Source organism: Populus alba, chromosome 4, assembly GCF_005239225.2.
Source record: "Populus alba chromosome 4, ASM523922v2, whole genome shotgun sequence".
Classification (NCBI taxonomy): Eukaryota; Viridiplantae; Streptophyta; class Magnoliopsida; order Malpighiales; family Salicaceae; genus Populus; species Populus alba.
Window position 1 is genome coordinate 6,802,747 of NC_133287.1, and position 70,279 is coordinate 6,873,025.

Genomic DNA, 70,279 nt, shown 5'->3' on the forward strand with positions numbered 1-70,279 from the left:
TTCAAGAGCTTTTTTTACTCTTTTTTTAGTTGCACTCTTCCTTATACAATTTTTTTTTCAAGTCAGTTAGGCAACTTTAGGTAAAAAAAAATTTATTTTTTTTATTTGTTTCATTATTTTAGGGTTTATAATAATTTAGAGGTTTTATATATATATATATATATATATATATATATATATATATATATATATATATATATATATATATATATATTGAATCAATTAAAGATAAATGGTAGTGGGTTAGAATGCAAGATTTTGAACAATAAATATTTATTTGATTGTTTTGAATTAATTAAAAGTTATATCATTTTCCAATTGAATTGATTACGATATGGAACTAAACTTTTTCACGAGATGAACAAGCAAACATTCAAATTGTTGTCAACAAGTAAAGATTGATATTTGTAGAATTAAAATTTTTTTTAGCTTGAGATTGGTCCTTTTTATGATTGAATAATTCATATTTTATTTGTTTTTTTTTCTCTTTTTTGTTTTCGTTAGACAATTTGTGTTTTGCTGGAGAAGAATTAACACGTGCATACAAGCCTGATTTTAATCAGTGCATGCTGGTTTTTTCATAAAAAAAGGAAAGAAAAAAACAATTTTTTTTTGTTTTTAAAAATGATTTGTCATGATAAATTTAGACTATCAATATTGATTCATATACATGCATTATATATAGCATGCTACATGGTAATAGGGTGTGAAATGGATTTTGATGAATTAGTGTATATTTTACTATGAATTTACAATTATTATGTAACTCAACTAAATTTTGTTATTATAAAAACCAAAAAAAAAAACAATTATAATATAAGTTTTTTCATTTTAAAATTAATTTTGTTTTATATGAGTTAGAATATTTGTTTCGAATTGATTTTTAAAGCATATCTACATAATATAATATTTGTTAATAATATACTCTCTCATTTATAAAACTCTAGCTCCGTCATTGCCCTCAACAGACTCAGCTGCTGCCGTCTCCCCTCAGCATTTCCTTCTCAACAGCCGTTCCACCCTCGTCCCTCTCCTCTCTCAAAACCCTCACATACCAACCTCCCCTGCACACCGGCCTCCACAATCTCCCTCTCTCGGCTTTTCCAGAATCAAAGGCCGGTCGTGGCCCCCTTACTCTCTATCAAAAAACCAAGCCAGCTGGCCACCACACATTCATTGTGCTTCAAAAATTTCCAGTTTTGTACTGATAATGGTACTACTGATGGAAGATCAAGGATTAAGAAGCAGGGATTGTGTTTAGTATTAGTCTGAAAATGTTCTCCTTGGCCATCTCCTAAGCATTACTTTGTCAAATTAATAATCTAGCCGATCTCCGTTTTTTCAACTGCAGCCTTAAATATTGCCTTGTGTAAGGAGCCGAGGACTCATCAAGCACTGGCTGATGAGTTTTAAAGTCCTTTCTTGTGATGGGCTTAATTTTGGGCTGCAATTTTGCCATAGTTCCAGTTAAAATTAGCCCATGGGTCTCATGGCTAATTGGATTTACTTGGGCCAGGCTACATAGATCCTGGATACGCATCTCCAGTTGCAAACAGTGTAGATAAATCCATGGTCATTCATTTTCGAATGCCCAACAAGGCATGCATGTGTCACCGCCTGCAGCAATCTAATTTGTTTTCGAATGGTAGATTATTCAATCTATCGTTTTCAATGATCTATCCTCGTGGAAGAATAATGATCGAGGATATTACGTGAGTACTGTATTTTGGAGTAATTTTTTATTTGTGTGATGTGTTTGTTTTATTTTAAATTTTTGTTATTTGTAATTACATTTGGGTGTATGATAAAAAAATTATAATAAAAAGGGATATGTGTGTTTTGTATTTTTTATGCATGTTATTGAATTATAAAATAAAAAAGATAGAAAAATAAATTTAATATTTTAAGTTGGTATATTGTCAAATATTGAAGGACAAATAAAATTATATTATATTTTTCATGAAAATATAAAAACATGTTTCCACATATATTCTAGGATTTAATAGCTAATTTATTAAAGCCTTAAGAATTTGATTAATATGTGGTTTGTTAACTTTAATTGCAATTAACTGTGATGTGTGTGTATTTTGCAAAGAAAATACAAAAAAAAATTTTTGTATGTTGCATACAGTCAATACCCTAATATGTTTTGAATGTTTTTTTTTATATACTGTCGCACGTGTGCGGCGGCGCGGCGATCGTCCACCCTCAAGGAATAATCGGAATATGTATTCCTGGAAAATAAGGAGAGACAAGGAATTCTTGTCTCTATATGTGAAAATATGGACTGGGAGTCGCCACCTAGTATTCTGGTTACTAGGAACCTTAACTGGTCTTTTTAGAGATCGGGTACGGAGACTGGTTGCGTAAAGGGAAGGTATTAGCACCCCAACTACGCCCTACCTAAAGTAGGCTGCATTGTTTTGATGTCTGATAAAATCTAAAATCGTGTTGTGGTTTTTGAATTGTTGGTTCGTTTACGGTTTAAGATAAGTCCTCCTCTGTAAGGAGATCCTTATCTTTATCGGGTAAAAAACTAACTATTGTCGTCAAAAGAAAATATCTTTTTAATATCAGGAATACGATTTACGTATAAATTCATAATCCCTGATACTAAAATCAAACAAAATAAAATATTTTGTTGTTTTTGAGATTTTGGCCAATGTTCTCTTGACTTTAATAAACTGGTTATTAAAGCCAAAATGCATGCTAAAATATTGTTTTTTGACATATGAAAAATACGATATGATATTTTAGATTTGAGACACTTGGCCGTATGCACAAAAATGTTTTTTAATTTTTATTTTTTATTTTTGGAAGTTTGTGACAAAAAAACCCGGGTATTTTAATACCCGATTTGTATTTTTACGATATAAAAATACTACCCGATATTAATAAAAATAACATAAAAAAAAATGGTAACATCATAAATATTTTTTTAAACAATAATATTTTTTCTTTTAAAAAAAAAAAAATGGGCCGGATCAGGCCCAATTGCATGGGCTGGGCCAAACCTGGCCCATTTACATGGGCTGGCTGACGTCCCAACCCAGGCCCAAATGGCTGGTTAGTGTGCACACAGTAACCGGGTTACTGTGTGCACAGGACCCAGTGAATTAATTTGCCAAATTACTGTGCACATGCACAGTAACCGGGTAATTAATTCTTGCATGCAGAACGTGCACTGTGCACGTTCTGCAAGCAAGAAGATGAATAGTAAAACGAGATAAGGGGTTGAGGGCTGACCTGTGGTGGCTGTCGTCGATGGTGGAGCTGCTGGTGGCGACAGGAAGCGGCGCTGACAGTGGGGTGGCCGGCGGTGGCTCTGCGTTTTCCTTCTCTCTCCTCTGTTTTCTTCTCTGCTTCTTCCTTTCTCTTCTCTGCCTTCTCTCCTCTCTTCTCCTTCTTCTCCCTCTCTTCTCCCTCTCTTCTCCCTTCTGTTCCCTCTCTCTCGGTCCCCCTCTCCTGGTCTTCTCTTTTTTTTTCTTCTTCTTTTCTTTCCTTATTTTCAGCAGCCCTCCCCTGTATTTATAGGAAAACAGGGGGGGCGAATGGTGGGGCGGCCACTGTTGGCCGCCCCTGCACTATCTGTTCAATGGATAAAAAGGAGGCAAGTGGGCGTCGAATGGTAGGCGTCTTATTGCGCCAAATCCGGGAAAGAAGTTCGGCGAAAAGTGGAGAAGAAAAATTCTTCTCCCCTGTTCTCTGCGTGCGCAGGGAAGAAGACGATGGTGCCGTTTCCAAACGGCACCGTTTTGCGTTTTTTTTATAATATTTTTTTTGAATTTTTTTATTTTTATTATTTTTTATGAGGGGACCAAAAAATGGGTTACAACAGTTGCCCCCCTCTTTACAATGCTTACGGATCAAAACTTTGTGCAAAGTAAGTGTTGTAAAGATAAAATAACATTGGTCTTTCGAAACTGGTCGTCTCAAAATTTGATTGACCTAAAACTTCAACCGGACCCAAAGTCCTGTGTGTGGTTGGGCTAAATTGAGATTCCTTTCGCCAATCCCCTTTAACCCGAAACTTCAATACTATGTGTGTGTGGTTAGGATAGACTGAGATTCCTTTCGCCAATCCCCTCTAACCATAATCAAAATCCTGTGTGGTTGGGATAGACTGAGATTCCTTTCGGCAATCCCCTCTAACCAAAACCAAAATCTTGTGTGGTTGGGATAGACTGAGATTCCTTTCAGCAATCCCCTCTAACCAGAACCAAAATCCTCTATGTGGTTGGGATAGACTGAGATTCCTTTCGGCAATCCCCTCTAACCAGAACCAAAATCCTGTGTGTGGTTGGGATAGACTGAGATTCCTTTCGGCAATCCCCTCTAACCAGAACCAAAATTCTGTGTGTGGTTGGGATAGACTGAGATTCCTTTCGGCAATCCCCTCTAACCAGAACCAAAATCCTGTGTGTGGTTGGGATAGACTGAGATTCCTTTCGGCAATCCCCTCTAACCAGAACCAAAATCCTTTGTGTGGTTGGGATAGACTGAGATTGCTTTCGGCAATCCCCTATAACCAGAACCAAAAAAACTGTGTGTGGTTGGGATAGACTGAGATTGCTTTCGGCAATCCCCTCTAACCAGAACCAAAATCCTGTGTGTGGTTGGGATAGACTGAGATTCCTTTCGGCAATCCCCTCTAACCAGAACCAAAATCCTTTGTGTGGTTAGGATAGACTGAGATTGCTTTCGGCAATCCCCTCTAACCAGAACCAAAATCTTGTGTGGTTGGGATAGACTGAGACTGCTTTCGGCAATCCCCTCTAACCAGAACCAAAATCTTGTGTGGTTGGGATAGACTGAGACTGCTTTCGGCAATCCCCTCTAACCAGAACCAAAATCTTGTGTGGTTGGGATAGACTGAGATTCCTTTCGGCAATCCCCTCTAACCAGAACCAAAATCCTGTGTGTGGTTGGGATAGACTGAGATTGCTTTCGGCAATCCCCTCTAACCAGAACCAAAATCCTGTGTGGTTGGGATAGACTGAGATTCCTTTCGGCAATCCCCTCTAACCAGAACCAAAATCCTGTGTGTGGTTGGGATAGACTGAGATTGCTTTCGGCAATCCCCTCTAACCAGAACCAAAATCCTGTGTGGTTGGGATAGACTGAGATTCCTTTCGGCAATCCCCTCTAACCAGAACCAAAATCCTGTGTGTGTAGCTCGGTCAACCTAAAATCTCATATGGAGATTCCCTTTAACCAAAGCTACATGAGATCCCATCTGGCAACCTCATTTAACCAAAACAAAAGAAATGTGGAAAAAAAAAAAAACAGTCTTATTATAATGGGTGACCTACCCAGGTGGAAAGAATGAAAAAAAACGGTCTCATTATGATGGGTGACCTACCCAAAGAAAAAGGAAAGAATGTGAAGTGCGGCCTCATTGTAATGGGTGACCTACCCAGATAAAAAAAAACATGGAGAAATGGATGGCGAGGGCTTAAAGGCACACTCAAAATGGTGGTGAGGGCTCAAAGGCGCACTCAAAAGGAGGTAGGGTTAGAAAACACACTACCAAAGGATGAGGGCTCAAAGGCGCACTCAAAAGGAAGTAGGGTTAGAAAACGCACTACCCAAGGGATGAGGGCTCAAAAGCGCACTCAAAATGGAGGTGAGGGCTCAAAGGCGCACTCAAAAGGAGGTAGGGTTAGAAAACGCACTACCTAAGGGAATGAGCGCTCAAAGGCGCACTCAAAATGGAGGTGAGGGCTCAAAGACGCACTCAAAAGCAGGTAGGGTTAGAAAACGCATTACCCAAGGGATGAGGGCTCAAAGGCGCACTCAAAATGGAGGTGAGGGCTCAAGGCGCACTCAAAAGGAGGTAGGGTTAGAAAACGCACTACCAAAGGGATGAGGGCTCAAAGGCGCACTCAAAATGGAGGTGAGGGCTCAAAGGCGCACTTAAAAGGAGGTAGGGTTAGAAAACGCACTACCAAAGGGATGAGGGCTCAAAGGCGCACTCAAAATGGAGGTGAGGGCTCAAAGGCGCACTCAAAAGGAGGTAGGGTTATAAAACGCACTACCGAAGGGATGAGGGCTCAAAGGCGCACTCAAAATGGAGGTGAGGGCTCAAGGCGCACTCAAAAGGAGGTAGGGTTAGAAAACGCACTACCTAAGGGATGAAGGCTCAAAGGCGCACTCAAAATGGAGGTGATGGCTCAAAGGTGCACTCAAAAGGAGGTAGGGTTAGAAAACGCACTACCAAAGGGATGAGGGCTCAAAGGCGCACTCAAAATGGAGGTGATGGCTCAAAGGCGCACTCAAAAGAAGGTAGGGTTAGAAAACGCACTACCAAAGAGATGATGTTGAAACAATGATTTGTCAATGTTGAAAAGCAAATGCATTATGATTGATATGCATGTATACTTACCTGAGAAATATAGGCCCCCATTTCTTCATGGTGTCTTTTTTTCTCTCAAAAGTTGTAGTGTTGGTAGTAACTTCAACGGCTTTTCCACTTCTACTTACTCGGGGTACATATTGTGATCTTGACCTCTGGGAAGGGTTTGATGTCATCATCATACATCTTTGTCCTTCACCCATCTCAAGAGTTACCAATTTTGCCCGACATTTTCCTTAGAATAGGAATTATGGAGTCAGTCCTACCATGTGTGTTTGATTGCCCCCCAGCTTGATCATGCCCCCCAAGTGTTCAACTTGGGTTTAGTGTGGGGTGAGGATATGTGAAAGTAAGTTTGAGGGTTTTTTGTACAATGAAATGTTTTCATGCAAAATTTTTGAAACTTCCAAGTTATTCCAATCACAAAAATGATTTTGATATTGGTTCAAAATAAACTTGTTCTCAAAAATTCAAGTGATTCCTATGGACAGGTTTCTTGAAGTGATGAAAGCTTTTTGCTTTTGGTTTAAAGATGAAGTGACATCTGGTTAGTCACAAAAGGTTTAAATGTCAATTTGAGGGTTATTGAGAACCGAAATGATTCAAAGCATTTATTTTATTTGCATGAATAATGATTTGACTCGCACGAGAAAGCACTGCATACCGATCCAGATTGCTTGCCTTTGATCAAAAAGGGCTTGATTAGGTACGTAATGTAGGCTTTGGCTATTGGTTACGAAAAAAATGGATATGTTGCAGGCTCAAAAAGTGTTTAAGGGATTTCAAGACTAAGGACCACAAGTGATTCCTTTTGGATTTGTTTTTGTTCAAAAAGGATTTGTTCTGCCCCCCAGTGTCGGGTTTGGGCTTTTCTCTTTGTTTTCTTCGTTTTTGTTTGGGTTGAGCACAATCATATCAGTTGTTTGTATGAGAAGCTCAAATCTTTTAGATCCTTTAGATCTTCTTCTTTTCTTTTCTTAACCAATCACTACTTCATTTAGATGATAATGAAAGATTAAAAATTACATGATCAAATCCAGCACCCATCTTCACTGCTTTGTCTGGATGGGTACAAACTCTATTATTTTGCCCCCCAGTGTGGGGTGTGATCCTAGTTAAGGTTATTTCCAAAAAACATTACTAGGCTCAAAATGGGATTGCAACGGATATTTTTAGCCTTGTGAAAGGATTATCAAAGATGGCCTTTCCTCATCTCAAACTCATGCATTGAGGATCGATAGGTCTTGCTTTCATGCGCGTATGCCAAATGATTTATTCAGTCAAATAAAACTCAGCTTTTGAGTCACCTCATAGTGTTGTTTATCTTTGTTGTCTTTGTTTCTTTCAAGTTTTCTAGGTATATGTGTACCTATTTAAGGAATCACTTGAATTTTCAAAAATGCATTTGTTTTGGACAAATATCAACACGATTTTTGTTTTTGTACTCACTTTGGAGGTCCCAAAAAAAATATCCTTGAAAACATATGAGATTAATGTACGGGTTTGGAAGAAAGGAACATCAAAGGATCCTTCATGTTGTAGTGTTGTGAGCAAAGTTGCGCTCAAAATGTTATTTAATGGAATAACAACAAAGAAGAGTGTGATGTGAACACAAGAAAACACATGATCTTATTTCACAAGAGAAGCTCATTAACAGAGAAAGTCTCATTCAAAAGCATTAACAAAAGGCAATAACAAGGTAGGCTTCATTCCTCTATTTTGGCGAATCTGTTCATAGGCTAACCTCCTATCAAAAGCTCTGCGTAGAGGACTCAAAGACAATGCGGAACAACACCACGGTCCAAAGTTGAGCTATCATGTTGGACCATTGATGCTTTCTAATTCCCCAAACTTTCCATCCTAATATGCTTCAAGCATGATTAGGTAACGGGTTCGTATTCACATTGGGGGCATCTTCCAATTCTATCCACCCAGCCTTGATTAATTTGCAGAAGCTTTCTCTTGAAGGCATTGCAGGTATAGATGTTATGCCCAGTAATACCGGCATGGTATTCACAATTGAGTTTTGGCTTGTACCAATTAGGATAAGGTGGCTGCAGAGGTGTTAGAGGTTCTGGAGCTATTTGTCCAATGCTCAAAAGCTTTTGATACATCTCATTCAGGGGTAACGGTAGTGGAGGTAGTTGTTCTTGAACCCTTTGGAAATTTCCAATTTGGCTTTTGGCTTGAAAGTTTTGGGGTTCGGTTTTTTTGATGTTGGCAATTTGGGATGGAGTATGGTAATTTTGGGATGTATTTGTTTTACCCATGTAGCCATCTTCAACATGGTGAACCTCTTTTCTTTCGACGCCTCTTTTCTCGGTTGGTGCAGCAATTCTACCACTCTTGACACCTTGCTCTATGCGTTCACACACTATCACAGCATCAGTGAATTGTTGGGCTGAACTACCCATCATATGTTCGTAATATGGTGCTTTAAGTGTGTTGGCAAATAAAGAGACCATCTCTTTGTCCAGAAGTGGGGGATGTACTTGAGTAGCTAATTCTCGCCATCTTTGAGCATATTCCCTTATGCTTTCTTTATCCTTTTTCTCTATATTGGACAAACTGGTTCTGTCGGGTGCAATGTCCATGTTGTATTTGTATTGCTTGACGAAAGCATCCACAAGATTTTTCCAGTTGTGAATTTTTGTGTTATCCAATCTCATGTACCAACTCAAAGTTGCCCCACTTAAACTGTCTTGGAAAAAGTGCATTAGTAGTTTTTCATCATGTACTACCTCAGCCATTTTATTGCAGTAGGACCTGAGATGGGTCATGGGGCATTGTGTTCCACTGTATTTGATGAATTCAGGAACACGAAATTTCTTTGGGATAACCACATTTGGGACCAAACACATCTCTGCTGCCCGGACCGGGTCATATAAGTCTATCCCTTCAATGGCTTTAAGTCTGGCTTCCAGCGCCTCTATCTTAGCTTGATCAATGCTATCAGATGACTTAGCCTCGTGGGACTCATTAGCAGATGCCTTCACGACTGTTGGGGATGGTGCAGGTGTCGTTGACTGCACAAATGTTGGATTTTGCTGAGGTTCTTGACCATGTTCACTCATTCTTTCCTCAGGCTGAACTGTAGTAGGAGCCGGATCAAAGGTGATCGGTCGATTAGAAGGACCTTCATCAGAGGTATGTTTTAGTGTTTGCTTGAGTAAGCTAGTGAGGTGAGCCACACTTATTTTCAGAGACTCCAACTCGTCGTGCAAATAGGCTTCACGTTGAGCACGCTCTTCATCTTCCATGTTTCTTGCTCGAAGTCGGGTGTTGTAGACTTTTTGGGGACCTATATTTCAATCTGTCATGTATGCATGTTAAATGTATGAACATGTAATTTATATGATGCACTTGCCCTTCAAGGGTGACATGGTTTTTTTTGTTTTTTTTTTTTTTTTTGTATGACATATTCTGTAAAGAAAGATAACGCATACAAACTAAAGACAGCGTCTATTCATGCATAGGTTTTCTACCTGGTCGCAAAAGGGTCTCATATCTGCCCAGTGACGTCCTTCGTAAAGGCAGTATGGGGGCGTTGCAAAGAACAGTTAAGACACGTATGCCCACCATTACCAAGCAGGCACTCAGATATGAGTTGGGTGTTTCACGCATCTGAACCCGACCAATAGTCATAGGGCAGATCGTTAATTCCCCACTTAACTTAGAAGCTTGTGTGTGCTTGAAAAATATAAAGCATGTGATGCATGAGGCAGTTCTATACAATGCATGAACAAATATGTACAAAAATTAAAGCGCGTAAGAAATAAATAAAGGAAATGCATATTTAAAAATAAACACGCAAACCACAACAAAAAACACAATAAATCAGACAAAAACAAAGCTTAGTCCACAAGGTCCCCAGTGGAGTCGCCATTCTGTCGCACGTGTGCGGCGGCGCGGCGATCGTCCACCCTCAAGGAATAATCGGAATATGTATTCCTGGAAAATAAGGAGAGACAAGGAATTCTTGTCTCTATATGTGAAAATATGGACTGGGAGTCGCCACCTAGTATTCTGGTTACTAGGAACCTTAACTGGTCTTTTTAGAGATCGGGTACGGAGACTGGTTGCGTAAAGGGAAGGTATTAGCACCCCAACTACGCCCTACCTAAAGTAGGCTGCATTGTTTTGATGTCTGATAAAATCTAAAATCGTGTTGTGGTTTTTGAATTGTTGGTTCGTTTACGGTTTAAGATAAGTCCTCCTCTGTAAGGAGATCCTTATCTTTATCGGGTAAAAAACTAACTATTGTCGTCAAAAGAAAATATCTTTTTAATATCAGGAATACGATTTACGTATAAATTCATAATCCCTGATACTAAAATCAAACAAAATAAAATATTTTGTTGTTTTTGAGATTTTGGCCAATGTTCTCTTGACTTTAATAAACTGGTTATTAAAGCCAAAATGCATGCTAAAATATTGTTTTTTGACATATGAAAAATACGATATGATATTTTAGATTTGAGACACTTGGCCGTATGCACAAAAATGTTTTTTAATTTTTATTTTTTATTTTTGGAAGTTTGTGACAAAAAAACCCGGGTATTTTAATACCCGATTTGTATTTTTACGATATAAAAATACTACCCAATATTAATAAAAATAACATAAAAAAAAATGGTAACATCATAAATATTTTTTTAAACAATAATATTTTTTCTTTTAAAAAAAAAAAAAATGGGCCGGATCAGGCCCAATTGCATGGGCTGGGCCAAACCTGGCCCATTTACATGGGCTGGCTGACGTCCCAACCCAGGCCCAAATGGCTGGTTAGTGTGCACACAGTAACCGGGTTACTGTGTGCACAGTACCCAGTGAATTAATTTGCCAAATTACTGTGCACATGCACAGTAACCGGGTAATTAATTCTTGCATGCAGAACGTGCACTGTGCACGTTCTGCAAGCAAGAAGATGAATAGTAAAACGAGATAAGGGGTTGAGGGCTGACCTGTGGTGGCTGTCGTCGATGGTGGAGCTGCTGGTGGCGACAGGAAGCGGCGCTGACAGTGGGGTGGCCGGCGGTGGCTCTGCGTTTTCCTTCTCTCTCCTCTGTTTTCTTCTCTGCTTCTTCCTTTCTCTTCTCTGCCTTCTCTCCTCTCTTCTCCTTCTTCTCCCTCTCTTCTCCCTCTCTTCTCCCTTCTGTTCCCTCTCTCTCGGTCCCCCTCTCCTGGTCTTCTCTTTTTTTTTCTTCTTCTTTTCTTTCCTTATTTTCAGCAGCCCTCCCCTGTATTTATAGGAAAACAGGGGGGGCGAATGGTGGGGCGGCCACTGTTGGCCGCCCCTGCACTATCTGTTCAATGGATAAAAAGGAGGCAAGTGGGCGTCGAATGGTAGGCGTCTTATTGCGCCAAATCCGGGAAAGAAGTTCGGCGAAAAGTGGAGAAGAAAAATTCTTCTCCCCTGTTCTCTGCGTGCGCAGGGAAGAAGACGATGGTGCCGTTTCCAAATGGCACCGTTTTGCGTTTTTTTTATAATATTTTTTTTGAATTTTTTTATTTTTATTATTTTTTATGAGGGGACCAAAAAATGGGTTACAACATATACAAAAAAAAAAATTAGAAGTTTTGAAAATATGTTTTCACATAGATTTCTTAAACACAAAAATTATTTTCCTGCATTTCTGGATTTTACAACATGTTTATAAAACTTCAAAAGGTGTTGGCCAATATTCCAAAAAAAATACAAAAATCTTATTTTGGAGAAAATTCATTTACTATTCACCGTTAATGTTTGGATAAAAAAATTTCAAAAGGATGAATATTCAAAATATTATTGGAAATAACTTGTTATTATTCACTGTTAATATTTGGATAAAGAAACCGTAAGTGATAAATATCCAAAATAATTTTCTAGGAATAACAAATCATCACACATCCTTGAAAGAAACCTTAATTATAATTAAGGACATTTCAATTTTTTATTTCATGGTTTACGAGTCGTGATAGTATGAAATACTAAGGGAAAAATGAGCTTTTAAAGCACATGGAATCTCCTTCAATTTATATCTTAATAAATTTAATTTGAATCAAACATAAAATTTTAAAAAATCTGCATTGATTCTCCTTGGTACTTTGTAGATATATCTAAAGGTATAATCAATATTAGCCAAGGATTCTTGCTTTTAGACTTTGAACCCAAATCTATTCATCATAGCAAACCTATCCTAGAAAACCTATTTAGGAGAATACTAACACCATAGCAATTATAAGACAAATCAAACACCAAGCAGCTTACCTTAAGTAAAGTTTATTAGAAGTGATAATACATTTTCTTTATGCAACAAATCCCTTATCTTAGAATTTCTAGAATACCAATTAGGTTTTCTAATAACCATAATAATAGATGGCGACTTCAAATAACCAATCAAGCAAAATAAATGAAAAATCATCATCGGACACTGCGTGGTTGATGTGCTAAAGGTTCTATGATCTCTTAAACAATATTATGCTATTCTAGAGATTGAATAATATTTAATAACGAGCACCAAAATCTTAAAATATTACATGTCCTAACGAGCAACAACTCCACTTTTACCATATTTCTTAAAATTAGAGCTACCCAAGTAACAAAAAGAGCTTGCAAATGTCACATATCCTAGCGATCAACATGCACCAAAATCACAATCGATCACCACTCCACGGTTCCTAAAATAGAGCCCTTGCTCAAAATTACAGCTTAAAAAAAAAAAACAAATATTACATAACATCACAAAAATGAGTAAATTAACAAATAAAACCTAGTGGGATCATATTCAGTGACCATTCTACATTTCTAAAAATCGAATCTTTGACCAAAATTCAGCAACCCCAGAAACAAAACAGCAAGAAAAGGTTGAACAGGAAAAGAACAAAATAAAAGATAAAAGCCTTGTGGAACCCACCTTGGCATTCAAGGATTTTAGAGAGAAGCAAACCAAACATGAGCTTATGATCTTGCAGACGATTAAGAGTGTGAGGACTGTTCCATTCTCTATAAAGCAAACAAACTCCATTATTAAAGACATACATCATGTGCATTGTTCCTTTATGTTTTTTTTAGATTAATATTGGTGTTCACGCAACTTACACACATCTCAATTAATTTTATAGACCCTACAATTAACAATCATATAAATCTATAGTTGCCTTAAAAAAGACTTAAATTCATAATCATTAGAAATCAAACCCAAAACTTGACCAATTAAACTACCTCTTAAAGTTATTGTTCCCTAACTCTTAATCCTTGCAATATATTTTTAATTAAAAAAATAAAAGACAATATTCACCTCTTTACCCCGCCATAATCATCCACTATTATATCAAAAATAAATTTTAAAAGTTAAAAATATATATTTAATAAAAAATATTTTAAAAATCTTCTACTATTCCCATGTAAAAAAACACCTTCGCTTAGCTGACTTCATTTAATCAAGGCTACAAAAATAAAAGTAAAGAGATGTAATTGTATGTATCGACACTCCTTGGAATTGAGCGCTGAACAATCAAAGAAGGGGCAAAAAGACCAGTAGAAGTAGATTAAACAATATGTAAAATGGCAGACAAGGGAGACATTTTACAACCGAAACAGTTTAGTTTTCTGGAGTGCTAAACAGCAGCGGTGAAGAAAGAAAGGAACACAAGCTGTCAACCTATTCTATTTTGCACAAAAGTTCTTTAAAATAAATATAACACCGACTAACAATATAGCACTGTTTTATACATTTCCATTCATCGGAACCAGCATGCGGCTCAGTACTCCCATTTCCTCATCTCCATGCCATCGGGAGGGCTACCCTCCACCTTCTTGGTACCCACTTCTTTCCAGTTTGTGGACAGCACCGTCCCGTTGGACTCCACCTGTTGTTATAAAAACAGCAGAAAGCACAAACAAACATCAGGAAGCAGTTCCTTCACCACATCAATTTATGTATAACATAATTAATTCAAAGGCCTTACAAAAGACTTTTGCATGGCTCTTCTTGTGTCTTCATCAGCATCTTGGTAAATTTCTCGGAAAAATTTGTTCAAAGCAGCATCCCCATCTAGCTTCTCCTCTTTCTCCTGAAACCCATAAATGATATCTCATGCTTCGGTTATGAAATGAGCACAAAACATGAGCACAGAATCAACAAATATTACCTCCTTCTTCACTTCAGCTTCAAGCTTGTCCCAATCAACTCCTTTTGGTTTTGATGAGGGATAGGTAGGCCTTTGAGCAATCTCTGCAACATTCATCATGAAAAGCAAGCAATTTAGCAAGGCAATACAGCACGCACAAGTTCAAGCTACCACTTAGAGGCTTAACCCTGATCCTACCGACACAATTCTAACCTAACCATTTCCAAAACAAGCCCTGCCCCCTTGGGAAATGCATCTCATCACACATGGCACATTCCCATAATATGCCATCGGTTCTTTTGGATGTTAGTTACACAAATGGACTCCAATATTAGTTGCGAGAATTTCACCTATACTGGGTATAAAAAATTTTACTACACTAAATAATGCACCAAGTTAGCTGAGAAAATGTACTAAATTAAATATTATAAATCATAACAATTAAAGCTTAATAATGCAAGATGCAACGTGTATAATATATCACCTTGAAAACAACAATGAGCAAGAGGAAGGGGGTTAAAGAAAATGTTTCAGAAGCATGGATTTCACAATTAGTTCAGCCTCCCGTTAATATTGATAAACAGTTGTATTTTACTCTTATTTAACATATCAGATTATACAAATATGTATTGCTAGACTCTTATTTAACATATGAGATGATACACAAGTATAACTAGCAATTTGACATACCAGAGGATACAGGAATCCTTTTTACCACTGCTATCTCCTTCTTGTATTCAAGAGATGCCCAGTGCAGACCTGGTTCAGCTTTTGGGAGACGGATTTCAACTTTGGTGGTCAAGACGTTAAATTTGCACTTGTCAGGTATAATCTGTTGGCACAAAATTTGCATCCATAATAAGTAGCAAGAAAAAGCTGCCCCTACAGTACTCCACCAAAATAAAAGAGGAAAGGACTCAAAGAATAGCAGTAGCAGAAGATGCTGATTATTTTAAGATAACCCTTCATTCCTCTAATGTCAAACAAGTAAATGCTAAAGAATCAAACAATTATAGCCTGCTCAAAAGAGAAGTAGATTCCAGAACGTTAATCTCAATCAATACCTTCCCAAATAAGCGAGTTTGAAAATGGTACACATCTTCACCGGGAACATTAATGCCAACACGTAACTGCAAAGAAATCATCGCACATTAGAATCTAGAAGTTCAACTCCTTGTATCCAGAAAAATATACAATGAAAGACTTCTAATTGACATGCATACAATCTGTTCACCAAAATCAACAGTAACACTGCTGTCTGGTATGCCCTTTGCAAATATAGTCACAACCACCTCTTCTGGCTTTTGGTAGAATTCATGCCTGTACAATTCAGTAGATCCATTACGTATTTGCATGAGAAAAACATAAAAACACTAGTATTCAGTCAAAATCGGAAACAATACTAGAAAGTTTCAGGATAAAAGCAATCCTTCACCACCATTGCCTTTGAAAATCAAAACCATGAGATTGAAGGTGTCCACAAGGATACACAAATGCAAATTTGCACTAACCTATACTTTGACTTGGAAGGTGTTACCATTGGAGCCTGACAAGAAATGTCTTCTGGCTCTTCTTTTAGGGAAAGAGTGTTTACTGGGGCCTCCACTGCTTGCTTTTTCGTCTCACCAGTTTCCTCTGAAAGGACATGAAAAGTTTGTTCACAAGATCATGATAAAGCGACAATGTTCCTAAAAACACTAATACCATCCTCAACAATTTTGTTTAGGTTAATAAAATATGAACAATTGGACCAAGTATTCACACTGGTAATGATAAAAGAGAACTACATACCTGCAATGCGCTCATCACATTCTTTAATCAAGTTAGCAAATCTAGATTCTTCTGTTGCCAAAGATGCTCCTGCTTCCAACGCTGCCTTAGCTGTCTGATACTCCTCAAGTTTCATGCATGCAATACTGCAACAGAGATAGTGGCAATGGAAAATCAATCAGAAAATCCAGTGAACAGAATCAGATCATTCATGAGAAGAAAGGTACAAATGCATGAGGTACAACCAAGGGCACTACTTATAAGACACAGAATCCTTACACCATGAAATAATGAATAACCAAATAGAGTTCAAGACAGAGTCATCACTTCTCGTTTGCGATCTCGATTTTACTACCACAAGAGACCCAACTTTTCTTCAGAATTATCATAAACTCACATTTCAATTCAATCACACACATGCAAAAACACCACCAATTATACCACCAAAACACAAAGAAACCACGAACTCCACACTCATAATTCCACTAAACTCCAAGCACAAATTCATTAACTCAAAAACTGAAAATCAAATCCAACAATAAACAAACGAATTCGCAAACTAACCCTTTCCGCAGGTAAGCTTTAGCCATGGAAGGATCCAACTCAATCGCTTTGCATGCATCCGCAACAGCCTCTACAAAAACATACCAAAATACAAACAAACTTTCAGTCTCATTACTTCTTTTTCTTTTTCTTTTTCTTTTTGATAAATAGTCTCTCATTACTAAAATCAATAAATTAATCAAACCTTCATTAATTCACAATTACATATTAAAAAAATTCACAATTCTGTTACGATTTATTAATAACTAATTAACACAGAATATGAACAAGAAATCGTAAAACTAGGATTATAAAAACAGAGAGCAAGCGAGAGAAAGTGAAGTGATATAAAGGAGAGAGAGGGGTTGATGTTGTGGTTGTGGTTGTGGTGGTGGTGTAGCGAGGGTTAGTTAAGTATACCGGTGAGACTGTTGAGTTTTATATTGGCCTGAGCACGGTCAGCGAGGAGGTCAGGATTGGTGGGGTTAAGAGCGATGGCTTGGGTGTAGAGATTGACGGCTAACTCGAAGTGGTCGTCGATGAATGCTTCTTTGGCTTTCTTCTCCAGATCCGCCATCGATTGAATTCAACAAAAATCGATTCAGAGAGGCGGAGGCGGAGGCGGAGACGGAGAGTCTAGAATAGAGAGAGAGGAAGAGAAAATGATTGACTTGGGAGTTGAGTTGCTAATACGAGTCTATTCTCTACTAGTCACTTATGTTTTATATAGGATTGGGAAAAAAAAAAAAAAAAAGCAAAATTACTAAAAAGTAATATTGAGTAATTTTCTACTCGGCTTTAAATATTTATGAATATAAAATTTATTTTAAAAATATTATTAAAAATACAATAATTTATCATACAACAAGGGCGTAAGATGAAGTACTAAATGATTTTAACATTCAAATGAAGTTTAATACATATAATATTGAGATAAAAGAATTAATTTTTTTTACAAGCAAACTCGAGCTTGATTGAAAAAACAACAAATATGGCTTGAATATTATTTTAAAGCTTGTTATAATACTAGAGCTCAACTACAAAATGATTTAATATTTATAAAATTGATTTAGCTTCTTTACGACCTAGTTTCATATAATTAAAATCAGAAATTTGCATGATTTTATTTTTATTTTATACAGGTTATTAACATGAATGTCCGAGTCAACTTGCATGAATCTCGATTAATCTTACAGTTTTTTAAGTTAATGACTATATAAATCTCTAGTGGCTATTATATTAGTAATCACATGATTTAAATATATAAAATCATAAAAAAAAAAAAATTTAATTTTAAGTTCTTATCACTTAATCAACTATTAAATGAGTAGGATTCATATTTAATAACATGGGATATTTTCTTGGCTTATTAGGTGAGTTTACGGGGTTTTTTTTTTTTATCTTTTTCCAGGCAAATAAGTGCCGAGTTGAAGTCCTAAATTAAATATAAAAAAAACAAAATCTATAAAGGAATTAGAAACAAAATCAAAATCAAAATCAACTCGGCGAGCAGACACGCTTTCTCCTTGCTTTGGCTCCTTCAAGGAACGCGTGAGGAAAAAACAACGCACAGATGCTCAAGAAGAGAGAGAGAGAGAGTGACGATTGCTTGAGCAGTGTTACAATAGAAAGGAATCTCTTTTCCATTAAATTTCCTGAAGCCTGATACACCAAGAAAAGGATCACCTTTATGACCACTGCGCTAGGGGAAATTTCCATGAAAATTAAAACCACTAACCAGGAAAGTTCGTACCAAAACCATGGGGTCAACAGCTAACCATCCAATTCATCTGTCTTCCTCCCAATTCCCAGTATCAGTTACAGCCTGAAAGAGAAATTATCCTGTCATGTCCCAGTAAGTCGCACGTTTAAGCAGAAAGAGAACTCATCATTCATGCTCACTGGGTGCCCCTGAGTCTCACTCATCAATGGAGGTCCAATTAGCTATTACTGTAGCATGTAGTTTTTTACTACACTCATTTGCCATAGGATCTTTGCCCTAGTAATCTGAGCATGAACAAGAGAATCACATAACGGTCAAAAACCATCCAGAACTTTAGATTAACAAGAATTTCATATTGTAACTTAACTTATCAGCAAATATTCCATCGATCAAGAGTGTGCTAATCTAGCAGTAGTAATCTTAACTCAAGATCAAATGAAAATTTGTTGCTGACCTAAAATGGTGTCATGTGAATTTGTTGTTAACATGTAAAATCAGGGCTTTGGAGGTACTTGTTTTACAAAATCAAACAAAGCAGGCATCCCAGCTACTATATTGTCAATCTCAAGCCTATCAGCAGTGGCTTTACTGATTTGCAGCGCACGAGTCTACATAACAGCTTCACTCTCTTCTAATGTAGAGAGCTCTAGTTCGATTTGTTTTATCTGTTCATATGTGGCCTTCAGTTGCTCTTCCATTTGGGCAGCTTGATCTTGCAGTGAGGTAATTCGTGCTTTTAAGTTAGAGCGTGATCTAGCAGCTTGTGCTGGATGGAGTTACCTTCTGCAGTAAGCTCCATCTTAGTGCATTCAACTTGAGGAACTCCTCCAGTACCATCAATGGCCATGATGTTGGCTTGTTGGCCAGAACTCTGAGTTTCAGCTGGTAGCGGCTACAGAAAGATTGCTTCAACAACCACTATCGCAAGAAGAAAAAAACATAATCAAAGTTGAAAGAGAAAGATGATATCCACAATACCTCAATAATACAGCCAGATACGAGATGATGCTCCTGATCCTTGAGACCTCTTCCAGAGTTTCTTTTGCAGTATTATCTTCTTGTACTGTTAATTCTTGTACTTGGTCATGAGCGAGACCAGAAACTGCTGCTTGACCGATGCCTGAAACAATAGGATATTGCTCCTCAGCCATAACAATAGCATTTGTAGCTTCATCAACAAGAAGATACAGAACATATAGTAAATTCATAAAGGACATAGTAAGACTAATAAAGACAAGATAAAGAATATTGACAAATTACAGATAACGTAACATACAAGCACTAGAAGTTTCTTCTTCCTCTATTTCCTCTCCTACATTTGCTACTAGCTTTCTCCTCTTTGCTTGTGGAGGAGCACCAGCTCCAATGTTTGGTGAAGCCTTGTTTTTTGGGTTTGCTTTAGCACTAGACTCGACATTAGAAACTGACTGTTGTTTTTCATCTTTATTCCAATCTTTAAAACAACTGTGTCTGTGTAGGCTTGTGGTTCCATTCCTACTTTTAGCACAGAGCTCTTTGTTGCAAACTGGGCATTTGGCATGTACCTCACCATTTTCTTGAACCTTATCGAAAAACTTCCAAACTAAATATGTAGTTTTTCTTGGTTCAGGAGTATACTTAGTCTGTTGAGTGTCATTCTTTTTTCGTTTATTAATCCTCTTGCTCTGCTGCGTATCGTGCGTTTCTCCCACCTGCTTGTTGCCATCAACATCAAGCTCAACAGTAGCATTTTGTTCCCTGACTTCCTATCAAGAAATAATCAAGTGATAGTTCATGCAAGCTTCGTGGAATGTATACACCATCACAGAACAGGCAGTAGACATGTAGATAAGGCAGAGGACATCTTCCCATGTTAAAGCAAAACATGCCGTAATTGGTAGAATTATGGCCGGGAACAAATGTGTTAGAAGCCATGTTAACTTATCTGCACATTTTCCCAACAGCAATCAAGAGTCAATTGAGTATAGTTATTAGCTAGAGCCAGAGATCCGCACATATGTCACAATTTTGCACAAACTGATTTCTAAAGTGTTCATTAGGCTCATTTGTTATCATTCAGTTTGACAATGGTGAAGGGCTCTCAAAAACAGCCAAAGGTGAGATGTTTGGCAACTCTGCTCCATGAGACCCAACAGATGGAGAAACAACAAAGATGCAGTGACGAAGCATACATGTTCATGAGGCTCATCTGTTTCTACCCGGTTATTTTGGATCTTTTCTTTTAAATTTAAACCAACATTTGGAAAAGAGCTCTTAAAAACAGCCACTGATGGAATTTGTGATGCTTCAACTTCCTCAGACAGGTTGAGCTTTGGATCCGCCTGAATTACAACAAAGTAATCACACCAATATAAGATTTTAGAAATGAAGATGAATTCACCTGCAGATTGAACCTGGACCAAATGCTAAAGCACAGGCAGCGTACAAAGCACAGAGGTCACTGAAGTTCTTCTAGCAGGCTAAATTTTAGTACAAGAGTGCTTTCATAAGAAAGAGCATGACACAAATAAATAGGCATCCTATATATATACTGATAGAAAATAATATAAATCATATGATTTTTTGATATGATATTAAAACTTTGATGATCAAGCGGTCACGAATTTAAATCTAATCATCCTTATTTATTTGATAAAAATTAAACACAATTTAATGTGAGAATATGAAAGTTTCAAGCCCAAACAACTTTCACTTAAAGGGATATGTTAGAAAATAATATAAATTATATCCTGAGACCTCACCTAACAGTTTAAGTTATTAAACTGAGATAGATCAATAAGATATTAATCTTTTAATTTTCAATAGGCATGCATAAATATATAAATTTGCAAATAAAAATTAAATATAATTTTCGTGATATGTATCATTGATTAAAAGGTGAAAATATGTTATAAATAATTTTATTTTGATCTATTATAAATAAAATTCATTTTGGAATTTTAAAAAAAAAAATCAAGTATGTAAACAAATAAAAAGTATAAAAATAAATACCTAGACTAGATAAAACCAAGGTTAGGTGCTTACGTCCAGCAGTTTAGCCTGGTTGTGTGTGTGTGGAAGATCCCAATATTCTCAAAGTTAGTACTCAGATTGAGAATTAGAAAATGGATAATTTCTCGATTGAGAAACTAACTTTCTTAATAATGCTGAAAGAAAAAGTAACTAACCATTATAGATTATTTAGATATAATTAGTGTTAGCATCTTTAAAATCATCTGGAAAAAGATTTAGTTTTAGTTGACTTATAATAAGTTAATCCAAAACTATTCTTATTAAAAGAAAAAAATAAAAGGTTAAATTACTATGAGTATTCTATAGTTTGATTATTCTTTTATTTTACAATTAAGTTTTTAAATATTACACTTTGCAATCTTTGTTGAAGCAAATTTAAAAATAAATAAAAAGAAAATAATATTCTTAAATAAATTAGAGAACAAATAAAAAAAATTAGTTGAAGAACAAAATTGAAAACAAATTAAGATTTATAAAAAAAATAACTCAAGAATAAAAATTTTAAATTTTAAAAATAATAACCAAAATTAAAATACCTCCATGTGTTGATAAGTTGATAATAACAGGGTATGTTGATACTAACAGGATCTAGTTCGGGCTTTACATTAGTGGTGCTCTTGCTTGCTCTTGTTTCTTCAACATATTTAATTTGTTGAAACATTTCTCTATAAAAATACCTACATGATCTGCATCGGCTTGCTCTTGCTTCTCCTCTCCTATTTGAAACATATTTTGTTAAAACACAGCTAGTACACAGTCATGGGCATAGCACTAAGTATCTATGTTTCAGCAGCAACATATCTGTCTCAGCTGGTATGTGGTAGAGATGCACCACTAATTTCCTCTTCGGTGGTTACTTTGAATTCGCAGCTTGCAGAAACACCACAACCATCAAGTTTACAGCCTTCTTCTCCGGCTACGGATCCGGAGTCGCAGTTACCAGGAACACAACCACAAGTACTTTCACCTGCCGTCAACGAAGAAAGTACACAACCACAAATACTCTCACCTGCCGTCAACCAAGAAGGTACACAGCAACCGCAAGAGTATTCCATTGCAATCAACGAGCAACCAACCAATACAGAGAGTGTTGTTATTAAGAGGGTGCCCTGGGAAAAGATACTCGTGGCTTTCTGTTTCGCTGCATCTCTGGAAATTGATCTTGCATATGAAAAAAACAATCAACATTCAAAACCCAATCTTACCTTTATTTCTCTCAATGTTTCACAGCTTACTAGAAAAAAAGTTCCCTGTTGCATCCAGAATGTTAGGGAAAGTTGCCATCGGCCTTGGTGTCACTGTGTTTTTCATCATCATTGCATCTCCATTCAGTGGTAGAGCTAGCATTATTTATTAGGGGAGGTCAAAACTAATATAACAAGATATAATATTTATTTTAATTTATTATACATGAGTTGTAAAATAAAACCTGTATAATTTAGTTATATTCAAATAACTTACTACAAACATGTAATGACCTTTGTACATGGTAAAAGGATTAGAGCAATATCAAATTAAGTCAAAATAATTAAGTTAATTTCATCTTCATAATATATATATCACTTTAATGTTGTTGGTATTTATACCTATCAAATATAAACATACAAAGTATAAAATAAATATTAGCTAAAGCGAAACATTATTTATGTTTGATAAACTTTGAAATAAAACAAAAAATAATAAAAAATCAATTCTTCTTAGTTTGTTCATTGTTTAATCTAAAATCAAAACATATATCATAAGAAACAATTGATAATTTTGATGGCTCTGCTAAAAACAAAACATAAAAAAAATCTAAGCATGATCAAAACAAACCAATAAAATATATTTAATTAATTAGAAAAAAAAATCACTATAACAAGAATTTTAAAAAACAATCGGTAAAACTAGCAGATTTGAAAAAAAAAAAAAAAACAAAAAGGATAGAATTATAAAAGAACCTCATCAAATTTTTTTCATATCCATACCCACACTTTTTAAAGTCATGAATTCAACTCAAAAAGAACTTTTTCTGATTCCCCGCATGCAGGCAGAACAAGCTGATTCCCCATAAAGGATTTTCAAAATCTGGAAATTGGACTTTAGTTCACTCAAGTCAATTACAGATTTCCACCAGATAGAAATTCCGATAGAGAAACACAATTTATTATTTGCTGTTATTAAATATTAATCCATGACTATCTTGATTGAAACAAGTTGCTCCATTTCACCCCCACTCCCTCAGCCTTCTATCACACAAGTAGGAACAATGGCAAAAAGGCCCTGCATTAGTACCTTAGTTATAACACAGCTTCCTGCATTTCTCTCCACATAACAAGTGGAAGGATCATCCATCAACAGAGAATCCTATATGTTATGCAAGGCTCTTAAGAATCTAACATGGCTGGGTGGCACAGGTAGTCTCCCACGATATATGTCAAGAAAGACTCGAAGCCGAAGGTGAGGCATGTCTTGTTGTGTAAAAGGGAAGTGATCGCAATGTGCAAGACAATCAGCATACTTCATCACAAATATGCCACAATCTATTCGACTGTTTGTGCAACAAAAAGTTAAAACTTTTTAGAGTCTGTATCATTTTGAAGCATGTTCATATCAATATCGTTAGCTACTTACTTTGTTTGGTATGGAATATTGAGTTGCTTTAATTTCAATTGCTGTGAATTACGATAGCCCAACACTGGTAGTAGGTGCTTTTCAAGCCACTCCGAAATTGTAGTCTTTTCCGTATGATGAGCATCAGGAGGAGAATTTAATGAATCTAACCAAAGAAATTCCCGTTTCTCCATGTCAACGCAAATGAGGATCCAATGATTTTCCAAGCACAACGGTATGAACAACTAAATATGAAGGCGTGTTAGAGAAAGAGTTAAACAAGTTGCAAGCAGCCATTGAAATAACTAGGAGAGCTAAAATATTCAGGGATACCTTTGCTGTGCCTGCTATCTCTTCAATGTTTATGCAGGATTGTAGTTTCATCATGGTCCATTTTCCAGAAAGCAAGAAGGTCTTGTAAATTTGGCCATGACATTGAACACAGGTTAACGACAATGAATAAAGAGAAGCAAAAGACGGCCAAGTTTTAATCTTCCTTACCATTGTCCAAGTTGGCAATGAGGAGTGCCTCTTGTACCATTTTGGAAACTTCTCCTGTCTCTTCTTCAGCAAGTCGAAAAACGCATTTATAACCTTGTTATAAAGACACATATATAAACAATAGTTTATGCATTTTTAATTGCAACACCGAAGTTGAAAATAAGGGGGGAAGGAGAAACAGAACTGTACATACCGAATCATCAACATAATATTGTTTCTCCTCGTGTATTAGGGTGCTTGATGGAGGAATCCTAAGCAGACTTGCCAGTGATGTATCGGGAACATTCAATTTCTTATCCCGTCCAGCAACATTCCTATAAGCTTTTAAGTCAATTTTCATAATTGACCTACTTGATGGGCCATATAATTGTCAATTTTCATAATTGACCTAGTTGATGGGCCATATAATTGTTAAGATCAAGCATGATTTTTGTGCAGATACCTGGTAAGTTGACGGGACTTCCACCTGCTGAGTCTTTTTGATTCCTTCTCTGTAAAAGGAGAAACCAAATATTCTCGTACCTCCTAGAAATATTATCACATTGTAAGCTACATTATAGTTTGTCATCAGTAAGGCGATAAAACGAGGATAAATATTTAGGAAATTGAGGGTTTGGGCGTTCATCTTTAGACTAACCATAAGGAATGAATCAACAAATTGACCAAAATCTCACAAATATAGAACGTTACCTCTGAAGACCATATCTTTTCGTGTGTCAATCTCCTTATTCTATTATAAGCACACTCATTCTCGTCATCAGACTCTGAAGAGCTTACTACCTCTGGCTCAGCGAACTCTGAAGAGCTTACTGCCTCTGGTTCAACTACTGGAGATGTACTTTCTTCTTGTATTGTGATAGGATGATTAAGGTCAGTCCCACTCATTGTGTCATCTGAATTGCCAATATTTTCTGTGTTCATTGACCCATGAGATTGAGAATTCAGAAAACAAGAAAACACAAATGAACACATGCTTGGTGATTGAATATATAGCAAAAGAAGAGGGAGTGAAATGAGATGATTCACCACCACTGAAATGAGTTGCATTAGCAGGTTTCCAAACTGATGCGAAGATTAGCGGGTGACCTGCTGAAAACAGCACAGGAAATCCACTATTTTCTTCTATTTTATAAGCTGAGAAATCATATAAAAAATCAGCAAACTGGTCGGAACATAAGGAAACTGGACAGAACCTAGCACCATGCAGTCGTTGTTGCCAGCGAGCCAATGTCTCATGCCGTTCAATCCAGTCAATGCCTTCACTTGCAACCACATTGCATATCTGCCGCCTCAAATGTCTCTCCCAAATCAGGGAGCTTAAGTTGGTTGCATAGAGCTCTAGAGATTCAAAAAGGTTGAGGTAGTATTTGAATGATGAGGCAAAGCGGTAAAAGAAATCGTCAGTGTTATTGTCAGCTTCCTGTTCAACAATTACCATGATATCTGGCTTTAGGTCTTTCAGTTTTGACAACACTTTATCAACTGCTCCTTCAAGTGCAAGCAATTTGTGGAGTTGAAACACCCATCTCACAATTATTATCTCATCCTCGCTTGTTCTTTCAAGTCTCAACACAGACTCTACTATATCAGGTACACTATCAGCAAACAATGCTCTATACTTGAAATCAACCGGAAACCTCTGGGCTACTTCAGTGATCATCCGTTGGTTTTCTTGAAGATAATCATCATTTTTTGACAGTTTTGGTCTAATAATGGTGTACTGGAATGACAAGGGCATGCCATGGTGCCCGTGTAAGAGGTATTCCTCCAAACTACGCCGCTGCCAGCAGTCTACCAAGCTGGAAATCTCAATAAGGTGGAGCTTATTTTTTTTAACATTTAAGACATCACGAATGGCATAGTCGGTGGACATACAAGCAAACCGTTCAAGAGGAGAAGGTTCATAGCTGATCTTCTTTAAATTTGAGGAAGGAAGTAATGGGAAAGGATTTCGAGGATGTACTCCATGGACTCTCCGGGCTAGAGCTTCAGCAAAATACTCGACGACTTTTCTCGTCACTCGGTTGGTTTCCGCAGCTGACAGGGCTTCCATCTCGCTAAAAAGCTGATCTGCAAATTTCAGGTCACCATCTGCAATTGCCTTAGCACAATCCATCAATTTTATGACAAGAGGAGAGTCCATCCTGGAATTAGCTGGCAAATGAAGATCTGTGATCTTATATACAAACCCTTTCTTTAGCACCAATTATTAAGATCTATCTCGCATGCACTCTCATTTTTTCTACCTCTTTCCTTGTTTCTTCCTTTACATTTTTGACATTTTCTTTCAACATTGTCAATGACTAAGTAGGCCCTATCCTATATTTCCCTGTCATCCTAATTTTTTTGAAAAGTTTTCTTTTCACTCCTTCAACAAACTTCTACCCTTAAAACCTCAACAACTGAACCATTCAAAGCAAGAAAAATCTAAGTTGCAGCATACCAACATGACAAGTTGATTAATTAAAGAGCTGAGATTTTCCAGCAACAGGTGCCTGACCCTTTATTCCTCAAGATCCAGGCAGCCCCACATGCCATGCCGATGCATAAAGTGTTGTGTTCGTTCAGCTTGTTTGAATTCGAATAAAGATCATGTGAGGAATCCATGTCAAGCTAGTTGCAAATCATGAAAGATGTGATGCCATTAAGAAATCTGTCATTAGGGCATTAAAAAATTGTCACTAGCTCTAACCTGGATTTCTTATCGAGGCTTCAGATTTTCTTGAGATAATTTACAGCACTGGCTTCACCTGTTTCAAATCAAGAATCAACAGAAAGGAGGAAGCTATTATCTCTAAATTTTTATATCAAGATTCAAGAAAGAAATTCTATGAAAAGATTCAAGAAATTGGAATATGATCTGATATGAACAAGAGAGAGAGCAGTGACTTTTGAAAAAGACGAAACAAAATTAATTAGAAAAAGGATATAGTTTCTTAGGACAAGATAAGTACTTCAATCAGTGTTCTGTTCATCACTACACGTGCGTAGTTTTAGTCGAATTTTCTTTTAGTCAATTTCAACCCCATCCCTATATTTTTTACAGAACAAATAATTAATCCCTTTATTTCCAAGTATTTCATATTTTATTCTTATAATTTCAAATTCGTTAACAACTTGGGTCTTTTTTTACATGAATGTCTAGCATGGATGTTTATTAAAAGAAGAAGTTGAGAAGCATTAATTGATTTTTTTAATGAAAATATTTATATATTTTTTTATTGTTAAATTTTACTAAAATGTTTTATGCGTAACGTTTTCTATTAAAATTAACTAGATCGACTTATATTATGTTACGGATTGAATTAAATATTTTTTTAATTTAAAATAAAAATGTTCAGATATTATTAATGTTTTTTTAACAAAAAAAAATAAAATCATGTAGAAGTTGATCTGATGTGACCTGATAAATTAGGTGAATATGAAGACAACCCGAACAACTAGTAAAAATATAGTTTTATTAAATAAAAATTCAAGACAATATTTTTTAAAAAATATATAAATATTGAAATGACAATATATTAGATTGGCTGGGACAACTCATGTTAACTTGTCAAATTTACAACCATACTCATAACACCATGATAACTTTACAAAAAGCAAATTTAAATAAATTATAAAGTATAAATTTCAATTAACCTAAAATTGAAAAAAAATATAGATTAGAAAATAGATTAAGAAAATTTTATAATTAACATGAGTTAACCTACCAAACTAGTGACTCAAGTCATGAAATCAGAATAACCCCATAAAAAAAAATTATGAAACTTAATTCATAATCAATCAAATATTAAATGATGAATTTTATTAAAAATCAAATAAAAAATACATAATAAACAACCTAAGTCAACTCAAGCTAACATATCAAACTCGTAATGTTGATCATAAGACCAAAATAATCTCATAGAAAGCAAAAAAAAAAAATACAAGTTAACTCGAGTTAACCTGTCAAATCTGTGATCCGGGACATGAAGTTGAGATAATCCAATGAAAAACAAATCAAAACAAATTATGAAACATAATTTTTAATCAATCTTATGTTAAATGATGAAATTGAAAAAAAAAACTGGTTAAAAAAATAAAAATACAACTTGAGTCAATCTGGGTTAACCTACAAAATTTGTGTTTCGGGTTATGAAACCTAGATAACCTCATTGAAAGTAAATAAAAAATAAATTATAAAACTCAATTCTCAATCAACTCAATATTGAAGGATAAAATTTTAAAAGAAATTAAATTAAAAAATAATATAAAAAAATGATCGCGTCAACACGGGTTAACACGTTAAATTCATAACTTGAGTCATGAGACTAAGATAACTTCATATAAAATAACCCAAGACAACTCGAGTTAACCTGTCGAATCTGTGATCTAGGTCATAAAATTAAAATAATCTCATAGAAAGCAAACCGAAACAAATTATAAAGCATAATTTTCAATCAATCTAATATTAAAAGATGACATAAAAAAATAAAATCTCAATCAACCTAATATTAAATGATAAAATTAAAAAAAAAAATTAAAAGAAAAAACCAAAAAACCCGCCCCAAGTTAACCTAGGTTAACCCACTAAACATGTAACTCGGGTCATAAGATATGAATAACCTCATAAAAAATAACTCAAAATAAATTATAAAACCTAATTCATTATTAATAAAAGATCAAAGAATGAAATTAAAAAAAATTCAATAAAAAAAAAAAGGCCAACCATGTTAACCCTTTTATATTGTGTAATATGCTAAAAAGATTAAAAAGGACCGTAAACTTTTTAGTATATTGTGTGATGTGCTACTTCTGAACAATACCTAAATAGATACCCTGAGCTTCCCACTGGATAAAAACAGTCCTGTCGGATAAATTCATTTACTTAATAAATATGGCTATGATGCACGATACATCTCTCTCCCCATGAAGTGAAAAGAAATTCTAAATTGTCTTGGCATTCAACAACTACCCTTGAACTTGAAAGTGAGCCTTCCCTGTCTTTTCTGGAAAAAAAAAAAAGTAATAAATCAGAGTCAACCTAATATGATGTCAGAATCCGATCCATATTATGAAGTAGGTCCCAAATTTCCTGACTTCTTTCTCCACCTTCTACATTGTTAACGAGGCATCTGACTAGCAATCCAAGATGATCGGGTTCATCTTCGGTTCCGTAAGAAATTGTTGAGAAGGTGCGGCCTTTACCCACTGCGTGCACGTACAATCCTCTTCCAACCAATCTTCTATTTTATTTCTTTCTTTCTTGACTTTTCTTCATACAGCTTCTTCAGCCCTCAGACAAGTCGGCTTAAATTGTCGTGGCACAAATTTTGCAATCATCTGGTTCTTGCAATAAGATCCGAGGATCATCACTTCATATAACAATTTGCTTTTCTAGGCAGGACAAGAAACACGGTTACAAAAGAAACTAAAGCAATTATCTACTTTGGAAAAGATATGATTTACAAATATCCGATTATTTAGACAAAAGTGATGCGTTAGAAATATCGATTGTAGCATGAACAATTTGTCCTATCCATATGTCCAAGCCATGGCCTCCACTTCTATATATATTCAGCCACTGGTGTAATCTGCTTCCAAGCTAACCTCGCATTCATCAAATACCCATCTTCTTCTCCTGTTCTCAACCTCGAATAGCAAACACAGCTATAACCACAGCCCCCTCTTACCATTGACCAAGCATCCCAAAACCCGGAAAACCAATCTCTGAATCTTTATACCATAGCCCCAGAAATGCTGCAGCCACCTCTTCAACTCTTAGGTCCATCACAGACACCGCCTTCTTCTCCTTTCATCGACCTTGAATCCCAATTACCAGAGACACAGGCACAAACCTCTCTTACCCTAAACCAGGAAATATCTCAAATCCCAGAAACGCAACCATTACATTTCACAGCCATCAATTCAGAAATACTGTTGCAATTAGCACAAATACAGGCGCCTCTGCCTCATTCTGCTATGGAAACAGAGCTACTACATTTACAACCTCCAACTCAACAGACACCTTCCCTTGACATCAGTACACAACAAATCAATACGGTCATTGTTGAGCAGATCAGTCTAGAATGGCCTAACATAATCATGGCATTCTGTTTTGAGGCAGCAATCCAGATAGCTCTCCAGTACGAAAAAACTCAGCAGTCCAAGCTCTCTGTTTCCTTCTACTTGCGTTCTCTTTCCATACTACTCACTTTTGCTTCCCTTTTTGCTTCACAGTTAATTAGCAAAAAGTTTCCCCACATATCCAAAGCATTGGAGAAAGTTGCAATATTCCTTGCTACCTTTGCATTTTTCACCGCTATTGCAACTCCATTAGCCCTGACCCTCAACTGAAATGCAAGTACACTGTTGTCTTGTGTTCACAAAATCTGCTTTGGATGAGAAGGTTGCCCCTTGTGACTGTTGCTTAATAGGAGAAATGTAAAATAAAAGTGATCATAGGTTACGTTTTTTCCCCCCGAGTTCTACTATAACAGTGAAGTGATGTGTTAGTTTTTATTTTTTTAAAGTGTTTTTTTAGAATTTATTTTATGATTTTAATGTATTGATATTAAAATAAAATAAAAATTGTTTGATGATTAAATTTCTTGATTAGTCTTAATCATTATCCATATATACATGCACTCTCCGGTTCAAGAAAAATAAATTCAATTTAATTACAATAACTCTGCCTGCCTTGTACAATATTAACCGTTCTTGAAAATCAATGCCTATCATTTTTCTATTTCACTTATGTTTCTATTTGAAAACATTGAATTGATGAATGTGGATTTTACTATATATCCTGCTAAAAAAATTAAGTGTTGTCAAAGGAGTAACTAAATGTTTTTAATTAGATGAGAGTGTGAGGCGTATATGTATCTTTAATTAGTATAATTGAGAAAAATCAATTGGGTCCCTTAAAGTATTCAAATATTTTCAATTATATTCCTATGTTTAAAGACATTAATGAATTTCGTCTAATGGGCACATATATGTATACCACTGAAAATTCATCAAGCAAGCTCAATAATTGCATGTGACAAAACAAATAATTTTGAGTTTTCCTCATTTTATTAGCAGTTTTCCCATTAAAAAACAAAGAAATTGAGGATATCAGTGACAAAATGTGCTAAGCTACACAAACATAGTGGCAATCAAATTAGTTGTATGTTATTAAAATTAAACCATATCAAATCAATATATATATATATATATATATATATGTCTTAAACAGGATGCTATAATTTCTATTTCCGTAAATCCCAAACCATGATCAATAAACACTTCATAATTATAAGTATAAATTTAATATTTGTTAGTCAAATGTGAATAAATAGTGATGGCTGAGATAAGATTTAGTTGAAACTAGATTATTTATTAAGGCTACATTGTGGGTTATATAAAAAAAAATTGAATGTAATTTTTTTTTTTAGATATTGCTAATGTTTTTTTTTCTAGCGGAAAAAAATTTAAATCATGTGAGAGTTAATCCAATATAACCCGGTTGACTTTGCGAGTTTAAAACCAACCTATACAACCCATAAAAACATAGTTTGATAAAAAAATAATTTCAAGATGATAAATTTTTTGTAATATTATTAAGATAACAACATATTAGATTGACTTGAGTCAACCCAAGTTAACATGTCAAATATGTGATCCGAGTTATGAGATTATGATAACTCTATAGAAAGCAAATCCAAATAAATTATAAAGTCTAATTTTCAATTAACCAAATGTTGAAGGATGAAATTTAAAAAATAAATCAATTAAAAATGGACCTAAAAAAGCAACCCAGATCATAAGACCGAGATAACCCCATGAAAAACAAATCGAAATAAATAACGAGTTCCAATCCCTAATCAGCTCAATTTTGAATGATTAAATTAAAAAAAAATCAATTAAAAAAAGAATATAAAAAACAACCCAAATCAATCTACCAAACACATAACTCGATTTATCATATCGAGATAATTTCATAGAAAAAAAAATAAAAAATGACATAATTTAACATAGGTTATCCTACCAAAATCTTCACTTTGATCATAAGACTGAGATAACCACATAGAAAACAAATCAAATTAAATCATGAAGTTAATTTGTAATCGCCCCTATCAGACTCAATGTTGAACGATAAAATTTGTAAGAATTTTAATTAAAAAAAAATTACACAAAAAAATAAGTCAAGTTAACCTAAGTTAACTTGTTAAGCACTATTCACATGTCATGAAGCCAAGATAACCTAACAAAAAATAAATCGGATCAAATCATAAAACTTAATTCCCAATTAAACACAATATTAAATAATAAAATTGAAAAAAAAATCAATGAAAAAAAATTGAGTCCATTGGGTTAACTCGCGATCCAGGTAACGAGACGGGGACAACCCGATAAAAAGTAGATCCAATGTTGAAGGACTATGACCCTTGTTATGAGACCAAAATAAACTCATAGAAAGAAAATAAAAAATTAACCTGATTTAACTGAGGTTAAAATCTCAAAACTCGCAACTTTGATCATGAGACCAAGATATTCTCATTAAAAGCAAATAAAAATAGATTATAAAGCTTAATTCTCAACTGACTCAATGTTGGATGATGAAATTGAAAAGAAAAATTCAATTAATAAAATGAACAAAAAATCACTCGAGTCAACTTGGGTTAACCCGTTAAGCACTATTCTCGAGTCATGAGATCAAAATAGCATGATAGAAAGTAAACAAAACAAATCATGAAATTTAATTTTCAATCAATACAATATTAAAAGATAAAATTGGAAAAGAAAAGGTTAATTAAAAAAGAAAGAAAGAAAAGGAGTTAATCGGGTTAATCTTCCAAACCCTCGATCCATGTCATGAGAATATGATAACTTAATAAAAAAATAAATATAATATTAAATAATAAAATTAAAAAAAGTATTGATAAAAATTAAATAAAAAAAATAAAACCAAAACATTATTCAAATGAATAGGTATTTGTAAGAAAAGATATAATAAAATCCTCTTTCTCTTTTAGTTTATAGTTAATAGAGTTTTTTTTAATTAAACTAAAAGATCAACATTAACACCCTCAATCAATCCAAATAAAAAGACTTTAATACCATCAAAACCATTAAACATTTTAAAATTTAGTATAATAATAGATAACAAGAACTAGTTATTGGGTGTGAGATTATAAAAGTTTTTCGTTGTGTGTGTTTGATATTGTTCTTCAACTTGCTTTTCAAATTATTTTTCACTTGAAAAGATATTTAATTAATTTTTTAAATGTACTTTTATGATATTAATGTATTGATATTAAAATTTTTTTAAAAAATTAAAAGAAAATATAATTTTGTTTTGTTTTAAATTAAAAGGAACTTTTTAAAAAGTACATTGCAGCGCATAAAAAAACTAAAAAGTGATCTATTAAAAAATGAGATAAGAAATCTTGGATATTACTTATCTTCAAAAGTTTAAATCAAAGAGAAGAATTCTTACTATGAATTTTTTAATGTTTTTTAATGAAAAATCTTTATCCAGTTTTTATGTTTTATATCTATATTTTCATTTCAATTAAACATTGTTATGTGTGTATGTATATAAACAAAACGATGTTATTTTATATAAAACTTAACTTTTTTAAGTATTGTAATGAAAATTTTTAATGATACCTAGTAAAGATTGAATCAAATAGTTTGTGTTCAGAAGTAGCATTATGTTTAGCAGGATTGAAGGACAAGTGTTATATATATATATATATATATATATATATATATATATATATATATATGATGGGTCTGATCCCCTTCAAGAAAAACAAAAATTTACATTCTGTTTGGAAACACGGGTCAATTTGTGTATTTAAAAAATTAAAAATTTTGTTTTTTTGCTAAAAATTAAAAAGAAATTTATATTTTGGATTATTTTAATGCATTGATCTAAACAATGATTTAAAAAAAAACAAAATAAAACATCATTTTGATGCATTTCAGCACGAAAAACACTTTGAAAAGCAACCACAACTATACTTCCAAATAGACCCGGTGTGTTTAATAAAATAAATAGATTGACATATCTAATGTGGAAATGTTTAATTTTTCTTATTTAATAGAATGTCATAAAAGATTTAACCAACAGAGCAATTTATACTCTACTTAAACAATATTTCAGACATTTGTAATATATATTTGCTGTAGGTGGATGCACATCTCTATTTTTTTATGGTATTGCCATTGTTATAATCAAAGTTTTAGTATATCTTTGCTAAGAAATAAACTATAAAAGTTATTTTTTTTTTAATCATAACATGTATATAGAAACGGTTCTATTTTGTTAAAAAAAATTTAATGTGTTATCACCAATATATTTTATAAAAATATGCTAAAAACAAAAAAATAACCCAAATTTATTCATGGCAAATTGTATGCCAGGTTTTCAGAATTGACGTGTCATTATCACATAGGCGCACCCATCAGCTGAGCACCGGAGAACCAAAGGAGGAACAGGAGGCAAGAATCTGGCCGACAAAAGAGAGGGATGGCTATATCTGTAAGCCTTCAATATTCCTACAAAACAATATGCTACTTCTGAACAATATATTATGTAACCTAAATAGACACCCACAGCTTCCCACTAGATCTGTCGGATAAATTCAGTTTACTTAATAAATATGGCTTCGATACATGATTCATCTCTCTCCCCGTGAAGTGAAAAGAAGTTCTAAATTTTCTTGGCGTTCAACGACTACCCTTGAACTTGCTTGAAAGTGAGCCTTTCCTGTCTTTTCTGTACAGCCCACAACTTTAATAAAGCCTTTTTCGGATAAATTCAATTACTTAATACCTTTTTTTCAATCCGATACATATCATGAAGCAGGTCCCACTCTCCTGCCATCTTTCTCCACCTTCTACATTTTTTTTTTTTAATCCGAGAAACTCTACTTTTTGAAAAGTGTATTTTATAGGCTTAGGTAAATAAGTAAATCCCGGTTGTCTTAAACTCTTACAAAAGATATATGCTCTGACTCGAGACCTGCTATACAAATTTTAAACCATTTACCACCATGCTATGCCCATTGAGGACTCCACTTTCTACATTTTATTTTTTTTTGGATTCGAGGAAACCCCACTCTCCGGAAAGCGTACTTTGTGGGCCCAGATAAGCGAGTAAAACCCCGACTATCCCAGGCTCTTACAAGAAATGCACGTCCTGACTCGAACTCAAGACCTGCTGTGCAGATCTCAATCCACCTTACATTGCTAACAAGGCATCTAACTAGCAATGATGATCCGGTTGATCTTCGGTTCCATAACTCTAAGATAAGAGAAGCCGAAGAAATTGTTGAGAAGGTGCGGCCTATACCCACTGCTTACACGAACAATCCTCTTCCGGCCAATCTTCCTCTTTATTTATTTCTTTCTTGACTTTTCTTCATTTGCCACAGTAAATTATTAATTCTATACAGCTTCTTCAGCCCTTTAGACAAGTCGTCTTAAATTGTCGCGGCACAAATTTTGCAATCATGTGGTTCTTCCAATAAGAGCCGAGGATCATTAAACAAGCATTTTCATATAACAATTTGCTTTTATAGGGGGAAAAAATATTCAGATGTTACTACTATTTCGTTTATAGTGAAAAAATATATAAATTATATGAGGGTTAATCTAATATAACTCGATCAGTTTTATAAGTTTAAAACCAACCCATACAATCCATTAAGGCATTGTTTGACAAAAATAATTTACAAATGACGACTTTTTTTATTTAATTAAAATAACAATATATCATATTGATTTTGATAAACTCGGGTTAGCATGTCAAATATATGACCCGAGTTATGAGATTATAATAATACTATAGAAAGCAAATCAAAATAAATTATAAAACTTAATTCATAATCAACTCAATATTAAATAATAAATTAAAAAAAATCAATTAAAAAAGAACCTAAAAAAATAACCGGAGTTAACATGTCAAACCTTCTACCTAAGTCATAAGAACAGGATAACCTCATGGAAAATAAATCAATAATTTCAATTCTCAATCAACCAAATGTTGAAAGTTGAGATTAAAAAAAATTAAAAAATATAAATACAACATTAGTCAATCCTTCAAACTCATGATCCAGGTCAGTAGATCGAAATAACTTCATAGAAAAAAAATGAAAAAATAACCTAATTTAACCCGGGTTAACCTTTGGTCATGAAACTAATATAACAACATAAAAAGTAAATCAAAATAAATTATGAAGTTTAATTTTCAATCGCTCCTATCGAACCCAATAACGATGAAATTTGTAAGAATTTTCATTAAAACAAATGACACAAAAAATGAGTCAAATTAACTTGGTTAACCCGTTAAGCACTATTCCCGGATCATGAAGACTAAAATAACTTAATAAAAAACAAACCGGAACAAATCATAAAACCTAATTTTCAATCAAACACAATATTAAATGATGTAATTGGAAAAAAATAAGTCAATTGGGTTAACATGCTAAACTCACGACCTAGGTTATGATATAAAGACAACTCAATATAAAAACAAATTGAATGTTGAAGGACTCGTGACCTAAGTTATATTTTTTATTTTTTAAAAATCATGAAATATTTTTTATTGACTTAAAATCATGAAATATTTTTTAATTATAAAACTAAAATAATATAATAGAAAATTAACAAAATAAACCGTAAAATCTAAAGATGAAATTGAAAAAGTAAACAAAGAAACGGATTCAACACTGAAGCTCGGTGTTTTCTGAAATAACTGTCCGCAGGATTTTAGTCCCTTGACGGCGACTCACCAGATGTGACAGCAGGTGCATCGCACCCTTCGGTTCCACTGACACTTTGTCTGCACAGCCTCGAGTGTCTGGTAAAACCATGCAGGGAGAGGGCCGGGAATATGCCTTGCTTGCCTAGGAATGGGAGCATCACTCTCTATAATTTCGCCTTCACAGCCATCGGCAACGCCCCAAGGATCCCACTCTGTGTTCAACAGAACTAAATTAATTTTCTTAGAAGTTGATGTGATAATAAAATACATAATAGAACTTCACTTTTTTTTATTAAGTACTTTAATATAAGTTTATAATTAAAAATCAAAATAGTTTAATAATAAAAGTATCCCGTTGATATTTTAAAGACAGACTTGATATTCTGATGATGAAGAAATACTAACAATAATATATTTAAAATTTGCTCTTATACTAATAATAATATATTTAAAATACTAATAATGATGAAATTCATGACTCATCCTTGTCCCACAACATTGGGTCTTCACAAAAGAAAATTTATGGAAGCCCCCACTAATTCTTTTTATAAAACTTCATGTCATATGCCAAACTTAGTGGATATTTAATTTTAATTAAAATTAATTAATTAAATAAAATTTTTCATGTTATTTAACCAAATATTAAATTGGAAAGCTTAGAAGTTTTTTTTTTTCTCTTTAAATTTTATTTAATCACTTTTCACTTATGTGCTTGTTTTTATTAGTATTTAATTAAATAAAAAATTAATTTCAAAAAATAAAATTATTAAACGTGGCTAACTTCATAAACTATATTATAGATCAAATATCTTGATCTATATTTATTTTATAATTTTTTTAGTTTAGTTTTTTATTATTGTTAATTTTTCTTTTTGTGTGTATGTTTATATAAGTAGATCATTCTTGATTTATTTAGTTAAATATATACATTAATTTTTTGATTTATAATTACAATTAAAAAAAACATTAAAAATATCTACACATCTCTATTTTTACATTAAAAAAAATTGATTAGATGGAAGAGTGTAGCTAGAATAAACTAATTGTTACACACTTATTACTTAACGTGGCTTGTTGCCTGGATCATGTACGATTACAATATGTCCTCACCAATTCTTTTTTCACATGGGTTATGCATCTGCAGTGCATATTATAAACTAATAGCTATACAATGTTTGCTTGACATGGCTTGTCATACGGATCTTGTAGGATCCGATATGCCTATCTTATTCAAGCTTTTCTACATAAACACGTTTTCATATTGCATATGAAAATCAACCACATGACTTTGAAGGATCCATTTACATTGGTCACAAGTTTTCCTCGTGAGCAAGGCTATGGGGTCCCATATAGTTTTTCTTTTGGGTTTTTCAAGCGGTTCCATGGACAAAATAACCACAACAACACGAATATTGTAACATAATTGTTCCATAATATATACAAAACAATATGTCAACAAGTCGCTTAAATCGCCGTGGCAGAAATGTCCAGATGGTGTCTCGGATACCAAGATTGGAGCATGAGTCTTTTGTCCTATCCAATGTCCAAGCCATTGCCCCCGCTTCTTCTCTCTCTCTCTCTCTCTCTCTCTCTCTCTCTCTCTCTATATATATATATATATATATATATATATATATATATATATATATTGAGCCATATATATTGAGCCACTAGTGTAATCTGCTTCCAAGCTAACCTCGCATTCATCAAATACCCATCTTCTTCTCCTGTTCTCAACCTCGAATCGCAAACACAGCTATAAACACAACCACCTCTTACCATTAACCAAGCATCCCAAAACCCAGAAAACCAATCTCTGAATTTCTATACCATAGCCCCAGAAATGCTGCAGCCACCTCTTCAACTATTAGGTCCATCACAGACACCGCCTTCTCCTCCTTTCATCGACCTTGAATCCCAATTACCAGAGACACAGGCACAAACCTCTCTTACCCTTAACCAGGAAATATCTCAAATCCCAGAAACGCAACCATTACATCTCACAGCCATCAATTCAGAAATACTGTTGCAATTAGCACAAATACAGGCATCTCAGCCTCATTCTGCTATGGAAACAGAGCTACTACATTTACAACCTCCAACACAACAGACACCTTCCCTTGACATCAATACACAACAAATCAATATGGTCATTGTTAAGCAGATCAGTCTAGAATGGCCTAACATAATCATGGCATTCTGTTTTGACGCAGCAATTCAGATAGCTCTCCAGTTCTCTCTGTTTCCTTCTACTTGCGTTCTCTTTCCGTACTACTCACTTTTGCTTCCCTTTTTGCTTCACAGTTAATTAGCAAAAAGTTTCCAGACATATCCAAAGCATTGGAGAAAGTTGCAATATTCCTTGCTACCTTTGCATTTTTCACCACTATTGCAACTCCATTAGCCCTGACCCTCAACTGAAATGCAAGTACACTGTTGTCTTGTGTTCACAAAATCTGCTTTGGATGAGAAGGTTGCCCCTTGTGACTGTTGCTTAATAGAAGAAATGTAAAATAAACTAATAAGTCTCCTAGTTATTCTATTAAGAACGTGTGTTGTTGTAGCTTGGAGAGTTCGGTGATTAAATTTCTTGATTAATCATTGTCCATTGATTAATTCTCTACAAGGAATACAGTTGATTGATTTACAACATGGGATCATATGTGCATAGTGTGCTAGGTGTTCATATGTGCATATAATAAATTTTAAAAAATAAATTCTATTATACTTTCAAAAACCAATCTCCATTTAACATATTCCAATCAATTTAGAAAGCAATTGGTACATGTGTAGATTAAATAAAAAAATTAAATGTAACAAAATATATTTTAGCCATTAAGAATTATTTAGTATTATTATTAAATGAAGTTGTTGGGTCAATTTTTTATCTTCCAACTTGACGTGTTACTAAGCTCAAGTTTAAAATTAAATCATGTAAAAGTTAGTTTGATATAGTCTAGTCAACTTGGCTAGTTCAAAGATAACCCAGTCAACCGATAAAAAAAATTTGAGGATGAAATTGACAGGAAAAATCCTCTTCCGACCCAACTTCTTATCTAATCCTTGTTTAAAATTAAACCATGTAAGAGTTGTCATGACATGACCTAATTAACTTAAACAGTTCAGAAACAACCTGGATGATTATTAAAAAAATCCAATGATAAAATTGAGAAAAAATGATGAAATTGACAAAAATAAACCCTTTTAATTCGTTCATTTACCTAACACGAGTTTAAAATTAAATTGTGTGAGAATTATCATAATATAACCAAGTTGATTTGGCTAGTCTAAAGGTAACTCAGCGTACTAGTAAGCAAATCAAAGGTTAAAATTAAGAAGAAAAAAAAAGAGGATAAAATTAATAGAAAATATATCTTGATTTGATGTCTTGCCTTACCTGGTTTATAATTCAACTATGTGAGAGTTGTTTCAATATGATCTAGTTTACTTAGCTGATTCAAAGATAACCTGAATTATTGTTAAAAAAAATGAGGATGATATTGAAAAGAAAAAAAAAGAGATGAAATTAAATGGAATTTTTTTCCACTATATATGAACAGTACATTAAGTTTCCCAAATTTTATAGTATAGGAGGATGTTTAAAAATTAACGCAATTAAGAGTAGGGGTGTTCAAAAAAACCGAATAACTGAAAAAACCGAGAAAACCGATGAAAAATTAACCGAGAACCGAACCGAGATAAAAAACCGATTAAACCGATTACCAAAACCAAAACTCTTTCCGGTTCGGTTCGGTTTCGATTTCACCACCAAAACCGGTGAACCGAACCGGCTACCGTAAAACTAAAGCCAGAAGAAACGACCTACTGACCTAGTATAAATATAAAGTGTAAACCTAAACCTAACATTGTAATTTACTTCTGCAGCCGCCGCCCACCCTAAACCTAAATTTTTCATTTTCTCTGCCTCTTACCTTCATCTCCACATATATCTCTTCTCTAGCTTTATCTCTTCTGCAGCCGCCGCCCACACCAAACCCAACATCTTCTCTGCATCTATCTCTTCTTGGTTACTTACAAGAGGTGCATTTGATGAGGTCGGATTTAAGGAAAAGGGAATGTTAGTGAACTAGCATGGAATCCCTACTGCATTAAGCTTGTATGCCTTCTGTTACTGTGCACATCCAGTCTTCCCCACCCTTTACACTTCTATGAAAAACAAGCGTCAGTTCTCTAACGTAAGCAAACATCATGACTGATTTCTGCAATGTTCTACTTCCTCATAAAACTGGCTTCTATGTTTACGATTTTACATGATTGAGGTTCATTGAAGTTAATGCCTAGTGTTGTTTTAATTGCAGGTCATGATTCTGTGCTTTATTTTATGCTCCTTTAGCTACGCATCAATGGCAGTTATGGGTTACCTAATGTTTGGACCAAGCGTTCGGTCGTAGATAACCTTAAACCTTACAACCGAAAAGCTAAGCTCAAGCTACTGCAAGAACCCCAGCTTGGAGTTCACAATGTGTAGACCAGATTGGCCGGGGAAAGAACATTGCTGATCATGCATAAACAATTGCTATATACCATGGTTGTTTTTCTTTGAAGTGAATTCCTACCCACCGTAAGCCAATTTAAAAAAAAAAAACCAAAAAAACCCATGGGATTAGGTTTCCCGATTTTTTCCTTAAAAAACCGGATTTAACCGAACCGGACAGGTTCGGTTTGAATCGGTTTTCGGTCCGGTTCGGTTCATTTTTTGCAACAATACTGTAATTTGGTTCGGTTGGTTTTTTTAGTCTAAACCGAACCGAACCGAACCGTGAACACCCCTAATTAAGAGTATGGCTAAAGTTGCAAGGACCATGCTTTTGTTGCTGAGGGCTTGAACCATCACATGGAAGCAGAGTTTTTAAATTTGGCAATTTGGCCTGCGGTCGATGGTTCAAGATCTGGTTTTAAGTTTTGATCAGATTATTAAGTTATTCAAGTTAATTTTGATTTTTTAAAAAAAAAAATTTAAACAATATTTTTTTAGTAAAAATAAAAAAATTAACGAATTGCAGCTGATTTTTTGACTGGGTCAACCCACCAGGTTAGCCAAATCACCTCAAGTTTTAACTTTTTTATTTTTTTTAAACCCGGCCTGGTTTTAGTCTTGGGTTGGCTAGGTTCTGGGTTGATCCGCCGGGCCAAACCAAGTTTTTAAACTATGCATGGAAGTCCGAAACATTGGGTATTTTTTTTAATTATTATGAGTAAGATTTATTTTTTATTTATTACTTATATCATTATTTAAAAAAATAATTATATCAAAAAAATAGAAATAATTCTACATCATACAATAATAACAAAATTTTATCATCTGTCATATTTAGCATAAGCAGTAATATTTAATATAAACATGATTTTATTTATAATGCCATGTAAACATGATTTTTTTATTAAAAAAAAAAATTAATCCAAAAGTTACATAGCTTCTCATTATAGTTATACTTATGGATCAACTCACATCAATTTAAAATACAAAGTTTTGATTTAATTTTTTTAAAATTAAATTAAGTTTTATTCTGATTTTAATCAATTCATAAATTAACCTGCTGAATTGATTAATTTTAATTAAATTAATTTTCATCCAGTTAGATATAAAACTCTGGTCGGCTAGGTTTATCACAGCTTATCGTGGAGCATGCAGCTGGGCTTTGGTTTTATCAAAGCTGAATGAGCCTGGCCTAAGGTCCCGAACACATTCCTAAGAAATTAATCTCAAAATCCAACACATGAACTACGTCCAACTTGTTTAATGTTTCAAGAATTTGGAGATTTCAGTAGTCTTCTTTATGCAAGATGATAAGTAAAACAGCAACAAAACTCTTAAGCAGAACAGAACTCCCCTGTTTGCAAGAAACATGTTCTCATCTTATTTCCTTCTGCAACTCCAAATCTTTAAGGCAAGGTGTTTGCATTCACAGCCCAATAGTCAAACTGGGTTTTCAAGACCACTTGTATCTAAACAACAATCTGCTGTCTCTCTATTCAAAGTGCTTTACTTTGGACTATGCACACCAGTTCTTCGATGAAATGCCATCTAGAGATGTTGTGTCTTGGACTGGGATTCTTTCTGCTTATGTTAAGCATGAAAAACATGAAGAAGCACTTGGAAAGTTTCAGGAAATGATGGGTTCCGGTCCTTGTCCGAATGAATTCACTTTTTCAAGTGTTTTAAGGGCTTGTTCTGCTTTAGGAGAATTCAGTGATGGAAAGTGTATTCATGGATGTGTCATAAAACATGGGTTTGAGTCAAACCAGATTTTGGGGTCCGTTTTGATTGATTTGTATTCCAAGTACGGTTCTATTGAGGAGGCATGTAGGCTATTTAGTTGTGTGGATAATGGTGATGTTGTTTCGTGGACAACGGTGATTTCTTCTCTTGTTCAAGCAGGGAAATGGAGTCAGGCATTGAGGATTTATATTGATATGATTAAGGCTGGTGTTTATCCAAATGAATTCACTTTTGTTAAGGTTTTAGCTGCAGCGGGGTTTCTTGGTTTGAAACATGGAAAAGTGGTTCATGCCCATTTGATAGTTTTCGGGGTTGAGTTGAATTTGGTAGTGAAGACTGCCCTTGTCCATATGTATTCCAAGTGCCAGAGGATGGACGATGCTGTAAGGATTTCAAAGCTGACACCAGAGTCTGACAGGTTTTTGTGGACCGCTATTCTCTCTGGGTTGGCTCAAAACTTGAAGTTAAGGGAAGCTGTAGTTGCATTTCAAGAGATGGAGGCCTCTGGAATTTTATCGAACAATTTTACATACCTGAGTATTTTGAATGCTTGCTCGTTAATTCTGTCTCTTGATTTAGGGAGACAGATCCATGCAAGGGTGATCATGGCTGGTTTGGAGGATGATGTTCCTGTTGGAAATGCACTTGTTGACATGTACATGAAATGCTCTCATGAGGTAAAAGATGGCTTGAGAGTGTTCAAGGGCATAGAGTCGCCTGATGTAATCTCTTGGACATCTTTGATTGCTGGCCTTTCTGAACATGGTTTCCATCAAGATTCTTTTGACTCGTATATGGAGATGACAGCTTCTGGGCTGCAACCAAATTCTGTTACGCTACCAATCATCCTCAGATCCTGTAGGGCAGCAAAATCTGCAAGTCAATTATTGAAGCTGCATGGACATGTAATCAAGACGAACGCTGATCATGATATTGCTGTCAGTAATGCTCTTGTAGATGCTTATGCTGGAAATGAAAGGGTAGATGATGCATGGCATTTGATTAGAAATATGAGCCAAAGAGATGCCCTCACATACACAGGTTTGGCCACAAGGCTCAATCAGATGGGCCATCATGAAATGGCATTACATATAATCAATCACATGTTCAACGATGACATTAAGATGGATGGATATAGCATGGCCGGCTTCTTATCCGCATCAGCGGGCTTGAATAGCGTGGAATCTGGAATGCAACTCCATAGTTATTCTGTGAAATCTGGTTTAGGCAGCTTCATTTCAGTCTCCAATGGCCTAGTTAGCTTTTATGGGAAATGTGGACTTACAAAGGATGCAGAGCGAGCATTTGCAGAAATAAGTGAGCCAGACATCGTGTCATGGAATGGATTGATATCCGTGTTGGCATCGTATGGGCATATCTCTTCTGCTCTCTCTGCTTTTGATGATATGAGGTTGACCGGAGCCAAGCCTGATTCAGTTACCTTCTTGATAGTGCTTTTCTCTTGCACTCATGGTGGTTTGGTTGACATGGGTCTCGAGTATTTTAGTTCAATGAAAGAAATGCATGGTATAGAGCCTCAATTGGATCACTATGTTTGCTTATTTGATCTCCTCGGCCGAGCCGGCCGGCTAGAGGAGGCAATGGAAATACTAGAAACCATGCCTATGAGGCCAAATGCTTCAATCTACAAGACTCTGCTGGCAGCGTGCAAAGCTCATAGGATTGTGCCTCTTGGGGAAGATATAGCCAGGCGAGGTCTCAAGCTTGATCCATCAGACCCTGCATTCAATCTGATGCTTGCAAACTTGTATGGTAGTTCTGGACGGCCTGATTTAGCTGCAACGATTCGCAGGTCGGTGAGGGATAAAGGTTCATCTCTTCCACAAAGGAGTTGTACTTCACATCCTGAGCTAGTGTGATGTGTGAAAATCTTGGATCACTAACTACACAGTACAAGGATCAGGGATATCAATCTGACGATAATGAAGATCAGTTTTACCAGGATGAGAATATTGATTACTGGACTTGGTCTCCTAAATATGCCATTCAAAGCTTCTCTGTGTACAACTTGAACTTGTAGAGACCATGGTGTTTTCTACTTGTGATTGCACGCATGGCCTGCTGCAATTAAGAAGAGCACACAGTATTGCACTGATCCTTGTGAATTTTCTGGACTTGTCCAAAGTGGTAATCCTAAACCTTATTCTTTATTTAATAGCAAATCAATTTTCTTCGTTTATGGGACAGAACATTCTTAGAATTTCCATTTTACAGCGACTTTTGCAACTAATAACTATTGCAGTATTAGCAGTATCATGACACATTCGCATATTTATTATTTCCCCTTATTTACGCATTAAAGAAATCACCATGCCATCGGTGATCATAAAATAGATAGCAGGTGAATAACATGCTGCTCTATCATCAGTCAGCTCTGAAATTGCTTTGCCATCCAGACATGCACTAGTTAGCTTATATTACAAGTGTTAGGGAGGTCACCATCACCAATACTCTGATCAGTCAAATACTGGATGTGTTATTTTTCACAGGAAGCAAAAGTGACTTGTAAAAAACAACAAATTTCTTGTAACACCCGTTCGGATTATTGCCGGAATGGCTCAAGCCAGAGTCTCATAAATTGAATCCCATTTGAATCTGGAAAATGGGAATTACAAGATAACAAACACAAACATGTCTAACAACAATGAACAGATTCAACACTAAAGCTCAGTGTTTTCTGAAATAACTGTCAGCAGCATTTTACTCCTTTGACTGCGACTCACCAGATGTGACAGCAGGTGCATCCTTTGGTTCCACACGCTTTGTCTGCACAGCCTCGAGTGTCTGGTAAAACTCTGCAGGGAGAGGACCGGGTATATGCCTTGGGACATGCTTAGGAATGGGAGCATCATTCTCTATAATTTCACATTCATAGTCATCAGGAACGCCCCAAGGATCCCACTCTGTGTTCAACAGAACAAAATTTTCTTAGTATTTGAAGTGATATAAAATACATAATAATGCTCTAGCATGCAATGCAGGCTTCACGGAAATTATTAACCACATGATTGATGATCTCACATGTAGCTGCTTGGCAGTTTCTTCCCAAAATAAAAATGCTAGCTAACAAACCTTGAAAGCTGAAATTCATGTTTCAGATACAGTATGTTCCCCAACAAGATGCACATAAGCAAAACATAATGATGATTCTAATGCAAATGGAAGTAAAATCAATATGCATAGTCTCTCTCTCTCTCTCTCTCTCCCTTTCTTCTTTTGAGAAGATATACACAATGAAAATCTTCAAAGCATACAAATTTGTAAACTTAGCAGGCTGAGAATGATATATCAAGTGGAAAAAAAAACGACCACATTTAAGCTCACAAAAATGAGTGCCTCAAATCAGAACAATATGGAGGAACTAAATGTAACCGACTCGAGTAAAGTCTTCATTAATAACATACAACCCTCATCTCTAAATCTATCGTTATTGACAATGCACCTATAGAATCAAACTTCAATTCACATTAGACCTAATTTAACACTGCAGTTAGGAAGGTGGAAAATGAAATGATTGAGTAAACCAATCTTCGTATATTTCAGACACAGTATTTAGCCAACAAGCATCAAACAAACCAGTTAGTAGCGAATGGCCACTGCAAATGAAATTTCAAGCTTGCCTTAACAAACTCCATGAGTCTCTTTGTTTCACTTTTCAATTATATATTTACTTCATTTTATTTCATTGTTTGTTTGTTTGTTTGTTTGAAGGACATAGCCAATTGCAATGCTCAAACCATACATACAAAGTATGCCTAAATTAGTTGTAAAATACAATTTAGGATCATAAAAGCTCCCTAATCTCATAATATCCTCCATTAGCCACATCCGCCGCACCAAAACTAGTTTGGAAATATAATTAGTTGAATTGAGCACAAATTACCAAACTTAATAACAAATGTACTACCAAAACCCATCTCTTAATACATCATTGACAAAACCCACTCGAATCGACTGAAATTTCATCTCTCGTAATACATACGTTGGAAAAACACAATTTAATGATAATTAACTAAAATCAACAACCGCTATTGTACAAGATAATTTTCTAGATTAAAATACTTTTGAGCTCATTTATTAGCAAAAATCAAATTAAATGTAAACATAAATTATCTTCCTCCACGAGCATTGATTTTTAGCAAATAAATCTTAATAGACCATAAACTAAGCGAAATAAATCAGGAAAAAAAATGAAATCTAAGAAATGTACTGACCGATCATTTTTTCGATGAGCTTGAGCTCATCTTGAGCTTCTTCAATAAGCTCTTCGACCTGACCACATCCAATCCGTTCCTCAATCTTCTCCCAGTCTTCTTCTTCTTCACAAACTTTAAGTCTATGTGTTGTAAAGCTCTCCACTGCTTTACGGTATCCTTCATCTTCCGGTACTGCTTTGATCTCTTTTAGGGTTTTGTTGTATAGATTGATCAACACTTCTCTCGCATTCGGGGCCACATCCAATCCAACGATCCCTGTGGTTTGCTTCACCTTCGCCAGTAATGGCCGTCCGATCGCCCGCAGGAACATCGCCGATTGTCACACTGGATCACGACTGCTTTTCTTCTCTCTCTCAGTGTTGTGTTCTCTTTCGGGTTTTGGAGAGAAATGAGGAACTGTTTTGAGTTGTCATCGAGTACGGTTGGATAGAAGAAGCGAGAGAGAGAGAGTAGATCTTGACCGTCAATTTGAGAGTAAATCTGTGGGTCCTGGACGCTTAAGATCAAATAGTGTGGGCCATCTATTAAGATTAGTCCACCGTGGTTCATGTAAGATTTTGGCCCAGTCCAACTAGTTTCCATCTTTTATCATTAATATATATAACAGCATCAATTTCATTAGAAAACATTAATGTATTATATAATACACAGTTATTAAACTTGGCTACTACAACGGGTTAATCTAGTTACCTATTGATCGAGAGCTAAATTTGGGATAAGTTTAAAATTATTTTAAATATTAATTTCATAAAATTCAGGTGACAAATCAACTCTAATAATTTTTTTAAAAAATTGTTTTATTCAAAATCAATTTAGAATTAATAAGGTAATTCACAAATTAACTTGAAGATCCAGTGCTAAATCAGATGAAACCTTGATGTAGGCCAGACAACTATACTTTCACAATTTAAAATTAAAATCATTTTTAAAATGGTATAATATTTTTTTTTTTTTTACCTGAGTATTCTCACATTTTTTTAAAAAAAGTAAGACTAGTTTTATTCAAAGTTTGTTGTTATTGCTTTCAATAAGTATGATTTATGGTAATCAAATGGTATAAATATATTTATATATTTAAATGATAAAATATTTTGTTTAGAAAATAATTGCATGCTCATAAAAGATAAATTTTCCGTAATTTTTGAGTGGATGTAAGAGAGCTTGATCACAATCTTTTCAATGGTTCTCTCAATTAAAATGGATGGTAAGAAAATAATTTGTTTTATGATAATTATCTTCTTTTTTTTTGGTAAGGAATAATTATCATTACTAAATCTATGGTAATTATAATTATTAATAATAATAAAAAAAAAAAAGCAAGAGATGACAAAGCTATCTTTCTGTTAGGATGAATTTTCTTTTTTATGTTTTCACCATTCATCATGACTTCTTCTCTCTCTTTTTTATTCCTTGATAATTAACAAAGATGAGTTTAGATTGGGCTATGGAGTCTATGGGCTGAGAAGATGAGGCCCGTGCATCATTCTGTTTATGGTAAATAAAAGATAAAATATAGTTGGTATGCAAGAACATAATTTTAAAGAGAAGACCTAGTGTATTTTATAGACCAGAAGGGTAAATCATGGTTAATTTTTTTAAAAAAATTAAAAGATCGAAACAGTATCGTGTTAAATAAAAATAAAAATAAAAATAAAAGTCAAAGATTTTTACTAGTCAAACTAGATTTTCTACTATAAGCTTATTTGACAATGTAATTTTAGTTACTTTTAAATAATTTTTTGTGTCAAAATGCATGTTAATAATTTATTTTATTTTTAAAAAATTATTTTTGATATCAGCATATTAAAATAATTTAAAAACATTAAAAACATATTAATTTGAAGTTAATTAAAAAATAAAAAAATTTAATTTTTTTTAAAAATACTTTTAAAACACAGAAATAATCAGGCCAGTAAATATTAGGTTAAGTCAATTATTTTCTTAATTGTTTTCCCATTAAAATTGGTCTAGATCAGATGAGTCAACTCCCAAATTGACATGTCCATCAATTCAGATTTTATAATTAAGTATAATAACAGATGAATAATTATGATAAAAGTGACAAATATTTAGATTTTATATATTTTAAAAAATATATTTTTAAAATACAAAAATATACCAGACTAAATTTGATAAAATATTGCACTTAGTTTACGCGGTAGGAAGAGCAACTTGCATAATTATTTAAAATCATGAGAATCTTGAACTACCTCATTGATGATGTTACGGGTTGACCATTAATATATATATATATATATATATATATATATATATATATATATATATATAGGGAAGTTAGATTCTTAGATTTATTTCTCCTTCATTGAAAAAAAACATTTCGCAAAATAAAAGTAGAAATTAAACAAATGGGGAAGAAGATATGTTTGACCTATTCTTTATGTCCAAGAATATAAAAGATTTGACCTTAAACCTCGTCATCAACAGGCATGAAAAGGGTTCCTGTGTCTGTCTCGTGATAAAGGGTGCTCAAAGACCGAGTCTTTGTCACGGTTTGTGGAATCCTCCATGCTTTTGAGCCACCACTTGACTCTCTTCAATTTTGCTTTATCGATATTTATATTATATTTTCTTGGTTAGAATTTATGAATCTCGTGCTGGAAAAATTTTTATTTATTTATTTATTCAAAGAATGAGGTAATTTTTACTATGATTTTATACTAAAGTTTCAAATGCCATATTTACTTTTTAAGTTTTTTGAGAATAAAAAACCAAAATAAATGGTGGTTTTCAAGAATTTTCAGAATTTGGCACCTATCAAGAAAGCAATAAAGCATAGATGTATGGGTAAATGAAAAACTCCAATACCCGAAAACTTGATATTTAGTTTGTTAATTTCTTCATCAATTAATTTTCAAATAAATTATTATTGTGGATATAAAATTAAATCAGCATATGACTCGACTCAAAACTCATGATTATAATTTTATTGAGTTGACTTAAATTAATTATAAAATTATTTTTTTAAAAAAAATCTACCTATAACTTAAGTTTTGATCAAGTTGATCGAATTATAGATGAACTCATCAAAATGGTCATGTTTTATTAGATTAATTTCCAGACCCAGCTTAAGCTAAGAGCCATTTAGATAATAACCGAAAGCCCCCACTTAACAAAAGACCTCAAGAATAAATAAGATATATTTGTTAATTATACTTTATGAAAAAAAATTGCATCCACTTAATAAAAGACTCCAATTACGAAATAAAAATTATTCAAGACCCTACTTGTTAGATATACATAAAAAAATAAAAAATATATATTTTTTAAATATTTTAAAAGGTTACATTTATAGTTTTGTCCAAGATACATATTCCTCTTAAATAGACTCTGCAAACTTTTAACCTAGTTAAACATAATCCAAGTAGTGTTAAGCTGAGTTTTATAATTATAATTATTTATGTTGATTTTTTTATTAAATTTAAATTAATAACTTCATTCAATAACTTGGATAACTTATAAAGTATATGATTTTAAGAGTCCATCAAACATTAACAGGTATTTTCTAAAAATACAAGATGAATTATAGTTAAAGCCAAGATAATATAATATGGTATGATTAATCTCAAACCATAAAATATTTTTTTGATGCCGGCTAAAAAAACAGAGACAACCTATATCCTAAAGTTTGTAAATACAAAAAAAAAAACAACAACAACCTTGTAGCCAATAAATACCTTAAGAATTAGAGCAATAATAAACTAAGTTGTGGGAAATTATTGAATCTTTTTGCACATAGGATACTTGTTTATTGCTGTTGATTTGAACAGTAGATTCCACTAATTGCATGATCACAAAAGCAGAATTGCCCTAAATTTATTAGAGTGGATGTGAGGGAGCTTCATGTGCGCAATCACATCTTTTCAATGGATGAGCAGTTCTTTCTCAATTAAAAGGGATGGTCACAAAATAATTACTTGTATGATAATTATTATTTTTTTGGTACAGAATAATTATCATTACTAGCTCGAATTATTATCATTAATCAAACAGTAAGAAGTAACATTAAGGCTATCTTTTTTGTTAGGGTTAATCATCATTTGTTAGGGTTTCACCATCCATCCAACATGACTTCTCTAGATTTTTTTTCCCTTCAATTTTTATCCAAACGACGGAGAAAATTGGGCTAGAATTCAAATGTAGAGGTGCTCCTTCCCATCTATTCACCTTTTATCAAATTAATTTTATTTTTGGTAAAAATAAATGAATAAAATACTACTAATTGATGGTGAGAAGACTATTTTTGTTCGAGTTTTAGACCTATTTTAGAGTTTATTTTGAAGTGTGGTTATAATTGCTTTTCAAAATATTTTTCATACAGAAATGCATTAAAATATTGCTTTTTATTTTTTAAAAAATTATTTTTAAAATTAGCGTATCAAAACTATCCAAAATATATATAAAAATAATTTTTTTAAAAATATGGGTATAGCTGCATTTCCAAACCTTCTCCTAACCAATGCACCATTAATCTTTTATATATATATATAATATATATATATATAATAAAAATCGAATGGAAGGCCAAATTTAATAAACATTATGCCATGCTTAAATTCATTTTGTTAAATCCTAAAGCTCTACAATCTTCCAAATAAGATTAATTCTAGTTAATTGTAGACTTTATCAACCCAATATCTTTGTCTATGATTCCTTGATTATCCACATTTTTCCTTTGATTATTCCCATTAAGAATATTTAAAATAGAAAGTAATAAAATAACTTCAAAGAAAATGAGATGAAAAATTTGGTCCACTATATATGGTTTTAAAATTAATTATTGTGACAATTTAAAATATTTACAGTTCAATTTCACACGCTATCACGGTTTTATATATATATATATATATATATAATTTTTTTAGATTTTAATATTTTTTTTTTAAAAAAAAAACCATATATTTAGCTGGTCCATATATCATGTTCTCTTTTCATTGTATTTAGCTAGTGTTTCAGGATTAAAAAATAGATATAAAAAAAATTAATTTATTATAGTTATAAAAATAAATTTGAGTGATTTTTTTTAATAGAAAAAATAAAGATATGTTTTTTATCTTTTCTAACTATATTTTATTTTATTTATTCTGAAACATCAATTAAGTGATGTAAATAAAAACAAACAAGGAAAAAGACAAAAGAAAAAAGAAAAAAGACATTGTGGAGAGAGAAAAGATTCTTTCTATCTTCTACATCAATCTTGGTGGGGGAGAAAAAGTTTCCATCAAATCCATTTTTTTCTTTAATATTAAAAGAGAAAACTTCTAGCAACTTCTATAATTAGCAGCCACCACCACCAGTTGCTCCGGCAGCTGTGCTGGCAGAGCCACCAACAACAGGAGAGGAAAAGTCGTCTCCAAAAGCAGGACTATTGCTTAAACCACCACCTTCATTACCACTAACAAGCTCCTGAAACCCTTTAATAAGATCTTCATTTAAGGCCATATTTGGAATCAAAAGATCATCATCGTAATCGTCATTAATGTCATTATCACAATCATCGACATCATCTTCATGATCATCGCTTCCCATCAATCCATGCCCGCCTTCCAAATTATGCGTTTTGATGCTTTCTTGCTCGTTTCCTACCGCCTCAATATTGTAAATGGGAGCTGAAAGTGTGGTTCTTGGAGACAAACTAGTGGCTGAAAGTGGAGAAGAACACGAGCCCCTATCAGCTGAAACGGGATGCTCGGATTCTTTGTTTTCCGGCTTTTGAGCTGGTTGTTGGACCTTGTTTCTTGTACTCCCGGCAAGTGAGTTCCTGTGTGTCGGACGTGGGTGTGTGTGATCACCTGTGTAGCAGACAACAAACATGTTTGGATCTGTATTGCTCCTCTCCACTTGCTTTCTTGCTGCACACCCTTTTGAGCTGCTGCATCTGTAATAGTTCCTGTAAAAGAAAAGTAACCCAATTTTAGGCCATATGTAGTGACAACAATCAAAATCTTCTTAAAGAAAGGAAGGGAAAAATGAGAATGGAATAAAGGGCTAACCTTGGATAGGGAGAGCCTTTGATGGGTTTTTGACCATATTTTCTCCAAGCCCACACATCATTAGAGAGATTCTCTGCAGTTACATGCGATATCAGCCTCTTCTGGTTACTTTTTCTGTCATAAAGGGAAAAAAGTTGGAAAATTTAAGCATGAGCATTTTGTAAAGTTTTCTCATTTATGAAATAATTATATAACAAGAAACGAAGAATTTAATTAACCTACTTACTTTTTTCTTGGGGTCTGAGATTGTGTGGCTCTTAAAGGAAAGAGAGAGGAAGTGCTAGTCCCTTGCTGGTGCAATTGTCTCCCTTGATTTTGCTGTTGCTGTACATGCTGTGGCTGCTTTTGGCTATTGTTGAACCAGGGACTCATGGCAACACTAGTGGATGGTGTGGTTAGTGGTTGTTGTTGTGCTAGTTGTGATTGATTTTGGCCACTAAAAATGACCCCAAAATCAGAAATGGAGAAGCTAGGAATATTGTCGTTGCTGTTCTTACCTTGAAGACCAGTACTGGTGGTGAAGCTAGGCAAAAAGGGCTTGTAAGAATCTTGCAATTCTTGCAAACAGCTGTTGTTTCTAGGCTGAGAAGCAAGATTTGGAAAAGAAAATGGGCTGGATTCTCCATCATCATCATCAAAAGTTGAAGAATCCAAGCACTCAAAAGGGCTCTCAAAATTCTCACTGACGTTGCTGCTACTACTGTTTCTGTTTGTAGCAGCAGCAGCAGAGGTGCAACTCCTTACCACTGCATACAAATCCCAGTCCTGATCCTCCGCCATTGAAGACTCGATCTACCTAGGAATCCTAACCCACCTCTGTGTTGATTATAATGGCAAGAAAAGAGTGAATGCAAGGCAGAAAGGACTGCGCTGACTTTTAAGATTGGAGAGATAGAGAGAGAGAGAGAAGAGAGATGATGGTGGAGCACTTGACCTGGTAGATGTTAATTATTATTTATACAAAGAGAGGTGGGTGTTTTATTTTTTGCTTTTTCTTTGACTTTGTGAAAATGTCAAAAGGGAAAGGAGACAGAACAAAGCAATATGGCAATGCGAGGAAGAGGAGGTGAGTTGCTTACTTGCCTGAAACTATTTTATTTAGTACTTGAAATTTGATTGGAAATTAGGAAAGGTATTGGGCTTGCAATGCCATGTCTTGTCTCGCAAAAAGGACACATTTCCCTCGAGAGTGTGCCAAAAGACCTTCAATGAAAGTGGGGCTATATTGCAGGAAAACCTTGAATGGAAGTGGGGCTCTATCGCTAGATATGCCCCCAAGAATCCTATTAGATTTTAGGACTATGTGTATGCACCCATCTCCATTACTAGGACGGTGAGAGCTACTAAAAAACAAAAAAAAGTTTTACAAATAATTTAGATTTATAAGAAGTTTATTTCATATATTTTCTATTTGAATTAAATTTAGTTAGTGTTTTAAGGATGTAAATAATAAAAACATATCTAGTAGATTTTAGGATAACGTGTATGCACCCATCTCTATTTCTAGGATGGTGAGTGCTACTAAAAAACAAAAACAAAAAAGTTTGACAAATTAAATTTATAAAAAGTTTATTTCATATATTTTTCCATTTGAATCTAAATTTAAAATAATAATTTCAAAATAAAGATTCATGTGCTATGCTACCTTATCAAACCATTAGGAATTATGGATATTATCTATTTTAATCTTTATATTTTTTTTAAAAGTCGAAGCTTTTTATGGTTGGTAATGTTTAGTTAGTGTTTTAAGATAGAAGAGATGTAAATAGTGAAAATATATCTATTTATATATTTTATTTTAAAAAAAATGTAAATTCACTTTAAAATTGTGGTAAGAACATTTATTTTATCTTTTATTTTTGTTTTTCCAACCAAATATATTTATATCCTTTCTATTTTAAAAACACTAGCTAAATAGTATTGCCGCACCCTAAATTCATAGAATAGAAAAAGAAAGTAAAAGAAAGGGAAGAAGCATAATAGCGTATTGACAACTCTTCTCTAAGAACTCTATGTATAGCAACTTTTATAAGATTGATAGGAAGATTTGTAGATACCAATAGAGTATTTTTTTTCCTTCTAGAACTATCACATGTGGGGAAAAATACCTCAAACGTACACAACATAGTCATTTTTTTCTTTTGTATTAGGTATATCAGTGACATGCACCTAACTCAAAAAAATATATAAATTAACATGCTGGCACGTGTTTTATATGCATTATTAAATAAGTATATTTTTTTTATATTTAGGCGGTGCGTATGACTTCCTTAAAATTTGAGGGATGATTTTTTTTAGTGTCTAAAAATTTATTTCGTTAATATCTTTTCAATGATATATGTTGTCATTGAGTTGTGATGTCTTCTAATTCTTTTTTTCTTTCCTTTTTTATTTTATTTGTTTTGGTTATTGTGTTAGCCTATTCTCTTTTTTTTTTTTTTCCGTTCATTTGGTTCCTCAATGTTTATTTTTTAGCTCATCTTATTTCTATTATTGTGATTATTTCATCAATTAAATTTATTTTTATATAAATCGGGCAAAAAAATTACTTTTTTTAGCATTCTCTTTTGAAGAAAATAGTAACTTTAGCTAGTTTTTTTGTCGCAAAACAACAAACGAAATAATCATAATAATAAAACTAAAATTAATTAAATAAAAAAATTAAGAGACTAAATAAATAAACAAGTTAGCTAAAACGAAAGGAAAACTTTTTTGCCCATGTGAGTTGTTCAAATGAGACCTGTTTATCTCAAATTGCACAAATGTTGTTTACGCAACTAGTTCAACTATGTTAATTTTAAAATTATTTTTTCAATTGTGTTAGTTTAGGGAAAAAAAACTAGTAATAATTACTATTTAATAAAACATTTTTAGGCAACTCTTGCATATAATAAATAGCGTGGTTAAGGTTGAAAGTGTAATTACAATTGTTTTTTAAAATGTTTTTAACTTAGAAATATACTAAAATAATATATTTTTTATTTTTTAAAAAATTATTTTTAACATTAGCACATTAAAATAATCTAAAAACATCAAAAAATATTAATTTAAAATAATTTTTAAATTTTTTTTTAAAAAAACACTTTTAAAACACAAAAACAAACAGAACAATATCTTTACCCTTTGCTTTCATTAATAAAAAATAGAAGCCTTTTACACTAACGTAATCTAGAAATTAACCTGGGCTTTCCAAAATTTTATTTGAAATGGTTTAAAGTAATTCTATTCTACAAATCAAATTATAAAAATACGATTCAACAAAACTTCAAATTAAACAATTAGAGATGGATGAGCTATGTGCCAAGCAAATCCTATGTGATATGTGGTGAGTATAATAGGCAATTAGGAAGTTATATCAAGCTACACTTTAGTTTATAAAGAATAAATCATCACAATTTTACCGTTGTAGCTTCTCAATTGTAGCAATTTTATCCTAGTACCAAATTTAACAATCAAATTAACAGAAATTACCGTGGTGGCATGTGGAATATATCTTGAATCCCTTGGGCTTGTGGGCATGAACATAAATATTCCAATTGTAATATCTGAAATATTTTTTTTATTATTATTATATAACCAATTTTCAATTACTACATACTTTTGTGTAACAAGATTAAATACCATCTATATATAAAAATCGTGAGAATGGTCAAAATTTTAATCTTTGTCTGGTTTGAGATATTTAGTGAATATTATAAGTATGCATTTTCCAGGGACTAGATTTGAGAGATAAAGTAAATAAAAGGAGTAAAATGTAACATCACCAAGTTGTATTGGGCCCCCAGGTCCCATTAAACAAGCCTCGTCTCTCTCTCTCTCTCTCTGAAAGACTGCACCTCACAACCGTACCGCGTGGTGATGAAACGATACTGACCGTACGATCAAATGTAACGTTGGAAAAGGAAATGTTCTCATGTGAGTTGGCTTATATACCTGTCTTTTTGGTGAAGAATCTTGAGCCGTTAAAAATGGATGACTAGGTTCGATGTTATCTTTATTGATTGATGCCATTTCTTATGTGGGGGGGAATCTTGGCATTTTTAACGGTAGGTGGCTTTGAAAGTGAGGTGGAGGTTAAATTGCTGGGCATTTTATGTGTGTTTGTATATAATATAAGGTACAATTTTTTTTTTTTTTTTTAAATAAGAATAAGTTCTTCAATGTTTACGCGGCCAACCACGTTTTAAAATTGCAGTGGTCACATAAAAAGCATTAAAATAATGTTTTATATAGCTTTTTTTATATGCTTTTTTTTTTTTTGGAATTTCAATATCTTGTTGTAAATTGAGAAAAAAAACCATCTTATCATGATTAAAAAATGAAAAAAAATTTAGTAAAATTAATTTGTGGACATATGTGTGATTAATGGAGTTATTTGTATAGTTAGATAGTATTTAGTTAGTATATTAATAAAAAGAGAGGATAAAGACCATTGGGATGATAACCATCTTATCATGTTCATGAAAGGTAAGATAGTTTTTATTTAGAAAATCAATACGGGGATATGTACGTAATTAATGGAGTTATTTATCTAATTAGGTGGTGTCTAGTCATGGTTCTGCAAGGCAATAAATTGAATCAATAGCTATTTATTTTCTGTACCTTTTTATTTTAAAAGGATATAAATTTATTCTAAAATTATTTTAGATACAGATTTATTTTATATCTTCATTTATGTTTTTTTAATAAAGTATTTTTTTCATCTTTTCTATATTTATTTATTTCTTATTATATATCTTAGTATACTAATCAAACTCAACTTTATAGAATATGATAATTATGAAATGACACAATAAAATAACTTCTTTGTATTTTTAGCTTTAAAAAATTAATCGATAAACATATATGTTAATCATGTTATCCGATTGTATATTAGGGTGACTAATTAGGTTAGTTTTTGTATATTAAGAGAAGATAATTACCCCTTTTAAGATTTCACATTAATAACATATTCTTGTCACAAAAGATAAACAAGGGAAGGAGTTAGGTATTTTTTTAGTATTGTGGTTTAATCGTGCTTTTAAAAATTATTATTTTATCCTTTAGGGCTGCCTTCTCTTTTTAAACTAAAAATGTATTTGGTATTGTAGTAGTTTTTGTGGTTGTGATTTGAAAAAAATTATTTTATAAAAAGAAAAGGATTACAGAATGAGAGAGAATAAAAATAAAAAATAAAAAATAAAAAATAGTTTTTAGTGTTTTTAATCATTTTAATGTGTTAATGCTAAAAATAAAATAAAAAATCAATTTGATACATTTTCAAAAAAAAAAATTTTTTTGAAAAACAATATTTAACATCTCTTAAACAGATTTTGAGTCCTATAATTTATCCATCCTTTTAGCCTTTAGGGCTGCCTTCTTTTCATAGACTAAAACTTATTTGAAATTGTGGTACATATTGTTTTTTAAAGTATTTTTTAATTGAAAATACATCAAAATAATATTTTTTAAATTCAAACAATCTATTTAATAAATTTTTAAAAAGTACGCGGTCCAACTATCTAAAATTAAAAAAATTTCAAATACATAGTCCAACCATGAAAACAACCACTGCCTAAGTCTAATTTTGCCAAAATATTTAAACACCTATGGCCATATTTTAGTTGGCACTCACTAATGTCCCTAAGAAATTCTAGATGCCCCCGTCGACCTGAAAACTATAACCCTAGCCTCAAGATGATAACCATAAATAATAGTGAATAAAACGAATTGAGTATGATTTTAAAAACCATTGCTCCTTTTTTTATTTTATTTTTTTAATCAAGAGAATATCACTAGAAGGAAAAAAGGGAATGAAGAATATATGTTCCTAGGAACAAGGGAGATACGTGAACATAAATATACTCTCTCCTTCTTTACGAGGGGAGGGGAAAAAAAAAAAAAAAAAAAAGGGAAATCCAAGCAGAAAATTGTGTCTACCAAAATGTGAACACTTCAAACACAAGAACCCTTTATTTGGTTTAAATGACTCGAATTTTGTAATTGAGAAGTTGATGATTGTGAGAAAGGAAGTAGATTGTTCGATAGAATATACTTAATATAGAATTATTTTATATATTTTGTTGATGATCCCACAAACATTAAAGGGGTTGGAAAAGTTAGGCACTTTTGAAGGAGGCTAAGTTTCACAAATATATATTATATTGGGACCACCACCACCTCCTTCAATGCAAACAATTCATGTTCTTTTGCTTTGGATGTGTGAGGTCCAAAATTCTTACTTAAAGGGAATGAGGATCTTTGATTGATATTTTTTTCTTTTGATTTGTGTTGGGTTGGTTACGTGTTTGATTGAAAAGAAAGAGACATGTGTAAAATAAATTTAGGATAATTTTAAAGTGAATTTTTACATTTTTTTTAAATAAAAAATATAAAAAAATATATTTTTGATGTTTTTATTATCTTTGTTTCATTATTTATCTCGAGAAAATAATTAAATACTTTCTTATATCTTTTCTCTTACTTGATTAGTTTCACGGTGTATAAGCTTGCTCTTATAAAAAACAAATCTTCCTCTTTAATTATAAATACATGTATGTGTATCAATGTGTTGGAATTTGTTTTAATCAAACATGAATAATAAGCACATTTAAAATCAAATTCAAAGTGGATCTAATTATTTTTAGGGTTAAAATTTGTGTTGAGAATTGTTTTTAAACAAAAGTTCATTAACATGAAATATTAACATAATTAAAACAAATTATAGATAAATAAGAAATTGATATAAAAAAACCATTAATTGACATGTTTTTATGAAATTCAAGACCCTCTATCTAAACATAGAAAAGAAATAAAATGACTTTATTTGGTAATGTATATAAATAATAACTTGGGATTCTTGGATGTTTATTGCATACCTATCATGTTTGCACTAAATAAAAAGCAATAAAACTTTAAAAAAAAAAGTGAGTAATCCTCGAAAAAGTTACTATCGATTTACTTTCAATTATTTTCTAGCTTTGTGTGTGATAATACATGCTCAAACCCTAATTATATACATTTTCTTAGGCTTAGATAGGTTGCTTATATCTATTCACTAGCTCAATTCGATCACATAAAATTGCATGCTCTACAACCTAAAATAGTGTGAAATATCCAAGTCTTATCTATAGCGTAGAAGCAACTCGATGTGCCATCCCATGGCTCCCTTTACGTGCACTCATCAAACATTACATATCTTCATAGTGTCTTGTCCAATCCCATGAGTTCGATGCTCCCTAATTATCATATAGCGTTTAAAAAGAAGATTTTTATGACTCCAACATTTTGGATGGTCAATTTTCATCAACTTGGATTGAGGGTGCCCTTATCAAACCTTATCAGACAATCCAATTGACTTGGAGAGTTGCTGTATCTTAGCTTACTTGCCGACATTATTTCAGTTTTAGACAAGAACATGGTCCTCCGGCCAATGATAATAAATACCCTTCTTGAATTCTTCAGCTGAGATGAGATTCAGACATAACTTCATGGAGCCTGAAGCATAGGTAGGGTTTAATGACACGATGATTACTGTCGTTTTGGTATCATGCAGGAAAAGGGTTAGATTTTTTTTTCAGTTTTCTGAAGCTTTGAAGGTGGGTTTGGCAACTTATGAAAGCAGTGTTCATGGGGCTGGCTGTTTTGATGGCGATACATGTTGAGATAGCATTGTTGTTCAAAAGCAAAGATATCAACCCACCTACAGCTTCATCCCCCACCACCACTTTTCTTGCCTGTTCTGTTCAATCAAATCCAATAATTCTCCTCACTTCCCACTCCACATCTCGTATGTGAGGCAAGAGGGAAGGGGGGACAGCACCCACTACTTTGCAGTGTGGGAAGAGCAAGTGCTGCGCCCCAATGGCACCAAGAAACTTTCACCATTTTGACTCCGTTTTGTATTGTAATAACGGTTTGTTTTTTTGAAGTGTTTTTTGTTTTGAAAATATGTTAAAATAATATTTTTTTTTATTTTTTTTAAAATTTATTTTTGACATTAGCACATCAAAATAATTTAAAAATATCAAAAAATTTATTTTATTTTGTTTTTTATAAAAATATTTTTCACCTACAAAAACAACTACACATGTGTTTAATAATGTGAAAATTACGTTTAAACTGATAAGATGTCGGATGATTTTGACATCTTCATTTCATCACCGTTAAAAAATGTGTGTCAAAACTATAATAAAGCAAAAAAATGTATGAATTTGAAGCCTTTTCAGCCAAAATGTGAAAGGATCGGTGAGCAATATGACACTCTTAGGCTTAGACACTGTTTGCTCATTATTTTTTGTCATTATGAATCTGGTTACCAGAAATGGAACGGAGCCATTTTTGGTGGTCTTGAATCACAAATGAAGATCAAGTAAGAGATCTTCACCTATATTGCTTTGTTCAAGTTCACCTGATCAGCAAGTGTTTAATCTCAAGTTGATACATGGGCGGGACTAAGCGCAGGGCTTTTCATGTCCAGGTTTCTGCTCCATTTCTCCCCATGAGATAACCTCGTCCAATCCCATATGCTCAATGCAAGGTTCATATGGATCATTCTTGCACAAACCTTTCTCAGAAATCCTGTTCTCTCATCTCATGGCAGCACATCAAGTTTCGGGGTTCATATTCTAACACAACTTGCACAAACTTGGAGCCAGACGAAACTCTTGGCTGCAGCTGACAGTCACTTAATTTTCCTCCATTGCTAAAGCTGATGAACACTAGATTACATGAGAGAACAAGTGACACTCAACAGGCCACCGAGGACAGAAGTAATTGGAAAAAGAAATCTAAGTTTTAGAAGAATTACTGTCTCAAAATTTCAAGCCACTAGACAAAACCAGCTCACCTGACAGATGGTCTGCATCAAATTACACAAGTTAACTTTTGACAACATTAGGACTGCATAATGCACACTGACGCATCAGTAATAACAGACTCTGTGAGGAGCTGGCCGACATATGACTTGTTAAACAATGCACTATCAATTTTACAATTTACATCTTTCTTTCACTCTGGTTAAAAGAAATTATGCAATTCACGCCAAAGAAGCCTTTTTTTTTGTGGTGGCTCTTCAGTTATTTTCTCCACGGACTCATCGAGGGGAACCTGTCTTTGCCATGCCTGAATAGTAATCACCCACATTTGCAACAAATAGTGGATCCCTATCTTCGACTTTGTACTCACCACTACTGTTGCTAATACCACTGTCATTTGCCTGATCTGTGTGCTCCAGCTCTTTGGTCAAATCTTCCATAGTCTTCTTCACACTAGCTTTGCTCAATTGTCCTGCATCTCCAGTTGAGACACCAACCATTGTAACCTTTGGAAGAAAAGGATTAGACTCTAAATTCTGTTTCAAAAAGTCCCTTGATGGGGCTTCCTTTCTGCAAAAAAGGAAAATGTGACAAGTGTGAGAGAACATAAGGAATGCATATGTTAGTGTCACATGGTTCAGCGTATGTGGCACCTTGTGTCTGGTTCCCTTTCAGATTTGCCCAGTGTTTTCGACCATGGATGACCAAACCAATCTCCAAATGGCAACCGCAGATCTTTTCTCTGTACATGATTGGTTACCTTGTCTTTTAATTTATGTTCTGAAGCGCTATCATCTGTTTTACAGTTGGCAAGGCAGCTAGTTGACTCTGATGCTCTTTGTAAAGAAGATGCACTCCTGCAACAAAATAAACAAATTGTTGCAAAGCATATATTACAATTCAATAATGGGATTTCTACAGAAAAGCAAATCAAGAAAAGAACCCACATTTCAGTTTCAGAGAATAAAAGAGAACAGATAAATAAGGTAATTGTCAATTGCCAAATTTTGTATCACGTAAATCTACAGCCTGTCTGGTCACCTTACACCTTCCTTTGGAACTCACAAAAAACAAAGACTAGTTTATCTCATTTCATAAAGGCAGCGTAATATCAATTTTCTATTTCTTTCTTTGTGTAAGTTGTTTTACTTTGAGAATTGCATCAGTCATCCTTTCAGACTCTTCAATGTTCAGAGAGAAGTAAGAGTTCAATTCACTCAATAGCAATGTAATCTGAACACAGGAAAGAAAGTCGGGTCAAGAGATTTGCTGGCTATTATTTGTGACTGCATTTTTACAATCAATAGTACTCTCCCCACTATGAACAAGTTTAATCCACTAGATGTCGAGTGGAACTCTTTCAACTAATATTTCATCTTCAGTATACAGGAAATCATGCCTGTCAAAAGATGGTAAAATTTTAGAAATTCCAGTTCACACACTCAAAAACCATTATTTGTTTCTCTATGATATTTGATCTGGAATGTACACCTGTCAGAAAGCAGGAGTAGTGGAAATCTGAAAGAATTCACATACGCACACAAATGAACAAAACAGAAGAAACACTTGAGTTTTTTACATCATCACCTTCATGCACAGGCATTGCAAATTTACAATTCTGTCAAGCAGAGTAAATTGATAGGTTGATTTATTTTTTTGCCGTCAAATTCATTTGTCATGAAAATCTTGTGGGTTTCAAGGAGTTGGCAATGAATATATCATACACTATAAGCAAAACACAAATGAGTTGAAAAAAGAATGGGAATACCTTCTCTCAAATGAATCAACCAAGTATGGAAATTTCGGTTGAATGCCAGTGGCTTTTCTCAACCACCTATTACCAAGAAGTACTTTGTCAACAGCATAAAGAAGTTGAATTTCTGCGGCCTTTGAAATTACACTTAGAGGTATTGCAGGATGCCCCATCTCATCCAGCACTTCCTGAACCTATTAAATTAAAACAACTGTTAAAAAATACCACCATAACTTATGCACACATATCGAATCCCAAAAGCACCCACATTGCCCACATGAATCTGTTGTTTCACAGGCATTATGACTAGACAGAGCATCATAAATTTTAGACTAACAAGGTTAGTACCTCTGGTGGCTCCAATAGGCTGTCTCCCATTTCTTCAATCACTTCTGCGGAAACATTATCATCAATCACATCACGTCGGCGTTGCATGTGCCGGGTTTGAATTAAAGCATGGAAATGCTGATCAACAGACTCCTCAAGAATGTTATCCAGCATGTTTTTATCGAAGAAGTATGGAGTATACCTGATTAGCAGATTAAACACAGAAAAGTGAAAACTTGAATATTCCTGCAGATGTAAGAAAAATAAACAGCGAGTTTACACAAATGGGAATGCAACAAGGAGACCAGTCATTTGTGAGAAACTAGGACAAGCATCCTTAGATTATGATTCTCATATTTTTATATTGAAAGGCAAACGAGAGTTACATAAAGAAGCAGAGAAGGAAACTAATAAAGGCTGACAAGGTCAACATCCCAAACTAAAAGGTGATAAAGATTAATCTAACTACAAAATTCACATCTATGCAAGCCCCAATTGGAGAGAAGATCAAGATCGAGATCGAGAAATTAAGATAAAAGATGATTTCAATCCATGAACCAGACTTTTTTTTTTTCATACAAGAGAATCAATACACACCACTTAATCCCGTCTTTGGTAGCTATTGCAATATCTAAATTTTGTGCGCTGAAAACAGGAACTCCATCAACCCTCCTGCTGCCATCGCTATGTGGAATAGTCTTGAGAATTTGGTGTGCTGCCTTGACCTGTGAGAGCAGAAATCAGATAAAAACAGAATTATGAATATATCACAAAAAATACAAATTTGTGAATACCATGTGGTCTGACCAGATGGTACCTGCTTCTCATTTGGAACAAACTGAAATAGTTGAGGTTTCTCCTGCATAACACAAAGCAAAATAAAAGGTGGATTATTCCAGAAAATGAGATGATATTAGAAATATGAATAGGATCGCAAAATTTGAATTTTCTCAAGGAAAATAAGTGCGTGTAAGTTTTGCAACTAAAACTAATAATTGCATATTTTGAAAAAATAACTACATGAATCAGCATCCACCACATCCTAGTAATTTGGATTGGCTGTGAATAAAAGGCAGCACTAAAACTCTGCAAGCATGCTCAATCAAATCACAGCAAGAAAAAAAGAAACACTTGGACTGCTATAGAAGTAGAGCATCACAGGTTAACCAGTTGCTAGACTCTCTAGATTTGAACGGCATCCATATGCTGCTGTAACACTTAAAATTTATAGAAGTAGAGCATCACAAGTTAATAAGTTTGAAGCAAAAGGATAGCAAGTTATAACATCATGAAACACCTCAGTGAAAGTGAAGAAACTGAACTGAGTTAAACTTCATATGTGACATGCATGAATCTAAAGAGTGAATTACTGAATGCATGTTTTGAGAATAAAAAAGAAAGGAAAGAAACAAACTGTCAAAAATAGGTTCCAATGTGATATCACAACTTGGCTGCATACCTAATAAAAGATAAAGACTATCCATCTAACTAAGTGAGTAGCATAAATCTTACTAAGTGAGTAGCATACCTTGAAGTGTTCATATGCTAAGTCAAGACGACAAGCACCCACCACACCACTTGGAATATTCAGCCGTTTAACATAAGCAACTTGAAGCACAAACCAATTCAGAATGCAAGTTACTTATAGCTTGCAAAATAAATCAGCGTACTGAATAACAGTACTCACAAAGACTGTGTAAAACAAAAGGACAATAGCATGCATAAATGTATCTTGAATCACAATGCAAGAAGTTATTTTATTGTAAGTTAAATTAAACAAGCCCTTTCTATTGCATGCAACTTATGCTCATGTAAGCACTAATGGCTCTAACCATGATTAACATCCATAGTAATAGATATGTGAATTTTGGGGTATTAATTTCTACTAAGGTCCACATAAGAGAAGAAAAAAAGAGTGGTTTCCAAAAATCAGGAATAATATTCGAGTCTTTTCCTACCCAGGAAAAGATATATAAGGTTATAAAGCAATTTTCAATCATACCTGCATCACCTAAATCCATGAAGAAACGAAACACAGGACCATTCCTCTCACTCTTGGTAACCATTGCAAATATCTTCTTAAGCCACTCCGGTGTCCTGGCCAGTAAAGAATACCAATCAAATATAGGATAGCAGCACAAGCCAAATCTTACGAAACTGACTGAATTTCAAAAAAGAGAGTATGACGCATGTATCAAGCTAACATCAAACACAAGTATCAGCTTATCAACAACAAACCATTCTACAATTTACCAACTAAACAAAACTGACAAACCAAGCCAAAATTAACTAACAAATGTCAAGGTTTTATGCTGGCTGTCATCCTACGACAACCCTCCTCCTATATCCAGGCTTGGGGCTGGCTATTCTAACCTAAGCTAGCATAGGCAGAGTTCCACTAGACCAATTAACATTAAAAGACGTCCTTACTTACACCAGCCAGTTCCAATTCTACCTAATATTAATACATAAATCATTCTCTCTCAGCTTAGCAAGTTACTATAACAACTCAAGCTTGAAACTTTTGACGGTCCCATGTTCAAATTCCTCAAATCCAAGACAAAATTATAAGCCAAGTTAACACATTGAATCAGCTAAGCTAAAAAGGAAATAGCAGTCCAAACCAATGTGAAGTAAGGCAAAAGGAGAGACCTTTTGGAAATGAAGGGAACATCAAAATGAGTAGAAACGGCCATGAGACCAGTCCCTGAAAGGTCACACATGCTAAAAACCTGTCCTACAAAAGCAGGCCCACCACCTTTTCCATTAGAATTTACCCTTCCAATCCTGACTGCTGATGGAAACCCGGGATTTGACTCGGCAGAAGATAACCCTTTTACTGTGGCTGATGATGATTTTGAAGGGGAGACTGAGCCAGGCTGAGTTGACTCGAAGAGAGAGGGAGTGGATTGAGTGAGTGGAAGAGGGGAGGTGGGAAGTTGGAAAGGGATGCAAATTTTGGATTGTGGTAGTGGTGGTGGTAAAGGTGGGGTTTTGTGAGGAGAGAGAAGGGAGACTAGGGATTTGGTTGTGGAGTTGAGGAAGGTGGATAGCTGGTGGTGGTGGTTCTGGTGTTGCGATGGTGGTTCTGGTGGTGAAGGCATGGTGGCGGGGTGGGTCAGGGCCTCAAGGGGAAGAGGAGGGAGTGGTGGTTTTGTTGGATGACTCAGGATTTTATATTTTGAGAGATTTTCCTTCTTCCTCTGTAAAATATTTACTTTGAAAACAAATTAAAGACAAATTGTTTTCCAAAGAAAAAAAAAATTAAAACTTTATAAAGTTTTACTAAATTATACTTTAGTCCCTTAATTTTTATTTTTTAAATTATTTGTAAAATTAGACTCTAGTTTCTATCAGCTTGCATAGAAAATGTTTTATTTTTATAGGAACCTCTAGAGACGTATTATTTTTGTGATTTTTCAAATAAAAATATATATTTTTCTTAAATTAGCAGCTGATTTTATTTTAGAAAATAAAAAAAACAGTCAATAATATAATTAAAGCATTAATTTCATTACCAAAAAAAAAAAATTAGTAGTGTAGAAAATTACCCATAGTAAGTTACACCATCACCCATGCAAAGTTTTAAAATATTTATTTTGGCTCTTATAATTTAAACTTTTCCTACACTAATCTATTTTAATATTTCTAAAAAAATTTAATTTAGTTTTTTTTCATTAAATAACTGATAAAAAGTAGTATTATAGAGTCGAAATCTATTTAAACTTTTAATTTTTTTTTCCATTCCAACTTTTTTTCCGCAAGTATCTTAATAAATATAGAAAATTGGAAGAAAAAAAATTAAAAATAAGTAAAAAACATAAAAAATGAAAGAAAAATATTTTTTAAATGTACACTTCTTCTTTTTTTTTTTTGTTTTCTTTTTAAATAAAATGTATTGTAAATCAATTTAAATGTTTACTTCAACTATTTTTTTTTAAAATTTAAATGATTTCACTAATGCACATCTCATTTTAATTATGTATATTCAAGAAAATAAAACTTTCTAAATACTATCTCTAAGTTGGATATTTCATTGAATTTGATTAGTTATCAAACAATCAAGGGCTATATTAAAACTTCTTGCAAATATTAAGACCAACAGCAAGAAATTTCAAACTATAAAAACCTAGATAAAATACTTTATCCAAAATAAAAAACATATATATCTAGTGAGAAATCTAACCCCACAAATATAACTTCTCGAAAGGGCAAAACGGTAAAGCCACCCATCCGTTAACTAACGTCACTCTCTGCTGCCTTCTCTGGATCTCACAGAAATAATAAAACCCCCAAAACAAAATAAAAATCTCTCTCGCTCTCTCTCTCTCTCTCTCAATTTCACGGTATATATATAAAATATTTAATTTTTCAATTTCTGAGCTTCGAATCCTATTAATTTGTTGTTACTGATGGATGATTTTTGTGTTGTGTTGTTTTCAGGGTTTATAGAGGAGGTGAATTAGTTAAAATAATTAATTAATTATGGCGGCATCGGAGGAAAACAGTGCATTGTTTCCGATATTTATCATAACAATAATGGCGATACCTTTGGTGCCATATACAGTGATGAAACTATGCCGTGCCGCGTCGAAAAAGAGTAAGATTATTCATTGTAATTGCTCTGAGTGTTTGCGGTCTGGCAAGTATCGGAAATCTATTTTCAAAAGGGTGAGTTACTCAGTGAATTAGCAAATTTGTGTTTTTTTTTTAGGGTTATTGGGCTGTAATTGATGATTGTTGTTTTGGCAGATTTCGAAGTTTTCGACTTGGAGTAACTTGACGTTGATATTGCTTTGGGTTGTGATGATATTTTTGGTGTTTTACATTAAGAATATGAGCCGTGAGGTGATTGTTTGGAATTGACAAGTTGTTGCTGTTTAGTTTTTGTTTTAGGTTTCAGGGAGTTGGGGTTTCGTATGTGGGATTTGATAAGTTTTTTTTTTCCTTGTTTTGATTAGATTCAAGTTTTCGACCCGTTCGTTATTCTGGGACTGGAGCCTGGTGCTTCGGATTCGGAAATAAAGAAGAACTATAGGAGACTTTCTATTCAGTACCATCCCGATAAAAATCCAGATCCAGGTTGATGATTGTGTTTTAGTCTTTTTGGTTACATTCAGTTTATGTTTATTTTGGCATGAAAGACTGAGGTTTGTGAGGAGCAGCATGTGCTTATAACTGTTTTCTTTACATTTTACTTTTTCAGAGGCCAACAAATATTTTGTGGAGTTCATAACAAAAGCTTATCAAGCTCTGACTGATCCAATATCCCGTGAGAATTATGAGAAATATGGTCATCCCGATGGTAGACAGGTGATGTTCTGCTGCTTCTAGAAGAAAGAACACGGATTTGCCTTCAAATGTATTTCTTGAAATAATTCACAATTTTTTTTTTTTGAAATTAATGTTCATAGAGTTTCTTTCAGGGATTCAAAATGGGCATAGCTCTTCCTCAATTTTTACTTGATATTGATGGGGCATCCGGTGGAATACTTCTACTTTGGATTGTTGGTGTTTGTATACTCTTGCCATTGGTCATAGCTGTAATATATCTTTCAAGGTCGGCC

At 33.7% G+C, this 70,279-nt stretch overlaps 8 protein-coding genes across 18 annotated transcripts in view; 2 read left to right on the forward strand and 6 right to left on the reverse strand.

The window, feature by feature from the left end:
- Positions 1–13,856: 13,856 nt before the first annotated feature.
- On the reverse strand, positions 13,857–17,479 carry LOC118030398 (protein SGT1 homolog). The gene is made up of 10 exons (XM_035034480.2): positions 17,201–17,479; positions 16,802–16,871; positions 16,259–16,383; positions 15,979–16,102; positions 15,691–15,787; positions 15,532–15,597; positions 15,158–15,299; positions 14,489–14,571; positions 14,306–14,410; positions 13,857–14,206 (listed from the first exon to the last, which is right to left on the reverse strand). The coding sequence occupies exons 1-10, from the start codon at positions 17,355–17,357 to the stop codon at positions 14,099–14,101; spliced, it is 1,077 nt and encodes a 358-aa protein (XP_034890371.1). The 5' UTR covers positions 17,358–17,479; the 3' UTR covers positions 13,857–14,098.
- Positions 17,480–18,397: 918 nt separating this feature from the next.
- Positions 18,398–22,174, reverse strand: LOC118030309 (uncharacterized). Of its 3 annotated transcripts, XM_073408770.1 has the most exons (8): positions 22,052–22,174; positions 20,675–20,824; positions 19,780–20,248; positions 19,482–19,623; positions 18,958–19,395; positions 18,683–18,787; positions 18,534–18,605; positions 18,398–18,442 (listed from the first exon to the last, which is right to left on the reverse strand). In XM_073408770.1, exons 1-5 carry the CDS (start codon positions 22,055–22,057, stop codon positions 19,257–19,259), a joined length of 906 nt encoding a protein of 301 aa, XP_073264871.1. In that variant the 5' UTR covers positions 22,058–22,174; the 3' UTR covers positions 18,398–18,442; positions 18,534–18,605; positions 18,683–18,787; positions 18,958–19,256. The 3 variants fall into 3 exon arrangements, with proteins under 3 accessions (XP_073264871.1, XP_073264872.1, XP_034890261.1); XM_073408771.1 differs by having other exon boundaries at positions 18,398–18,787; positions 19,780–20,194; XM_035034370.2 differs by having other exon boundaries at positions 18,398–18,787.
- On the reverse strand, positions 22,101–27,531 carry LOC118030400 (DELLA protein GAIP). Of its 9 annotated transcripts, none has more exons than XM_073408765.1 (9): positions 27,301–27,530; positions 25,635–27,176; positions 25,299–25,519; positions 25,051–25,133; positions 24,802–24,958; positions 24,609–24,701; positions 24,441–24,521; positions 24,129–24,352; positions 22,103–22,676 (listed from the first exon to the last, which is right to left on the reverse strand). In XM_073408765.1, exons 2-9 carry the CDS (start codon positions 26,749–26,751, stop codon positions 22,322–22,324), a joined length of 2,331 nt encoding a protein of 776 aa, XP_073264866.1. In that variant the 5' UTR covers positions 26,752–27,176; positions 27,301–27,530; the 3' UTR covers positions 22,103–22,321. The 9 variants fall into 9 exon arrangements, 7 of the variants coding, with proteins under 7 accessions (XP_073264869.1, XP_073264868.1, XP_073264866.1 ...); XR_012169717.1 differs by adding an exon at positions 23,790–24,045 and having other exon boundaries at positions 22,543–22,676; positions 25,635–27,529; XR_012169715.1 differs by lacking the exon at positions 22,103–22,676 and adding exons at positions 22,703–22,855; positions 23,790–24,045 and having other exon boundaries at positions 25,635–27,529.
- Positions 27,532–42,928: 15,397 nt separating this feature from the next.
- LOC118030298 (pentatricopeptide repeat-containing protein At5g52850, chloroplastic) lies at positions 42,929–45,897 on the forward strand. The gene has a single exon (XM_035034364.2). The coding sequence runs from the start codon at positions 43,153–43,155 to the stop codon at positions 45,466–45,468; it is 2,316 nt and encodes a 771-aa protein (XP_034890255.1). The 5' UTR covers positions 42,929–43,152; the 3' UTR covers positions 45,469–45,897.
- Positions 45,898–46,062: 165 nt separating this feature from the next.
- On the reverse strand, positions 46,063–48,258 carry LOC118030299 (probable NADH dehydrogenase [ubiquinone] 1 alpha subcomplex subunit 5, mitochondrial). The gene is made up of 2 exons (XM_035034365.2): positions 47,824–48,258; positions 46,063–46,512 (listed from the first exon to the last, which is right to left on the reverse strand). Exons 1-2 carry the CDS (start codon positions 48,134–48,136, stop codon positions 46,310–46,312), a joined length of 516 nt encoding a protein of 171 aa, XP_034890256.1. The 5' UTR covers positions 48,137–48,258; the 3' UTR covers positions 46,063–46,309.
- A 4,727-nt stretch (positions 48,259–52,985) lies between these two features.
- LOC118030321 (probable WRKY transcription factor 27) lies at positions 52,986–54,757 on the reverse strand. The gene is made up of 3 exons (XM_035034378.2): positions 54,064–54,757; positions 53,838–53,951; positions 52,986–53,734 (listed from the first exon to the last, which is right to left on the reverse strand). Exons 1-3 carry the CDS (start codon positions 54,615–54,617, stop codon positions 53,122–53,124), a joined length of 1,281 nt encoding a protein of 426 aa, XP_034890269.1. The 5' UTR covers positions 54,618–54,757; the 3' UTR covers positions 52,986–53,121.
- Positions 54,758–62,591: 7,834 nt separating this feature from the next.
- Positions 62,592–67,914, reverse strand: LOC118030323 (uncharacterized). Its single transcript, XM_035034379.2, has 9 exons — positions 67,365–67,914; positions 66,715–66,809; positions 66,241–66,320; positions 65,530–65,571; positions 65,310–65,437; positions 64,734–64,914; positions 64,401–64,579; positions 63,286–63,489; positions 62,592–63,202 (listed from the first exon to the last, which is right to left on the reverse strand). The coding sequence occupies exons 1-9, from the start codon at positions 67,814–67,816 to the stop codon at positions 62,911–62,913; spliced, it is 1,653 nt and encodes a 550-aa protein (XP_034890270.1). The 5' UTR covers positions 67,817–67,914; the 3' UTR covers positions 62,592–62,910.
- Positions 67,915–68,922: 1,008 nt separating this feature from the next.
- LOC118030325 (dnaJ protein ERDJ2A) overlaps positions 68,923–70,279 on the forward strand; it is a 5,638-nt gene continuing 4,281 nt past the window's right edge. Inside the window, exons 1-6 of the mRNA XM_035034381.2 lie at positions 68,923–69,058; positions 69,156–69,383; positions 69,465–69,560; positions 69,674–69,794; positions 69,919–70,025; positions 70,139–70,279. The exon at positions 70,139–70,279 is cut by the window's right edge and continues 77 nt beyond it. Of these exons, the coding sequence (XP_034890272.1) occupies positions 69,198–69,383; positions 69,465–69,560; positions 69,674–69,794; positions 69,919–70,025; positions 70,139–70,279 (651 nt within the window). The 5' untranslated portion in view covers positions 68,923–69,058; positions 69,156–69,197. The remainder of the gene's footprint in view (positions 69,059–69,155; positions 69,384–69,464; positions 69,561–69,673; positions 69,795–69,918; positions 70,026–70,138) is intronic.

Bases quoted from the DNA above. Each gene is read 5' to 3' on its own strand.
- LOC118030398 (XM_035034480.2), bottom strand. From the start codon at position 17,357: ATGGCGGATCTGGAGAAGAAAGCCAAAGAAGCATTCATCGACGACCAC. The intron at 16,384-16,801 runs GTTAGTTTGCGA...TCTCTGTTGCAG, and splicing joins AAAGCTTACCTGCGGAAAGG to TATTGCATGCATGAAACTTG. The intron at 15,598-15,690 runs GTATGCATGTCA...ATTTCTTTGCAG, and splicing joins TTGATTTTGGTGAACAGATT to TTACGTGTTGGCATTAATGT.
- LOC118030309 (XM_073408770.1), bottom strand. The intron at 20,249-20,674 runs GTATGCTTCGTC...ATTTCTTGATAG, and splicing joins CAGATGAGCCTCATGAACAT to GAAGTCAGGGAACAAAATGC. The intron at 19,624-19,779 runs GTATGTTACGTT...CTATTGTTTCAG, and splicing joins AGAAGAAACTTCTAGTGCTT to GCATCGGTCAAGCAGCAGTT.
- LOC118030400 (XM_073408765.1), bottom strand. From the start codon at position 26,751: ATGGACTCTCCTCTTGTCATAAAATTGATGGATTGTGCTAAGGCAATT. The intron at 25,520-25,634 runs GTGAATCATCTC...CAATGAACACAG, and splicing joins TGCAACTCATTTCAGTGGTG to AAAATATTGGCAATTCAGAT. The intron at 24,353-24,440 runs GTATCCCTGAAT...CTTCATATTTAG, and splicing joins AGATAGCAGGCACAGCAAAG to TTGTTCATACCGTTGTGCTT.
- LOC118030298 (XM_035034364.2), top strand. From the start codon at position 43,153: ATGATAAGTAAAACAGCAACAAAACTCTTAAGCAGAACAGAACTCCCC.
- LOC118030299 (XM_035034365.2), bottom strand. From the start codon at position 48,136: ATGTTCCTGCGGGCGATCGGACGGCCATTACTGGCGAAGGTGAAGCAA. The intron at 46,513-47,823 runs GTCAGTACATTT...TGTTGAACACAG, and splicing joins GCTCATCGAAAAAATGATCG to AGTGGGATCCTTGGGGCGTT.
- LOC118030321 (XM_035034378.2), bottom strand. From the start codon at position 54,617: ATGGCGGAGGATCAGGACTGGGATTTGTATGCAGTGGTAAGGAGTTGC. The intron at 53,952-54,063 runs GTAAGTAGGTTA...CCTTTATGACAG, and splicing joins TCTCAGACCCCAAGAAAAAA to AAAAAGTAACCAGAAGAGGC. The intron at 53,735-53,837 runs GTTAGCCCTTTA...TTTCTTTTACAG, and splicing joins AAAGGCTCTCCCTATCCAAG to GAACTATTACAGATGCAGCA.
- LOC118030323 (XM_035034379.2), bottom strand. From the start codon at position 67,816: ATGCCTTCACCACCAGAACCACCATCGCAACACCAGAACCACCACCAC. The intron at 65,572-66,240 runs GTATGCTACTCA...TGTGTTATGCAG, and splicing joins TAGCATATGAACACTTCAAG to GAGAAACCTCAACTATTTCA. The intron at 64,915-65,309 runs GTGTGTATTGAT...TCTGCTAATCAG, and splicing joins ACCAAAGACGGGATTAAGTG to GTATACTCCATACTTCTTCG.